This window comes from Oncorhynchus nerka, linkage group LG14 (assembly GCF_034236695.1).
Source record: "Oncorhynchus nerka isolate Pitt River linkage group LG14, Oner_Uvic_2.0, whole genome shotgun sequence".
NCBI lineage: Eukaryota > Metazoa > Chordata > Actinopteri > Salmoniformes > Salmonidae > Oncorhynchus > Oncorhynchus nerka.
The window spans coordinates 94,954,807-95,026,895 of record NC_088409.1 but is presented as its reverse complement, the minus strand read 5'-3'; the positions used below and the strand labels follow the sequence as shown (position 1 = coordinate 95,026,895).

Here is a 72,089-nt window from a genome sequence, read left to right as displayed (position 1 = left end):
CCACTTGTTCTAACTTCTGACAGTTGTTCTTCCTTAAACCTCTCTGACAACTGTTGCCCACTTCCTTAGTTGTTCTAACCTCTCTGACAACTGTTGCCCACTTCCTTAGTTGTTCTAACCTCTCTGACAACTGTTGCCCACTTCCTTAGTTGTTCTAACCCTCTGACAACTGTTGCCCACTTCCTTAGTTGTTCTAACCTCTCTGACAACTGTTGCCCACTTCCTTAGTTGTTCTAACCCTCTCTGACAACTGTTGCCCACTTCCTTAGTTGTTCTAACCTCTCTGACAACTGTTGCCCACTTCCTTAGTTGTTCTAACCTAACCTCTCTGACAACTGTTGCCCACTTCCTTAGTTGTTCTAACCTCTCTGACAACTGTTGCCCACTTCCTTAGTTGTTCTAACCTCTCTGACAACTGTTGCCCACTTCCTTAGTTGTTCTAACCTCTCTGACAACTGTTGCCCACTTCCTTAGTTGTTCTAACCTCTCTGACAACTGTTGCCCACTTCCTTAGTTGTTCTAACCTCTCTGACAACTGTTGCCCACTTCCTTAGTTGTTCTAACCTCTCTGACAACTGTTGCCCACTTCCTTAGTTGTTCTAACCTCTCTGACAACTGTTGCCCACTTCCTTAGTTGTTCTAACCTCTCTGACAACTGTTGCCCACTTCCTTAGTTGTTCTAACCTCTCTGACAACTGTTGCCCACTTCCTTAGTTGTTCTAACCTCTCTGACAACTGTTGCCCACTTCCTTAGTTGTTCTAACCTCTCTGACAACTGTTGCCCACTTCCTTAGTTGTTCTAACCTCTCTGACAACTGTTGCCCACTTCCTTAGTTGTTCTAACCTCTCTGACAACTGTTGCCCACTTCCTTAGTTGTTCTTCTCTGACAACTGTTGCCCACTTCCTTAGTTGTTCTAACCTCTCTGACAACTGTTGCCCACTTCCTTAGTTGTTCTAACCTCTCTGACAACTGTTGCCCACTTCCTTAGTTGTTCTAACCCTCTGACAACTGTTGCCCACTTCCTTAGTTGTTCTAACCTCTCTGACAACTGTTGCCCACTTCCTTAGTTGTTCTAACCTCTCAACTAACCTCTCTGACAACTGTTGCCCACTTCCTTAGTTGTTCTAACCTCTCTGACAACTGTTGCCCACTTCCTTAGTTGTTCTAACCTCTCTGACAACTGTTGCCCACTTCCTTAGTTGTTCTAACCTCTCTGACAACTGTTGCCCACTTCCTTAGTTGTTCTAACCTCTCTGACAACTGTTGCCCACTTCCTTAGTTGTTCTAACCTCTCTGACAACTGTTGCCCACTTCCTTAGTTGTTCTAACCTCTGACAACTGTTGCCCACTTTCCTTAGTTGTTCTAACCTTCTGACAACTGTTGCCCACTTCCTTAGTTGTTCTAACCTCTCTGACAACTGTTGCCCACTTCCTTAGTTGTTCTAACCTCTCTGACAACTGTTGCCCACTTCCTTAGTTGTTCTAACCTCTCTGACAACTGTTGCCCAGTTGTTCTTCCTTAGTTGTTCTAACCCTCTGACAACTGTTGCCCACTTCCTTAGTTGTTTTAACCTCTCTGTCAACTGTTGCCCACTTCCTTAGTTGTTCTAACCTCTCTGACAACTGTTGCCCACTTCCTTAGTTGTTCTTCCTTAGTTGTTCTTCCTTAGTTGTTCTAACACCTCTGACAACTGTTGCCCACTTCCTTAGTTGTTCTAACCTCTCTGACAACTGTTGCCCACTTCCTTAGTTGTTCTAACCTCTCTGACAACTGTTGCCCACTTCCTTAGTTGTTCTAACCTCTCTGACAACTGTTGCCCACTTCCTTAGTTGTTCTAACCTCTCTGACAACTGTTGCCCACTTCCTTAGTTGTTCTAACCTCTCTGACAACTGTTGCCCACTTCCTTAGTTGTTCTAACCTCTCTGACAACTGTTGCCCACTTCTAACCTCTCTGACAACTGTTGCCCACTTCCTTAGTTGTTCTAACCTCTCTGACAACTGTTGCCCACTTCCTTAGTTGTTCTAACCTCTCTGACAACTGTTGCCCACTTCCTTAGTTGTTCTAACCTCTCTGACAACTGTTGCCCACTTCCTTAGTTGTTCTAACCTCTCTGACAACTGTTGCCCACTTCCTTAGTTGTTCTAACCTCTCTGACAACTGTTGCCCACTTCCTTAGTTGTTCTAACCTCTCTGACAACTGTTGCCCACTTCCTTAGTTGTTCTAACCTCTCTGACAACTGTTGCCCACTTCCTTAGTTGTTCTAACCTCTCTGACAACTGTTGCCCACTTCCTTAGTTGTTCTAACCTCTCTGACAACTGTTGTTCCCACAACTTCCTTAGTTGTTCTAACCTCTCTGACAACTGTTGCCCACTTCCTTAGTTGTTCTAACCTCTCTGACAACTGTTGCCCACTTCCTTAGTTGTTCTAACCTCTCTGACAACTGTTGCCCACTTCCTTAGTTGTTCTAACCTCTGTGACAACTGTTGCCCACTTCCTTAGTTGTTCTAACCTCTCTGACAACTGTTGCCCACTTCCTTAGTTGTTCTAACCTCTCTGACAACTGTTGCCCACTTCCTTAGTTGTTCTAACCTCTCTGACAACTGTTGCCCACTTCCTTAGTTGTTCTAACCTCTCTGACAACTGTTGCCCACTTCCTTAGTTGTTCTAACCTCTCTGACAACTGTTGCCCACTTCCTTAGTTGTTCTAACCTCTCTGACAACTGTTGCCCACTTCCTTTCTAGTTGTTCTGTTGCCCACTTCCTTACCTCTCTGACAACTGTTGCCCACTTCCTTAGTTGTTCTAACCTCTCTGACAACTGTTGCCCACTTCCTTAGTTGTTCTAACCTCTCTGACAACTGTTGCCCACTTCCTTAGTTGTTCTAACCTCTCTGACAACTGTTGCCCACTTCCTTAGTTGTTCTAACCTCTCTGACAACTGTTGCCCACTTCCTTAGTTGTTCTAACCTCCTGACAACTGACAGCTGTCTTCCTTAGTTGTTCTAACCTCTCTGACAACTGTTGCCCACTTCCTTAGTTGTTCTAACCCTCTGACAACTGTTGCCCACTTCCTTAGTTGTTCTAACCTCTCTGACAACTGTTGCCCACTTCCTTAGTTGTTCTAACCCTCTGACAACTGTTGCCCACTTCCTTAGTTGTTCTAACCCTCTGACAACTGTTGCCCACTTCCTTAGTTGTTCTAACCTCTCTGACAACTGTTGCCCACTTCCTTAGTTGTTCTAACCTCTCTGACAACTGTTGCCCACTTCCTTAGTTGTTCTAACCCTCTGACAACTGTTGCCCACTTCCTTAGTTGTTCTAACCCTCTGACAACTGTTGCCCACTTCCTTAGTTGTTCTAACCTCTCTGACAACTGTTGCCCACTTCCTTAGTTGTTCTAACCTCTCTGACAACTGTTGCCCACTTCCTTAGTTGTTCTAACCTCTCTGACAACTGTTGCCCACTTCCTTAGTTGTTCTAACCTCTCTGACAACTGTTGCCCACTTCCTTAGTTGTTCTAACCTCTCTGACAACTGTTGCCCACTTCCTTAGTTGTTCTAACCTCTCTGACAACTGTTGCCCACTTCCTTAGTTGTTCTAACCTCTCTGACAACTGTTGCCCACTTCCTTAGTTGTTCTAACCTCTCTGACAACTGTTGCCCACTTCCTTAGTTGTTCTAACCTCTCTGACAACTGTTGCCCACTTCCTTAGTTGTTCTAACCTCTCTGACAACTGTTGCCCACTTCCTTAGTTGTTCTAACCCTCTGACAACTGTTGCCCACTTCCTTAGTTGTTCTAACCTCTCTGACAACTGTTGCCCACTTCCTTAGTTGTTCTAACCTCTCTGACAACTGTTGCCCACTTCCTTAGTTGTTCTAACCTCTCTGACAACTGTTGCCCACTTCCTTAGTTGTTCTTCCTCTCTGAGTTGTTCTAACCTCTCTGACAACTGTTGCCCACTTCCTTAGTTGTTCTAACAACTGTTGCCCACTTCCTTAGTTGTTCTAACCACTGTTGCCCACTTCCTTAGTTGTTCTAACACCTCTGACAACTGTTGCCCACTTCCTTAGTTGTTCTAACCTCTCTGACAACTGTTGCCCACTTCCTTAGTTGTTCTAACCTCTCTGACAACTGTTGCCCACTTCCTTAGTTGTTCTAACCTCTCTGACAACTGTTGCCCACTTCCTTAGTTGTTCTAACCTCTCTGTCAACTGTTGCCCACTTCCTTAGTTGTTCTAACCTCTCTGACAACTGTTGCCCACTTCCTTAGTTGTTCTAACCTCTCTGACAACTGTTGCCCACTTCCTTAGTTGTTCTAACCTCTCTGACAACTGTTGCCCACTTCCTTAGTTGTTCTAACCCCTCTGACAACTGTTGCCCACTTCCTTAGTTGTTCTAACCTCTCTGACAACTGTTGCCCACTTCCTTAGTTGTTCTAACCTCTCTGACAACTGTTGCCCACTTCCTTAGTTGTTCTAACCTCTCTGACAACTGTTGCCCACTTCCTTAGTTGTTCTAACCTCTCTGACAACTGTTGCCCACTTCCTTAGTTGTTCTAACCTCTCTGACAACTGTTGCCCACTTCCTTAGTTGTTCTAACCTCTCTGACAACTGTTGCCCACTTCCTTAGTTGTTCTAACCTCTCTGACAACTGTTGCCCACTTCCTTAGTTGTTCTAACACCTCTGACAACTGTTGCCCACTTCCTTAGTTGTTCTAACCTCTCTGACAACTGTTGCCCACTTCCTTAGTTGTTCTAACCTCTCTGACAACTGTTGCCCACTTCCTTAGTTGTTCTTCCTTACTAACACCTCTGACAACTGTTGCCCACTTCCTTAGTTGTTCTAACACCTCTGACAACTGTTGCCCACTTCCTTAGTTGTTCTAACCCCTCTGACAACTGTTGCCCACTTCCTTAGTTGTTCTAACACCTCTGACAACTGTTGCCCACTTCCTTAGTTGGTCTAACCTCTCTGACAACTGTTGCCCACTTCCTTAGTTGTTCTAACCAACTGTTGCTCTGACAACTGTTGCCCACTTCCTTAGTTGTTCTAACCTCTCTGACAACTGTTGCCCACTTCCTTAGTTGTTCTAACCTCTCTGACAACTGTTGCCCACTTCCTTAGTTGTTCTAACCTCTCTGACAACTGTTGCCCACTTCCTTAGTTGTTCTAACCTCTCTGACAACTGTTGCCCACTTCCTTAGTTGTTCTAACCTCTCTGACAACTGTTGCCCACTTCCTTAGTTGTTCTAACCTCTCTGACAACTGTTGCCCACTTCCTTAGTTGTTCTAACCTCTCTGACAACTGTTGCCCACTTCCTTAGTTGTTCTAACCTCTCTGACAACTGTTGCCCACTTCCTTAGTTGTTCTAACCTCTCTGACAACTGTTGCCCACTTCCTTAGTTGTTCTAACCTCTCTGAACTGTTGGCCACTGTTGTTCTAACCTCTCTGACAACTGTTGCCCACTTCCTTAGTTGTTCTTCCTTAGTTGTTCTAACCTCTCTGACAACTGTTGCCCACTTCCTTAGTTGTTCTCTTCTCTGACAACTGTTGTTGTTCTAACCTCTCTGACAACTGTTGCCCACTTCCTTAGTTGTTCTAACCTCTCTGACAACTGTTGCCCACTTCCTTAGTTGTTCTAACCTCTCTGACAACTGTTGCCCACTTCCTTAGTTGTTCTAACCTCTCTGACAACTGTTGCCCACTTCCTTAGTTGTTCTAACCTCTCTGACAACTGTTGCCCACTTCCTTAGTTGTTCTAACCTCTCTGACAACTGTTGCCCACTTCCTTAGTTGTTCTAACCTCTCTGACAACTGTTGCCCACTTCCTTAGTTGTTCTAACCTCTCTGACAACTGTTGCCCACTTCCTTAGTTGTTCTAACACCTCTGACAACTGTTGCCCACTTCCTTAGTTGTTCTAACACCTCTGACAACTGTTGCCCACTTCCTTAGTTGTTCTAACCCCTCTGACAACTGTTGCCCACTTCCTTAGTTGTTCTTCCTTAGTTGTTCTAACACCCTCTGACAACTGTTGCCCACTTCCTTAGTTGTTCTAACCCCTCTGACAACTGTTGCCCACTTCCTTAGTTGTTCTAACACCTCTGACAACTGTTGCCCACTTCCTTAGTTGTTCTAACCCTCTGACAACTGTTGCCCACTTCCTTAGTTGTTCTAACCTCTTTGACAACTGTTGCCCACTTCCTTAGTTGTTCTAACACATCTGACAACTGTTGCCCACTTCCTTAGTTGTTCTAACACCTCTGACAACTGTTGCCCACTTCCTTAGTTGTTCTAACCTCTCTGACAACTGTTGTTGTTCACTTCTGACAACTGTTGCCCACTTCCTTAGTTGTTCTAACCCCTCTGACAACTGTTGCCCACTTCCTTAGTTGTTCTTCCTTAGTTGTTCTAACACCTCTGACAACTGTTGCCCACTTCCTTAGTTGTTCTAACACCTCTGACAACTGTTGCCCACTTCCTTAGTTGGTCTAACCTCTCTGACAACTGTTGCCCACTTCCTTAGTTGTTCTAACCTCTCTGTCAACTGTTGCCCACTTCCTTAGTTGTTCTAACCTCTCTGACAACTGTTGCCCACTTCCTTAGTTGTTCTAACCTCTCTGACAACTGTTGCCCACTTCCTTAGTTGTTCTAACCTCTCTGACAACTGTTGCCCACTACCTTAGTTGTTCTAACACCTCCCACAACTTCCTTAGTTCTCTGAGGATCTAACCTCAATCAAAGACAGCGTTATCTCACAACTGCTTGAGAATGTTAACATGAGTTGGTAACAACAGTCAAATGGGGAATAAAAAAAGCCAGGCAACATTGTTCACACTACGATTAATGGAGACAGACCATGGAATCCACTCCAGGCAAACATTGTTCTCCACCCCATTTTGAAATGTTATAATTCACACCTGGAAGAGAGGGGGGGTGGAGACAAGGACAGAGACAGGTGAAAAAGATCAGGGTGTGACAGAACCCTACCAGCTGACAACTACTGTAACATTTCCACCACATTGTGCCAAAGTCTTCATCATGTCACGCCCTGACCGTAGGGAGCTTTTTATTCTCTATGTTGGTTAGGTCGGGGTGTGACTAGGGTGGGTCATCTAGGTGATTATATTTCTATGTTGGTTAGGTCGGGGTGTGACTAGGGTGGATCATCTAGGTGATTATATTTCTATGTTGGTTAGGTCGGGGTGTGACTAGGGTGGGTCATCTAGGTGATTATATTTCTATTTTGGTTAGGTCGGGGTGTGACTAGGGTGGGTCATCTAGGTGATTATATTTCTATGTTGGCCTATTATGGTTCCCAATCAGAGGCAGCTGTTTATCGTTGTCTCTGATTGGGGATCATATTTAGGCAGCCATTTCCCCTTTGTGTGTTGTGGGATCTTGACTATGTATAGCTGTCTGTGAGCACTATTGTAGCTTCACGTTTCGTTTTGCGATTCATTGTTTTCTTTGAGTTTCACTTCATAATAAAGAGGACGGAACCGTACCACGCTGCATCTTGTTCCACTCATTATAACGATCGTGACACATCAGGCCCCTTTTGTAGTTACCTGACACGTGACACTGTGGTTGTCTGAGAGTTATTACAATGTTTGAGGTGAAGTCTGAAAATGCTCTGGCAGAATGAAAGGATATCGTCACAGGCGAAAATCTCATAATTCATTATGATGATACTGATATTTCCCGAGGGCTGTTTACCCAATGGCATGTTCCCGAAAGATGAGAGAGAATCCAAAATAGTCAGGACAGTGACTAACCACTACTCTGTACTGCTCACAGCATGGTACGCTGTTTCAGAGGGTTGGGTATGAATTACAATGTTCACGGGATAAATAAAGATCTATTTCAAGGGACTTTAATTTTGATGAATTTCTTATGAATGATACTTAGAAATCGGTGGAAAATCGTAGGAGCAGCCCCCTATCACAAGTTAGTGAGTTACAGTATTACTACATACTGTAGATAGTATATCCATCAATGTCAGGTTAACTGTCACCATATCTGTGTAGTGAATTACAGTATTACTACATACTGTAGATAGTATATCCATCAATGTCAGGTTAAACTCAGTCACCATATCTGTGTAGTGAGTTACAGTATTACCACATACTGTAGATAGTATATCCATCAATGTCAGGTTAAACTCAGTCACCATATCTGTGTAGTGAGTTACAGTATTACCACATACTGTAGATAGTATATCCATCAATGTCAGGTTAAACTCAGTCACCATATCTGTGTAGTGAGTTACAGTATTACTACATACTGTAGATAGTATATCCATCAATGTCAGGTTAACTCAGTCACCATATCTGTGTAGTGAGTTACAGTATTACTACATACTGTAGATAGTATATCCATCAATGTCAGGTTAAACTCATGACCTCCTCTAAAGTTGTTGTGTCAAATGTCATCCTTCTCTTCTATCTTCCTCCCTAACCTCCTCCATTTCTCCTTCAAGAGAAGTGCTCGCACTCTCGACTTATGGGAAGTCCCCCCCCCCAAAATGTAACTGATGGGAAGGGGGGGGGGGACTATCAGTAACCGTGGCAACCGCATCCTCACATCTGATGTTTTGGATGGGTATCACCAAATGTGTGCCGTGCACACACACACACATTTTTCACTTTAAAGGTACTCAATTACAGGTGGATCGAAGACCGTTTCAACTGTGAGATGAAGCAGTCAGACAGATCACACGGCATGATAGATTACTATACACACACACACACACACACACTCTCACACTGCTACAAAATCTATACTTTTAGCACATCAAGAAATTCACATTGTACATTCTTTTTTTTTACCTTTATTTAACTAGGCAAGTCAGTTAAGAACAAATTCTTATTTTCAATGACGGCCTAGGAACAGTGGGTTAACTGCCTGTTCAGGGGCAGAACGACAGATTTGTACCTTCTCAGCTCGGGGATTCGAACTTGCAACCTTTCGGTTACTAGTCCAACGCTCTAACCACTAGGCTACCCTGCCGCCCCAAGACAGAAAAAGACACAGTTTCCTTGGTACTTTGTCTTCTGTTAAGCTTCCTGTAGGAGGTGGGTACTTTCTCTTCTGTTATCTCCAATACCCCAGCTCCCATCCCCAAGATCCCAGCTCCCATTACCCAGGTCCATTCCTCAGAGCCCATTACTCAGCTCCCTTCCTCCAAACTTCAGCTCCCATCCTCCAGCTCCCCTCACTCACTCACCTACCCACCCACTCACTCACTCACTCACTCACTCACCCACTCACGCACCCACCCATCCACTCACTCAGTCACCCACTCACGCACCCACCCACCCACCCACCCACTCACTCACTCACTCAGTCACTCACTCACTCACTCACTCACTCACTCACTCACTCACTCACTCACTCACTCACTCCACTCACCCACCCATCCACTCACCCACTCACGCACCCACCCACCCACCCACTCACGCACCCACCCACCCACCCACTCACTCACCCACCCACCCACCCACCCACCCACCCACCCACCCACCCACTCACTCACCCATCCACTCACCCACTCACACACCCACCCACCCACCCACCCACTCATTCACTCACTCACTCACTCACCCACCCATCCACTCACTCACTCACTCACCCACTCACACACCCACCCACCCACCCACCCACCCACCCACCCACTCACTCACTCACCCATCCACCCACCCACTCACTCACTCACTCACTCACTCACCCACCCACTCACTCACTCACTCACTCACCCACCCACCCACCCACTCATTCACTCACTCACTCACCCACCCATCCACTCACTCACCCACTCACACACCCACCCACCCACCCCACCCACCCACTCACTCACCCATCCACTCACCCACTCACTCACTCACTCACTCACTCACTCACTCACTCACTCACTCACTCACTCACTCACTCACTCACTCACTCACTCACCCACCCACTCACTCACTCACTCACTCACTCACTCACCCACCCACTCACCCACCCACCCACCCACTCACCCACCCACCCACTCACTCACCCATCCACTCACCCACTCACACACCCACCCACCCACCCACCCACTCATTCACTCACTCACTCACTCACTCACCCACCCATCCCACCACTCACTCACTCACTCACTCACTCACTCACTCACTCACTCACTCACCACTCACTCACTCACTCACTCACTCACTCACCCACCCACCCACCCACCCACCCACCCCACCCCACCCACCCACTCACCACCCATCCACTCACCCACTCACACACCCCACCCACCCACCCACCCACTCATTCACTCACTCACTCACCCACCCACCCATCCACTCACTCACTCACTCACTCACTCACCCACTCACACACCCACCCTCCCATTACCCAGGTCCATTCCTCAGAGCCCATTACTCAGCTCCCTTCCTCCAAACTTCAGCTCCCATCCTCCAGCTCCCTCACTCACTCACCTACCCACCCACTCACTCACTCACTCACTCACTCACCACCCACCCACCCATCCACTCACTCAGTCACCCACTCACGCACCCACCCACCCACCCACCCACTCACTCACTCACTCAGTCACTCACTCACTCACTCACTCACTCACTCACTCACCCACCCATCCACTCACTCACTCACTCACTCACTCACTCACTCACCCACTCACGCACCCACCCACCCACCCACTCACTCACCCACCCACCCACCCACCCACTCACTCACCCATCCACTCACCCACTCACACACCCACCCACCCACCCACCCACTCATTCACTCACTCACTCACTCACCCACCCACCCACCCACCCACCCACCCACCCACCCACCCACCCACCCACTCACTCACTCACCCATCCACCCACCCACTCACTCACTCACTCACTCACCCACCCACTCACTCACCCACCCACTCACCCACCCACCCACCCACTCATTCACTCACTCACTCACCCACCCATCCACTCACTCACCCACTCACACACCCACCCACCCACCCACCCACCCACTCACTCACCCATCCACTCACCCACTCACTCACTCACTCACTCACTCACTCACTCACTCACTCACTCACTCACCCACCCACTCACTCACTCACCCACCCACTCACTCACCCACCCACCCACCCACTCACCCACCCACCCACCCACTCACTCACCCATCCACTCACCCACTCACACACCCACCCACCCACCCACCCACTCATTCACTCACTCACTCACTCACTCACCCACCCATCCACTCACTCACTCACTCACTCACCCACTCACACACCCACCCACCCACCCACCCACCCACTCACTCACTCACCCATCCACCCACCCACTCACTCACTCACTCACTCACCCACCCACTCACTCACCCACCCACTCACCCACCCACCCACCCACTCATTCACTCACTCACTCACCCACCCATCCACTCACTCACCCACTCACCCACCCACCCACCCACCCACCCACTCACTCACCCATCCACTCACCCACTCACTCACTCACTCACTCACTCACTCACTCACTCACTCACTCACTCACTCACTCACTCACCCACCCACGAACCACCCACCCACCCACTCACCCACCCACTCACTCACCCAACCACTCACCCATCCACCCACCCACTCACTCACTCACTCACCCACCTACTCACCCACCCACTCACCCAACCACTCACCCACCCACCCACCCACCCACTCACTCACTCACTCACTCACCCACCCACTCACCCACTCACTCACTCACTCACTCACTCACTCACTCACTCACTCACTCACTCACTCACTCACTCACTCACCACCCACCCACTCACTCACTCACTCACTCACCCACCCACTCACCCACCCACCCACTCACCCACCCACTCACTCACCCAACCACTCACCCACCCACCCACCCACTCACTCACTCACCCACCCACTCACCCAACCACTCACCCACCCACCCACCCACCCACTCAGTCACTCACTCACCCACCCACTCACCCACCCACTCACCCGGACGTACACACAAACACACACACACAGAGAATGACACGTGGAGAGTACACACACACACATCCCCATTGGCCTCATTTCGTATGAAATGGCTCTCGCAACTCTACAGGATACGTTCTCTACAAACACACATTAATTACAAAACACACAGGAAGGCCGACAGAGGGAGGCCAACAGAGGGAGGCCAACAGAGGGAGGCCAACAGAGGGAGGCCAACAGAGGGAGGCCAACAGAGGAAGGCCAACAAAGGGAGGCCAACAGAGGGAGGCCAACAGAGGGAGGCCAACAGAGGGAGGCCAACAGAGGGAGGCCAACAGAGGGAGGCCATGTGAAAAGTGAAGTAAATGCATGGCAGACAGACAGAAGTTAAAGTGTGTGTCTGACTGTATCAGGGATCACATCAAAACATAGACCCCTATGTTTTGTGAAAACAGAAAAGGGAGGATAGCTGTTTCCATAACAACCATTTGTCTGCTCCCAAGCTGTGAAAGACCCAGGGCTCCTCTTCAGATCTCGCCCCAGGAGCAGCACCTTTAGCCGGGGAGCATTCCCCTCCCTGTCCCCTGGGAGGCCTGGAGCTCCAACCCTAGCCCCAGTGAAGCCACAGACAGACAATGAGGCAGGTGAAGAGGAGCATAGAGACCTGTCTATGAACTATCATGGAAGTAAACTTCACAAGATGTGCAATTGAAGCTCCAATAGTCCTTTTGACTTTACAACTATGTGACTAATGGCCAGTTATATGTGACCGACCGGCTCAAATCGATCTTATCCTCTCTGGCGCAGGCGTGCTGCTAGCGACCCACCTCGACGACATCCGGTGAAATTGCAGAGCGCCAAATTCAAATTACAGAAATATAAAAATTAAACATTCATGAAAATACAAGTGTTATACATCGGTTAAAAGATGAACTTCTTGTTAATCCAGCCGCTTTGTCAGATTTCAAAAAGGCTTTAACGGCAAAAGCATAACATGCTATTATCTGAGGACAGCGCCCCACGTTCAAAAGCATTAAAAACGATTTTCCAACCAAGCAGATGAGTCACGAAAGTCAGAAATAGCAATAAAATTAATCACTTACCTTTGAAGATCTTCATGGTTGCAATCAGAAGGGTCCCAGTTACACAATAAATGTACCTTTTGTTCAATAAAGTCCCTCTTTATATCACAAAAACTCAGTTTTGTTGGCGCGTTTTGTTCAGCAATCCACTGGCTCAAAGGAGGTCAAAACATGCAGACGAATGCATCCTAATAGTACCGGTAAAGTTCGTCTAAACATGTCAAACGATGTTTATAACTAATCCTCAGGGTGCCAATTATCTAAATAATCGCTAATATTTCAACCGGACAATCGCGTATTCAATAGAAAGGAAAAAGCATGAAGGGCGCGCACACAGTCACGCTCGCAAACCAGTACTGTTTTGCAGAAAACAAGCCTGAAACCATGTCTAAAGACTGTTGACATCTAGTGGAAGCCATAGGAACTGCAATCTGGGCCCTAACCAATTACATAGTCAGTAGGCATTCAATGGAATACCACTCGCATCAAAAAAATCCACTTCATGGATGGATTTTCCTCAGGTTTTCGCCTGCCATATCAGTTCTGTTATACTCACAGACATTATTTTAACAGTTTTAGAAACTTCAGAGTGTTTTCTTTCCAATTCTACAAAGTATATGCATATCCAGCTTCTGGGCTTGAGTAACAGGCAGTTTACTTTGGGCACGTCATTCATCCGAATTTCCGAATACTGCCCCCTGTCACTAAAAAGTTATGTAGCAAAATTTGAAATGATGTTTTTTACATTTGATAAAAGTAGAGACTCAGAGCTACAAAATTGTATACCATACACTGCATTTTTGAGGAACAATGGGAAAGTAATTCTGCTTTGAAAGTTGATAAACTTGTAAACTCACTTTTGAGAAAATTACCTTTGAAGATTTGGGGTACCTACTGGAGAGCTCTTCTTTGTCTATACCCATTCAGCATCGTTCACACCCTCTTAAGCTTTAGGCCCACCCATCTCGTCTCTCTCTCGGAACATTCAGAGCGCACGCCTGACACTGGTCGATGATTTATTTACCTCTGGATATATTCAATGGGTGCGTTTGTAGATTCATCAGTTATTCTGCACTCTGGCATACTCTTAACTGAATTTATCAACGCACCCAAATGGTTACTTACATAGTGGTGTCTTTTGTTAAGACATGTAGCTCCTAGCTAACCAAATGTAAGATCATACACGTCCCATAACGTTACAACCATTTGTCTGCTCCCAAGCTGTGAAAGACCCAGGGCTCCTCTTCAGATCTCCCCCCAGGAGCAGCACCTTTAGCTGGGGAGCTAGCAAGCCAGCTAGCTAACGTTAGCTAGTTAAACAACAATGAACATAGTGCCATACCTGCATGAATCTGCTGGGAGCTAACCAACCAGGTTCAATGTTAGCTAGCTAACATTAGGCTCTAACTAGCCAAGCAAATAACTCTGGGATATGAATAATAACATCATACACCTAACGCTAACTAGGGAGCCAGCCAGATAAAGTTAGCTAGCTAGCTAACAGTACACTTTAGCTTAAGACACGTAGCTAGCTAGCTATGTAAATAACGTGTACGATAATATACGTCACGTAATGTTAGCTAGCGAGTCAGTCAGCTAATCTTAGCTAGTTAAACAACAATGAACACAGTGCCAACTCATGACATTACTACCCCTTGCATGAATCTGTTGGTAGTGGTAGCTAACCAACCAGGTTCAATTTTAGCTAGCTAACATTAGGCTCTTCCTAGCCAGGCAAACGGCTCTGGGATATGAATAATAACATCATACACGTAACATTAGCTAGCGAGCCAGTCAGCTAGCTAACATTAGGCTCTAACTAAGATTACAGAGAGAGGGAGAGGGAGAGTAGTGGAGAGAGGGAGAGGGAGAGTAGAGGAGGAGAATAGGGGAGAGAAGGAGAGGGAGAGTAGAGGAGGAGAATAGGGGAGAGAGGTAGAGTAGAGGAGGAGAATAGGGGAGAGAGGTAGAGTAGAGGAGGAGAATAGGGGAGAGAGGGAGAGTAGAGGAGGAGAATAGGGGAGAGAGGGAGAGTAGAGGAGGAGAATAGGGGAGAGAAGGAGAGGGAGAGTAGAGGAGGAGAATAGGGGAGAGAAGGAGAGGGAGAGTAGAGGAGGAGAATAGGGGAGAGAGGGAGAGTAGAGGATGAGAATAGGGGAGAGAGGGAGAGTAGAGGAGGACAATAGGGGAGAGAGGGAGAGGGAGAGGGAGAGTAGAGGAGGAGAATAGGGGAGAGAAGGAGAGGGAGAGTAGAGGAGGAGAATAGGGGAGAGGGGAGAGGGAGAGTAGAGGAGGAGAATAGGGGAGAGAAGGAGAGGGAGAGGGAGAGTAGAGGAGGAGAATAGGGGAGAGAGGGAGAGGGAGAGTAGAGGAGGAGAATAGGGAGAGAGGGAGAGTAGAGGAGGAGAATAGGGGAGAGAGGGAGAGGGAGAGTAGAGGAGGAGAATAGGGGAGAGAAGGAGAGGGAGAGGGAGAGTAGAGGAGGAGAATAGGGGAGAGAGGGAGAGGGAGAGGGAGAGTAGAGGAGGAGAATAGGGGAGAGAAGGAGAGGGAGAGGGAGAGTAGAGGAGGAGAATAGGGGAGAGAGGGAGAGGGAGAGTAGAGGAGGAGAATAGGGGAGAGAGGGAGAGTAGAGGAGGAGAATAGGGAAGAGACAGAGAGGGAGAGGGAGAGTAGAGGAGGAGAATAGGGGAGAGAGGGAGAGGGAGAGTAGAGGAGGACAATAGGGGAGCGAAGGAGAGGGAGAGTAGAGGAGGATAATAGGGGAGAGAGGGAGAGTAGAGGAGGAGAATAGGGGAGAGAGGGAGAGTAGAGGAGGAGAAAAGGGGAGAGAGGGAGAGTAGAGGAGGAGAAAAGGGGAGAGAGTGAGAGTAGAGGACGAGAATAGGGGAGAGAGAGAGCGGTAGAGCAGAAGAGCAGAATAGGGGGAGAGGGAGATGAACAGAATAGGGGAGAGTGGGAGAGTAGAGGGAGAGGAGCAGAATAGGGGAGAGTGGGAGAGTAGAAGAATAGGGGAGAGAGGGAGAGTAGAAGGAGAGGAACAGAATAGGGGAGAGAAGAAGAGTAGAGGGAGAGTATAGAATAGGGGAGAGAGGGTGAGGGAGAGTATAGAATAGGGGAGAGAGGGTGAGGGAGAGTATAGAATAGGGGAGAGAGGGTGAGGGAGAGTATAGAATAGGGGAGAGAGGGAGAGTAGAGAGAGAGGAACAGAATAGGGGAAGAAGAAGAGAAGAAGAGTAGAGGGAGAGGAACAGAATAGCGGAGAGAGGGTGAGGGAGAGTATAGAATAGGGGAGAGAGGGTGAGGGAGAGTATAGTATAGGGGAGAGGGTGAGGGAGAGTATAGAATAGGGAGAGAGGGGAGAGGGAGAGTATAGTATAGGGGAGAGAGGGTGAGGGAGAGTATAGAATAGGGGAGAGAGGGTGAGGGAGAGTATAGTATAGGGGAGAGAGGGTGAGGGAGAGTATAGAATAGGGGAGAGAGGGTGAGGGAGAGTATAGTATAGGGGAGAGAGGGTGAAGGAGAGTATAGAATTGAGGTGTAATTGGATGAGTAGGTGCTGATATAGTCTAGAAAATGATAGAGGATTCTCCTCAAAATGAAATATCTTTCTCTCTCTTGCCCCTGCCTTTCACAACAGACCTTTCCAGCACTCCATTCCTGTTGATGCAGCACTAGACTTCTACACACACACACACACACACACACACACACACACACACACACACACACACACACACCACACACACACACACACACACACACACACACACACACTAATCACCACATTTTCCTGTGTGTCAGGCTCAAACAGAACACAGACCCCATCTCAGTGGAATTACTCTTGATAAGTACTAGACAGAGAGAGGGAAAGAGAGAATGAACGAGAGAGAGCGAGAATAGGAGGAAATTATTTATGACCTCATGTTCTCAGCGACTGAGGTAATTAAAGTGATTAACTTCAGTGTCATAGTCATTCTTCAGTTACATGCAATTATCCCTCACAACAACCTGCTGTCATTGGTACAGCTCAGGGAAAACTGAGAGTTTAGGGAAGGAAAATGTATTTCTTTCTTCTCCCCCTCACTCACTAATTCACTCACTGACTCACTCACTCACTCTCTCTCTTTCTCTCTCTTTCTCTCACTCGCTCACTCGCTCGCTCACTCGCTCTCTCGCTCTCACTCTCTCTCTTTCTCTCTCTCTCTCTCTCTCTCTCTCTCTCTACACATCTCCTCTCCTACTACATTACCGTCAATAACATCACCCTCATAGGCTTTCTCCAATTATCCTCAATTACCTGTTCCCCAAGTTATCCTCCAATAACATGCCCCAATTAACCCCCTCCTGCCCCACCCGTCCCTACAAGCACCCCCTGGCGGCTGTGTGCCTGTTTTTTAGCCGGGGGCTCATTTCTCCCTATATCAGCATCTCCCCTTCTCTCCTCTTCCTCTCCCTCTTTCACTCTCTGCAGGAGATGTTAGACTGACAGACACTCATCCTCTCTGTCTGTCTCTCTCACCAGGATAAGGTTTACTGTTGATAGGTAGGGCAGAGATGGAACATGTTTTTTTGTGTGTCTATCACTGTTGTTTCACACAACTGTCTGGTTACAGGTGTCCATGGTGTATGGTGTATGGTGTATGGTGTATGGTGTATGGTGTATGGTGTATGGTGTATGGTGTATCTCTTCATTGCCTGCGTTTCTTTGTTCATGTCATTCTATCTACTCAGTGTTCTGTCTGGTTACAGGTGTCCATGGTGTATGGTGTATGGTGTATGGTGTATGGTGTATCTCTTCATTGCCTGCGTTTCTTTGTTCATGTCATTCTATCTACTCAGTGTTCTGTCTGGTTACAGGTGTCCATGGTGTATGGTGTATGGTGTATGGTGTATGGTGTATAGTGTATGGTGTATGGTGTATGGTGTATCTCTTCATTGCCTGCGTTTCTTTGTTCATGTCATTCTATCTACTCAGTGTTCTGTCTGGTTACAGGTGTCCATGGTGTATGGTGTATGGTGTATGGTGTATGGTGTATGGTGTATCTCTTCATTGCCTGCGTTTCTTTGTTCATGTCATTCTATCTACTCAGTGTTGTGTCTGTACGCTCTTGCTTTGATCTCTCTCCTCCAGGTGACGGACTTTCCCAGTCCTCGACCTTGTCTCTATCCAGGTGATGTGCCTCTGTGGCTGGCTGTGGCTGCTCTGCTGCCTCTCTATCCCTGGGTATGTCTGGGGTCAGTCTGGAGATGGAGGGGGGGCCTGTCGACTGATGGCTAACCCCATCTCGGGCAGTGTTTATCGGGCAGGAGATGTGGTCATTGGAGGCCTGTTCCCCGTCCATGTGGAAGCCCCTCTACCAGAGCAGGAGTTCCGGAGTATTGAGGGAAATGTGACATGTACAATGTACGCAACTCCGTGTGATGACAGCTTTGTGTCATTGTTTTCACATGTAAAGTGTTTTCAGTTACCTCCTCTCTACCTGTCTCTTCCCTTCCTCTATCGGTCAGGTTCAACCAGCGTGCTTACCGCTGGCTCCAGACTATGATCTTTGCGGTGGAGGAGATTAACCGCGACCCAGCCCTCCTTCCTAACCTCACCCTGGGGTTCCTGGCTGCTGACACATGCCTGGCAGAGGGTACCACTCTGGGGGCAGCCCTAGCCATGGTGACCGGCCAGGAGGCCTCTGTGGTGGGCACAGAGTGTGGAGCAACCCCTGAGGTGCCCGTCATCATCGGTGATGCCCGCTCCTCAGCCTCCATCGTGGTGGCACAGACCCTCGGACCGTTTGAGTTACCCATGGTGAGGCATGGGGTTGGACTACAGACTGGGATGGAAAGATTACATTCAAATATCTATCTAAATGACTTTCTTACAGATTACATTCAAATATCTATCTAAATTACTTTCTTACAGATTACACTCGAATATATTTCTAGATAATGCTTACACATTCAATTAAATATCTATCTTGATGACTCTATGTTCACGTTTCCTCTCCTTCTGCTCTGAGTGTTACAAATTCTTATTCTCCCTGACTCTCTCTCTCTGTTCTCTCCCAGGTGAGTTATTTTGCCTCCTGTGCCTGTTTGAGTGACAACTGGAGGTACCCATCGTTCTTCCGTACGATACCCAGCGATGCCTTCCAGGCTCGGGGCATGGCCAGGCTGCTGCATCAGCTGGGCTGGGAGTGGGTGGGGCTGGTGTCAGGGGATGATGACTATGGAAAGTTTGGGGTTCAGATGCTTCTCCAAGATCTCCAAGGATCTGGGGTTTGTGTCGCCTACGCAGAGGTCATCCCCAAGGTACGACCTCACTCTGATGATCTGACAATAGACTCTCTCTTTCTGTCTCTCTTTAACTCTGCTTCGCCCTCTCTCCATGAATATAAAATAGAAACACTCTCTCTGATTTTCTCTGACTCTCTTCCCTCTCTCTCACTGATGGTCATCCCCAAGGTACCATCTCAGAGACGGATGAAGTACATCGTGGACACCATCAGAGGATCTACTGCCAGAGTGGTGGTGACATTCGCCATCGCTCAGGATGCACGGGTAATCAGTTACTGGTCAGAGTATTGTTAAGTATTTGTTACACAACTGTAGCAGAGTGTTTTTGTCCTACCATGTCTTGATGCCCTTTATAGACAGGTATTTTCTTATTGATAATCATGTACTTCAACTTGACTATCTTGATCTTTTTAACCGTCTCATTCTTCAGGCCCTGATGGAAGAGGTTGTCCGTCAGAACATAACAGACAGGCAGTGGATCGCCTCGGAAGCCTGGGTCACCTACTCTACTCTCTCTTCCCCCAAAAACCTGCCCTCTCTTGCCGGGACTATTGGATTTGCCCTGAAGAAAGCTGTCATTCCCAGCCTGGGGCCTTTCCTAACACGCCTCCGTCCTGATGGGGAATACCAGAAATCCGACCCCTTCCTGAGGGAATTGTGGGAGGAGATTTTTGGGTGTTCTCTGGGGATTGACCTCAGCATGACCCCGTCGTCCCGGCGACAGTGTACTGGTTCAGAGGTCATAGGTGAGGGAAAGTTTACAACTAATGTGTTTTATGTGTCCTGATCCATTCCCGATGTTGTCTCAGTAAAATAAAGTGTCAATCCTAGGTGAGGGGGAGAGCCAGTATGCTGACGTGTCTCAGCTGAGAGCCAGCTACAATGTGTACAAGGCTGTTTACGCCATCGCCCACGCCATTCAGGACATGGTGGCCTGTCCACCAGGGGAGGGACCCTTTAATAGTGGACAGTGCCCTGATATCAGGAAGCTTCAGCCCAGCCAGGTGACAATTCCATGTTGATCTGTTTTCAGGTTAACAACTCTAACGTTTCCAGTCAATGGAAACACTTTATAAGTGTTGAGCACTAAAAGCCCAAAGCAACCACTGGTTCTAACTCTTAATCCTGTTTCAATAAACCTTTTGTCTTTGAGATTGCTCATTATCTGAGGAGAGTGAACTTCAGTACTCCTGTGGGGGATTTGATCCACTTCGACATGAATGGTAATCCGCCTGCCTCTTATGACATCATCAACTGGCATGTGACCCACGAGGAGACAGCAGAGTTTGTCCAAGTAGGCCATTTTCTGTCTTCAGTGGGCGTGGACGACCAGTTTCACATCAATATGGAGAAGGTGGTGTGGGGAGGGGGCAGCAGAGATGAGGTGAGTACCACTTAGCTTGGTTTCTCTGAAGCAGAGAGGAGTGTGTGTGTGTGTGTGTGTGTGTGTGTGTGTGTGTGTGTGTGTGTGTGTGTGTGTGTGTGTGTGTGTGTGTGTGTGTGTGTGTGTGTGTGTGTGTGTGTGTGTGTGTGTGTGTGTGTGTGTGTGTGTGTGTTAGAGAAAGAGACTTGTTTAGCGTGTCACCCCGAGGCAGACATACAGCAAAGAGAAAGAGAAAAAAAAAATTACAGGTGAAAGTTAGTTCAGACAGGAAGCTCTGTCATCAATATGATACTGAATGTTAGTTCAGACAGGAAGCTCTGTCATCAATATGATACTGAATGTTAGTTCAGACAGGAAGCTCTGTCATCAATATGATACTGAATGTTAGTTCAGACAGGAAGCTCTGTCATCAATATGATACTGAATGTTAGTTCAGACAGGAAGCTCTGTCATCAATATGATACTGAATGTTAGTTCAGACAGGAAGCTCTGTCATCAATATGATACTGAATGTTATTTCAGACAGGAAGCTCTGTCATCAATATGATACTGAATGTTAGTTCAGACAGGAAGCTCTGTCATCAATATGATACTGAATGTTAGTTCAGACAGGAAGCTCTGTCATCAATATGATACTGAATGTTAGTTCAGACAGGAAGCTCTGTCATCAATATGATACTGAATGTTAGTTCAGACAGGAAGCTCTGTCATCAATATGATACTGAATGTTAGTTCAGACAGGAAGCTCTGTCATCAATATGATACTGAATGTTAGTTCAGACAGGAAGCTCTGTCATCAATATGATACTGAATGTTAGGTCAGACAGGAAGCTCTGTCATCAATATGACACTGAATGTTAGTTCAGACAGGAAGCTCTGTCATCAATATGATACTGAATGTTAGGTCAGACAGGAAGCTCTGTCATCAATATGATACTGAATGTTAGGTCAGACAGGAAGCTCTGTCATCAATATGATACTGAATGTTAGGTCAGACAGGAAGCTCTGTCATCAATATGATACTTAATGTTAGGTCAGACAGGAAGCTCTGTCATCAATATGATACTGAATGTTAGGTCAGACAGGAAGCTCTGTCATCAATATGATACTGAATGTTAGGTCAGACAGGAAGCTCTGTCATCAATATGATACTGAATGTTAGGTCAGACAGGAAGCTCTGTCATCAACATGATACTGAATGTGAGATATTTGTGTGGTCAGATTCCTCACCTAGTCCCCAGAGGGGCCCAGCAAACCTGCCTCTGTGTGTGTGTGTGTGTGTGTGTGTGTGTGTGTGTGTGTGTGTGTGTGTGTGTGTGTGTGTGTGTGTGTGTGTGTGTGTGTGTGTGTGTGTGTGTGTGTGTGTGTGTGTGTGTAATAATGGTGATAATAATGATCATGATGATGATGACTGCGTCCTCCCCACCGTCTGGTAGGTCCCTGTGTCTATATGCAGTGCTGCCTGTCCCCCTGGTACCAGACATGCGGTACAGAAGGGGAGACCCGTTTGCTGCTTCGACTGTCTGTCCTGCGCTGAGGGAGAGATCAGCAACACAACAGGTCATCTATCAACTTTTCTCATTCCATTTCATATTTGACTGGTCCTGATTCTGACTGGTCCTGATTCTGACTGGTCCTGATTCTGACCGGCCCTGAGTCTGACTGGTCCCCATTCGTATCTGGTCCTGATTCTGACTGTTCCTGATTGTGAATGGTCCTGGTTCTGACTGGTCCTGATTCTGACTGGTCCTGATTCTGTCTGGTTCTGACTGGTCCTGATTCTGACTGGTCCTGGTTCTGACTGGTCCTGATTCTGACCTGACTGGTTCTGACTGTTCCTAATTCTGACTGGTCCTGATTCTGACTGGTCCTTGTTCTGACTGGTCCTGATTTTGACTGGTCCTGATCCTGACTGGTTATGATTCTGACTGGTCCGGATCCTGACTGGTCCTGATTCTGACTGGTCTTGATTCTGACTGGTCCTGATCCTGACCGGTCCTGATTTTGACTGGTCCTGATTCTGAATGGTCCTGGTCCTGACTAGTCCTGGTTCTGACTGGTCCTGGTCCTGACTGGTCCGGGTCCTGACTGGTCCTGGTTCTGACTGAGTCTGATTCTGACTGGTCCGGGTCCTGACTGGTCCTGGTTCTGACTGATTCTGACTGGTCCTGGTTCTGACTGGTCTTGGTTCTGACTGGTTCTGATTCTGACTGGTTCTGATTCTGACTGGTCCTGGTTCTGACTGATCCTGGTCCTGACTGGTCCTGGTCCTGACTGGTCCTCATTCTGACTGGTTCTGACCTGCACTGGTTCTGACTGGTCCTGGTTCTGACTGGTCTTGGTTCTGACTGGTTCTGATTCTGACTGGTTCTGATTCTGACTCTTGATTTCTGTTCCTTCTCTGTCAGGGTCAGTTGAGTGTATCAGGTGTCCAGAGCGGTTCTGGTCCAACCCAGATCATACGGCCTGCGTCCCACAGCTGGTGGACTTCCTCTCCTACAGCGACACCATGGGCGTCATCCTGTCCGTCATCTCAGTTTCCGGGGCAACGCTCACAGCTGGTGCCCTGGCCACCTTCTTCTACCACCGCCATACTCCCCTGGTGAGTTGAATTATGTGATCATAGAAATACAATGAATAGAACGGGTGTCCCCATTCAAGTCAATGATGGCATAACGGATGGACTGGCAGGCATTTTGAGTGTTCCCGAATTCAGGAAGTAAAAGCTGGAAGTGTACCCTTCAAACTGTGCTATTATTTGTTGAGTCAACTCTACTGATATTGCAAAAAATACATTCCATTGCATGAGAGACATCAGTTCGTACGCTGTCACATAAGGACGAGATTTATGACGTCACTCTGTCTAAATTATCATTCTCTGTCTCGTTCCAGGTGAAAGCCAACAACTCTGAGCTCAGCTTCCTGCTCCTGCTGTCACTCAAACTTTGCTTCCTGTGTGCACTGGTTTTCATTGGCTGGCCGAAGCCATGGACTTGCATGCTGAGACACACCCTGTTTGGTGTAAGCTTTGTGTTCTGCATCTCCTGTCTGCTCAGCAGGACTGTGGTGGTGCTGGTGGCCTTCAGGGCCACTCTGCCTGGAGAGAACCTGATGAGATACTTCAGCCCAGCTCAGCAAAGGATGGGCATCTCCATCTGCACACTCATCCAGGTGAACATCTAGTTTTTACTATTGGAATGTATTTATTTCCTTCACTGACCGTATTCTGTTGTTATGGTGACTGTGCTTTTTCCTTCCAAACCCCTTTCCCTTCCACAGGTGCTGATCTGTGTGCTGTGGCTGGCCCTATCTCCACCCCGGCCGGCTGAGAGGGGGAACAGAGAGGGTCGGGGGCCGAGGGTGGTCCTGGAGTGTGACGTGGGCTCTGTGGTCGGCTTCTCTCTGGTGCTGGGCTACATTGGCTTGCTGGCCTCTCTCTGTCTCCTCTTAGCCTTCCTGGCCAGGAAACTCCCTGACAACTTCAACGAGGCCAAGTTCATCACCTTCAGCATGCTGATCTTCTGTGCTGTATGGATCTCCTTCGTCCCTGCCTACGTCAGCTCTCCTGGGAAGTACACTGTAGCTGTGGAGATATTCGCCATCTTAGCATCCAGCTTTGGGCTGCTGTTCTGTCTGTTTGCTCCAAAGTGTTTCATCATCCTCCTGAGACCAGAGAGAAACACCAAGAAACACATCATGTCCAAATAGAAACCACCAAGAAACACATGAGTTCCAATTAGAAACCACCAAGAAACACATGATGTCCAATTAGAAACCACCAAGAAACACATGATGTCCAATTAGAAACCACCAAGAAACACATGATGGACAATTAGAAACCACCAAGAAACACATGATGTCCAATTAGAAACCACCAAGAAACACATGATGTCCAATTAGAAACCACCAAGAAACACATGATGTCCAATTAGAAACCACCAAGAAACACATGATGTCCAATTAGAAACCACCAAGAAACACATGATGGACAATTAGAAACCACCAAGAAACACATGATGTCCAATTAGAAACCACCAAGAAACACATGATGTCCAATTAGAAACCACCAAGAAACACATGATGTCCAATTAGAAACCACCAAGAAACACATGATGTCCAATTAGAAACCACCAAGAAACACATGATGGACAATTAGAAACCACCAAGAAACACATGATGTCCAATCAGAAACCACCAAGAAACACATGATGTCCAATTAGAAACCACCAAGAAACACATGATGGACAATTAGAAACCACCAAGAAACACATGATGTCCAATTAGAAACCACCAAGAAACACATGATGTCCAATTAGAAACCACCAAGAAACACATGATGTCCAATTAGAAACCACCAAGAAACACATGATGTCCAATTAGAAACCACCAAGAAACACATGATGGACAATTAGAAACCACCAAGAAACACATGATGGACAATTAGAAACCACCAAGAAACACATGATGTCCAATTAGAAACCACCAAGAAACACGAGGGACAAATGTGAAATGACACATACTCATTTCATGATTTAAGGATTGTAGAATGTCCATTCTGTTTGAAAACATACATTTCCTGGTAAACTTTCACCATATTACCTTGTTAATACCAACAGTTGAAGTCAGAAGTTTACATACACCTTAGCCAAATGCATTTAAACTCAGTTTTTCACAATTCCTGACATTTAATCCTTGTAAAAATTCCCTGTGTTCGGTCAGTTAGGATCACCACTTTATTTTAAGAATGTGAAATCTCAGAGTAATCGTAGAGAATGATATATTTCAGCTTTTATTTCTTTCATCACATTCCCAGTGGGTCAGAAGTTTACATACACTCAATTAGTATTTTTAGCATTGCCTTTAAATTGTTTAACTTGGATCAAACGTTTTGGGTAGCCTTCCACAAGCTTCCCACAATAAGTTGGGTGAATTTTGGCCCATTGATCTTGACAGAGCTGGTGTAATTGAGATCGGTTCGTAGGCCTCCCTGCTCACACACACTTTTTCAGTTTTGCCCACAAATGTTCTATAGGATTGAGGTCAGGGCTTTGTAATGGCCACTCCAATACCTTGACTTTTTTGTTCTTGAGCCATTTTGCCACAACTTTGGAAGTATGCTTGGGGTCATTGTCCATTTTGAAAACCCATTTGCGACCAAGCTTTAACTTCCTGTGCAGTTGCAAACTGGCTTTTTTCTGGCGGTTTTGGAGCAGTGGCTTTTTCCTTGCCCAATAGGCCTTCAGGTTATGTCGATATAGGACTCATTTTACTGTGGATATAGATACTTTTGTACCTGTTTCCTCCAGCATCTTCACAAGGTCCTTTGCTGTTCTGGGATTAATTTGCACTTTTCGCACCAAAGTACGTTCATCTCTAGGATTCAGAACGCGTCTCCTTCCTGAGCTGTATGACGGCTGCGTGGTCCCATGGTGTTTATACTTGCGTACTATTGTTTGTACAGATGAGTGTGGTACCTTCAGGCATTTGGAAATGGATCCCAAGGATGTTCCAGACTTGTGGAGGTCTACAATTGTTTTTCTGAGGTCTGGGCGGATTTCTTTTGATTTTCCCATTGATGTTAAGCAAAGAGATACTGAGTTTGAAGATAGGCCTTGAAATACATCCACAGGTACATCTCCAATTGACTCAAATGATGTCAATTAGCAATGTCAATTATCAGAAGCTCCTAAAGCTATGACATCCTTTTCTGGAATTTTCCAAGCTGTTTAAAGGCACAGTCAAATTATGTATGTAAACTTCTGACCAGCTGGAATTGTGATACAGTGAATTATAAATTAAATAATCTGTCTGTAAACAATTGTTGGAAAAATGACTTGTGTCATGCACAAAGTATATGTCCTAACCGACTCGCCAAAACTATAGTTTCTTAACATGACATTTGTGGAGAAAAAATAGTTTTAATAACTCCAACCTAAGTGTACGTAAACTTCTAACTTCAACTGTATAGTCATATAATGTGTATGTCTATATAAACTCAACAATACCATTAACGATTACGTCAACTCATGGTGGAAGAGATTCCTTCCTCATCCAGTGTGCGTGTGTGTGTTTGTGCCTCATCGTACACTGAAATGCAAACAGGCATATTCCACTGTTTGCTTACCCACGGTGGGAACCTCTCCTCTCCCCATATCTCCTTCCTAAAATCAAATCGAAATTAAATGTGTCACATGCTTGTTAAACAACAGGTGTAGACTACCAGTGAAATGCTGACGGGACCTCTTTCATATTATACTGTATTTGGTGAGGAATAAATACACAGTGAAAATAAATAACAGCAAGGAGTTGGGCTGTTGTGATGTACCACAAGGAGTAGGGCTGTTATGATGTACCACAAGGAGTAGGGCTGTTATGATGTACCACAAGGAGTAGGGCTGTTATGATGTACCACAAGGAGTAGGGCTGTTGTGACGTACCACAAGGAGTAGGGCTGTTGTGACGTACCACAAGGAGTAGGGCTGTTATGATGTACCACAAGGAGTAGGGCTGTTATGATGTACCACAAGGAGTATGGCTGTTATGATGTACCACAAGGAGTTGGGCTGTTGTGATGTACCACAAGGAGTTGGGCTGTTATGATGTACCACAAGGAGTAGGGCTGTTGTGGTGTACCACAAGGACTACGGCTGTTGTGATGTACCACAAGGAGTAGGGCTGTTATGATGTACCACAAGGAGTAGGGCTGTTGTGACGTACCACAAGGAGTAGGGCTGTTATGATGTACCACAAGGAGTAGGGCTGTTATGATGTACCACAAGGAGTAGGGCTGTTGTGACGTACCACAAGGAGTAGGGCTGTTATGATGTACCACAAGGAGTACGGCTGTTATGATGTACCACAAGGAGTTGGGCTGTTGTGATGTACCACAAGGAGTTGGGCTGTTATGATGTACAACAAGGAGTTGGGCTGTTGTGATGTACCACAAGGAGTAGGGCTGTTATGATGTACAACAAGGAGTAGGGCTGTTATGATGTACCACAAGGAGTAGGGCTGTTGTGGTGTACCACAAGGACTACGGCTGTTGTGATGTACCACAAGGAGTAGGGCTGTTGTGCTGAACAATAAGGAGTAGGGCTGTTGTGATGTACAACAAGGACTACGGCTGTTATACTGTACCACAAGGAGAATAGCCGTTATGCTGTACAATAAGGAGTAGGGGTGTTATGCTGAACAACAAGGAGTAGGTGTGTTATTTTAGTCAGTTAAGAACAAATTCTTATTTACAATGGCTGCCTAACCCGCCAAAACCCGGACGACGCTGGGCCAATTGTTCGCCACCCTATGGGACTCCCAATCATGGCCGGATGTAATACAGCCTGGATTTCAAACCAGGGACTGTAGTGATGCCTCTTGCACTGAGATGCAGTACCTTAGACCGCTGCTCCACTCAGGAGCAGAACAATAGGGAGTTGGGCTGTTATGCTGCATTCAGATTGCTCGAGCTAGATGCTAGACAGCAAACTGGATGTCATTGTTTTCATTGATAGAACGAAGGTGAATGCGGTCAGCCGTCATGGTATACGGTATTTGCCGCCAGAGTTCAGATAGTTCAGATACTTTTCCATCTTCCCATTGTTTTTACCGGATGTGGATTTTTTTTAACCTGAAATAAACATAGTAAAGCATACCGTCCTTCTGGCTTGCTTTTAACTTCACCTACTTTCTTGCTTTCTTGCTTGTCAAATTCCATATGACCGTTGAATGACTGTCGAGTCATGGTAACTAGGCTTCTCCAAAACTGTGCTCTGTTGTCGCTGATGGTCATTAGTAGCCTACCAAACTTGCTAATGACCTGGTACTCTATAGTCCCTCTAATCACTCTTGACATCATTGCAAAAGCAATTGAAAATCAAATCAAGCACTTCATGAGAGCCCTGGCAATCAGAGATTGAGTGGAACAGTTGCGCATCGAGAGCTCCTCATAGCTGATTGTTCCATTGAATGAAATAATTGTTCCTAGAAGCTCATGTTGCACAACATTTCAATAGACTGTGCAATTGCATGAGAAAACAGAGTTTTGATGGCCTCTATTAAAAAAGAGGAGTATCCCATCAGATTTCTATAAGCTAGGACTACTATATTTATTCTTCAATGTTAACTTCTTATGGTATAGGCGACGCTTGCTTGCCAAAAACCAGGGAAAATGCAGCGCTGCAAATTCAAATAAAAATGATAAATAAAACGATCATTAAATCACACATGTAAGATACTCAATTAATGCTACACTCGTTGTGAATCCAGCCAACATGTCAGATTCTTAAAGGCTTTTCGGCGAAACCATAAGAAGCTATTATCTGATGATAGCACAACGGTAAACAAAGAGGGTAGCATATTTCAACCCTGCAGGCGCTACACTAAACTACACTAGTCTCTATGGGGGTGCCACAGGGTTCAATTCTTGGACCGACTCTCTTCTCTGTATACATCAATGAGGTTGCTCTTGCTGCTGGTGAGTCTCTGATCCACCTCTACGCAGACGACACCATTCTGTATACTTCTGGCCCTTCTTTGGACACTGTGTTAACAACCCTCCAGGCAAGCTTCAATGCCATACAACTCTCCTTCCGTGGCCTCCAATTGCTCTTGAATACAAGTAAAACTAAATGCATGCTCTTCAACCGATCGCTACCTGCACTTGCCCGCCTGTCCAACATCACTACTCTGGACGGCTCTGACTTAGAATACGTGGACAACTACAAATACTTAGGTCTCTGGTTAGACTGTAAACTCTCCTTCCAGACCCATATCAAACATCTCCAATCCAAAGTTAAATCTAGAATTTAATTTTATTTATTTATTTATTTTGCTCCTTTGCAACCCATTATTTTTTATTTCTACTTTGCACATTCTTCCACTGCAAATCTACCATTCCAGTGTTTTACTTGCTATATTGTATTTACTTTGCCACCATGGCCTTTTTTTGCCTTTACCTCCCTTATCTCACCTCATTTGCTCACATCATATATAGACTTGTTTATACTGTATTATTGACTGTATGTTTGTTTTACTCCATGTGTAACTCTGTGTCATTGTATGTGTCGAACTGCTTTGCTTTATCTTGGCCAGGTCGCAGTTGTAAATGAGAACTTGTTCTCAACTTGCCTACCTGGTTAAATAAAGGTTAAATAAAATAAATAAAAAACTAAACACAGAAATAAAATATAAAACATGCATTACCTTTGACAAGCTTCTTTTGTTGGCACTCCAATATGTCCCATAAACATCACAATTGGTCCTTTTGTTCGATTAACTCCGTCCATATATCCAAAATGTCAATTTATTTGGCGCGTTTGATCCAGAAAAAAACAGCTTCCAAATTGCCCAACGTCACTACAAAATATTTCAAAAGTTGCCTGTAAACTTTGCCAAAATATTTCAAACTAGTTTGTAATACATCTTTAGGTATTTTTAAACGTTAATAATCGATCAAATTGAAGACGGGTCTATCAGTCTTCAATACAGGAAGACAACAAACCAAGCTACTTTTCAAGTCTTGCGCAGCTCTCAACAGTGTTACGCAGTTCCTAGTTGGCCCTACTTCTTCATTGCACAAAGGAATAACCTCAACCAAATTCCAAAGACTGGTGACACCCAGTGGAAGCGGTAGGAATAGAAAACAAGTTCCTAAGAAATGTCGTTTGCAAATGAGAATTCAGTGAAAAAATCTGAACGGTTAGTCCTCTGGGTTTTGCCTGCTACATAAGTTCTATTATACTCACATACATGATTCAAACAGTTTTAGAAATGTCAGAGTGTTGTCTATCCAGATCTACCAATAATATGCATATATTATATTCTTGGCATGAGTAGCAGGAAGTTTAAATTGGGCACGCTATTTATCCAAAAGTGAAAATGCTATCCCCTATACCTTAAGAAGTTAAGCACATTGCTACTCTTTAAAACTGCAGTAGCCCACCTGGCTGGCATGAACATTAACCGCAGGAAAAGCCTCCTCCATTCTCTATTCAAGTGCAAAGGCCTACGGATGATGTGTACTATTTATTTATATATATACTATACGGATGATATATACTATTTATATATATACTATACGGATGATATATACTATATATTTATATACTATACGGATGATATATACTATTTATTTATATACTATACGGATGATATATACTATTTATGTATATACTATACGGATGATATATACTATTTATTTATATACTATACGGATGATATATACTATTTATTTATATACTATACGGAATATATATACTATTTATTTATATACTATACGGATGATATATACTATTTATTTATATACTATACGGATGATATATACTATTTATGTATATACTATACGGATGATATATACTATTTATTTATATACTATACGGATGATATATACTATTTATTTATATACTATACTGCTGCCACTGTTCGCCATTGAAAATCAAAACTAATTTCACATATTATTTAGTTTACACTACCAATCAAAAGTTTGAGGTCACTTAGAAATGTCCTTGTTTTTGAAAGAAAAGCACTTTTTTTGGTCCATAAAAAAAAAATCTAACTGATCAGAAATACAGTGTAGACATTGTTAATGTTGTAAATGACTATTGTAGCTGGAAACGGCAGATTTATGGAATATATACATAGGCGTACAGGGGCCCATAAGCAACCATCAGTCCTGTGTTCCAATGGCACCTTGTGTAAAGTAATCCAAGTTCATCATTTTAAAAGGCTAATTGATCATTAGAAAACCCTTCTGCAGTTATGTTAGCACAGCTGAAAACTGTTGTTCTGATTAAAGAATCAAACAACGTAGTGAATAAGGGTATGTGCTACGTACGCCTCTTGGAGGAGGGAACGCAACACCCTGCTACATCTCAACTCCCCGTGAAGTGAAAAAAAAGTGTGATCGTAGGTGCAGGGAAAGGATGACAGAGGCTAGGAAAAATACAGATTACAGGGAATTTATTAGTCCTAACACTTCGTAATGTGGACCGAACCAAAGCAAATAAGTTAACGAATCCCCTCTCCTACCTTACCTGCCTTCCCACTACTAACCCAACCTTTAGCACCACCTGGTGGGCTAACCAAGATACAGGCGATGGTCCATCCAGGTCTTACCTAACCTTTAGCGCCACCTGGTGGGCTAACCAAGATACAGGCGGTGGTCCGCCCAGGTCTTACCTAACCTCACCACCTGGTGGGCTAACCAAGATACAGGCGGTGGTCCGCCCAGGTCTTACCTAACCTTTAGCGCCACCTGCACCACCTGGTGGGTCTTACCTAACCTCACCACCTGGTGGGCTAACCAAGATACAGGCGGTGGTCCGCCCAGGTCTTACCTAACCTTTAGCACCACCTGGTGGGCTAACCAAGATACAGGCGGTGGTCCGCCCAGGTCTTATCTAACCTCACCACCTGGTGGGCTAACCAAGATACAGGCGGTGGTCCGCCCAGGTCTTACCTAACCTTTAGCACCACCTGGTGGGCTAACCAAGATACAGGCGGTGTTCCGCCCAGGTCTTACCTAACCTCACCACCTGGTGGGCTAACCAAGATACAGGCGGTGGTCCGCCCAGGTCTTATCTAACCTCACCACCTGGTGGGCTAACCAAGATACAGGCGGTGGTCCGCCCAGGTCTTACCTAACCTTTAGCACCACCTGGTGGGCTAACCAAGATACAGGCGGTGGTCCGCCCAGGTCTTACCTAACCTCACCACCTGGTGTGCTAACCAAGATACAGGCGGTGGTCCGCCCAGGTTTTACCTAACCTTTAGCACCACCTGGTGGGCTAACCAAGATACAGGCGGTGGTCCGCCCAGGTCTTACCTAACCTTTAGCACCACCTGGTGGGCTAACCAAGATACAGGCGGTGTTCCGCCCAGGTCTTACCTAACCTCACCACCTGGTGGGCTAACCAAGATACAGGCGGTGGTCCGCCCAGGTCTTACCTAACCTTTAGCGCCACCTGGTGCGCTAACCAAAATACAGGCGGTGGTCCACCCAGGTCTTACCTAGTGTGCTTAGAGTAAATACTATGGGGTGTGTATGTCCGAAGGCTTCTTGCCTAAACACTCCCAAGGTGTGTTCCCCTCCCCCCCCCTGGGAACAAATGCAACAGAATAATTTAGCAATACTCTAAATGTGAAATTTCAATAACCACAAACAATAAGTCGTATTGGCGTACTCGTACCTCTGAAAGAGCGGCTACAAAATAATATCAAAACAACTTTCACTGAGGGGTCAGAGCTCCAATCAGCGATGGGGCTGACCAATCAGCTGCTATAGGAATCCAGGAAGCCATTTTGTAACGGCTCTCTTCTATCTCCTCCTCTGACGAAGAGGTAGAACAAGGATCGGACCAAAATGCAGCGTGATGATGATTCATGATATATTTTAATGAAGGAAAACCTATACATACAGAAACTACAAAAATAACTAAATGAAATAATGAAAACCGAAACAGCCCTATCTGGTGCAAACACAAAGACAGGAATAATCACCCACAAACACACAGTGAAACCCAGGCTACCTAAATATGGTTCCCAATCAGAGACAACGAGAATCACCTGACTCTGATTGAGAACCGCCTCAGGCAGCCAATGCCTATGCTAGACACCCCTACTCAGCCACAATCCCAATGCCTACTAAAACCCCAATACGACAACACAATAAACCCATGTCACACCCTGGCCTGACCAAATAACTAAAGAAAACACAAAATACTAAGAGCAGGGCGTGACACATTTCCTGAAATAGACACACATACAAAGCCAGAACAGCACAGAAACTGGGGAACATAACAGTCTGAATACTGTAAATGTGATATTTCACTATTTTTGTTTTGTCATTATGGTGTATTGTGTGTGTAGATTGACAAGGGGAAAAAAACAATTGAATCATTTTTAGAATAAGGCTGTAACGTAACAAAATGTGGAAAAAGTCAAGGGGTCTGTATACTTTCCCAATGCACTCTACTTACACTGACATCCCAACACACACATTATCCGCGCACACATGCATACTGGTGCCACACATAGTGACACAAACACACACACACACACACAAACACACAACACACACACACACACACACACACACACGCTGTCATACAAATAACTGCCAGTCTAACTGTAATTGACTTTTAATGAACATCAGCACACTTAGTATCTATGGGCTTCCACTCATAGCCTACAAGCCACTGATGAAGACCTTTGGAACGTCTACATTTTTAAAAATCGAATAAATCCATGTAATATTGCCTAAACCATCACAATAAATCCATTATTTATATTAGACAGGTCTAAATAAACATTAGGACATGAAGAAAATGTTGTCTGGTTCAGAAGAACAGAATAGCTGAGTTGTCCTTCTGTTAGGCCCTGATCTGGCTATGCCGTAAGGCTGTGGGCTACACTAGTTCATTTAGCAGACAAAATGTGCTTATAATTCCCGTGGCATTATTTTAGATTATTTTATAGCAAGAAGAATATAATTGAACATACCTGAATAAAATATAATGGATATTTATATGAGCACATGCGCGCTATTCTGTGCTGAGCAGATAACAAAGTGATCATTTGAAACAGGTCCTCCTGTATTTATTTATTTATGCAACTTTAGTTGTGATACAAACCTTAGGCTATCAGTAGCGGTACGTGGGAAAAAAATCACTGTTGTGCTAATTGCGTTGTTTGATCTATAACCTGTTAGATCATATGCCTTGCTATCATGATATATTGGCCTAAGGCCGAGACAATAAGAATACACAGTGGCAGAATAACTTCAACCATTCCTGCACGTCATCACACAACCGGAGGGAAACATCTGTCTGGTGAAGTCCACAAATCGCATTGCATGTAACAAACAGTTACAAGGCCTACAGCATGATCTAGCAAGTTAATGTCTCTGACATTTTCAGATCACAAAACAACTACTGATTTAGAACCACAGAGAGTTAAGTTAACGGGTACAAGTTTGGCACACCTGGATTTGGGGAGATTCTCCCATTCCTCTCTGCAGATCCTCTCAAGCTCTGTCAGGCTGGATAGGGAGCGTCGCCAGACAACTATTTTCAGGTCTCTCCAGAGATGTTAGATCGGGTTCAAGTCAAGGCTCTGGCTGCGACACTGAAGGACATTCAGAGACTTGTTCGCGAAACCACTCCTGCGTTGTCTTGGCTGTGTGCTTAGGGTCGTTGTTCTGTCGGAAGGTGAACCTTCGCCCTATTCTGAGGTCCTGAGCAGGTTCTGGAGCAGGTTTTCATCAAGGATCTCTCTGTACTCTACTCTATGTAGATACTCTTTTAAAAATCAGCCGTTTCCAGCTACACTAGTCATTTACAACATTAACAATATCTACACTGTATTTCTGATCAATTTGATGTTATTTTAACTGACAAAAAAAATGGCTTTTCTTTCAAAAACAAGTACATTTCGAAGTAACCCCAAAAAATATTTGGTTACTACATGATTGCATATGTGTTATTTCATAGTGTTGATGTATTCATTATAATTCCTACATGTAGAAAATAGTAAAAAAAATTAAGAAAAACCCTTGAACGAGTAGGTGTGTCCAAACATTTGACTGGCACTGTATATCTCCCCACTTACATGACTGTGTCGGTGAAGCATAGGAAATAGATGGGAAAGTGTTGCAGGGAAATAAAACTGTCATAACACCTTTTCATGAGCCTTTACATGTATTGTGATTGATGCTGAAAGCTTTCCTTTTCTCCACAGGAGTCAGGGGCCGCCTCTCTATCATCATCATCATCTCCTACTCTCCCTAGCAGAAAGGGCCAGATGTAGAGGTGTAACCGATGTCAAATGGCTAGCTAGTTAGCGGTGGTGCCTTTCATTAATAGCGTTTCATTCGGTGACGTCACTCGCTCTGAGACCTGAAGTAGTTGTTCCCCTTGCCCTGCAAGGGCCGTGGCTTTTGTGGCACGATGAGTAACAGTGCTTCGTGGGTGACTGTTGTTGATGTGTGCAGAGGGTCCCTGGTTCGAGCCCAGGTCGGAGCGAGGAGAGGGTCCCTGGTTCGAGCCCAGGTAGGGGCGAGGAGAGGGTCCCTGGTTCAAGGGACGGAAGTAAACTGTTACAGAGGCAGGTGACAGGTGACAGGTGACAGACGTTATGGCTTATTTAGAGGCGTGATTAAAAAGTAGTTTTCGTTTTTTTCTATATTTTTTATTTTATAGCTATTAATTTATTAATTTCTTCATGTTTTTGGTTAAGTTCTTAATCTTAATTTTAGTTCTCGAAAGTGGATTTCTGTTTTCTAATTGAAAAGTGTTGTTGGATTTCAGTTTCTCTGCATTAAAATCACCGGACACAAAAAACGCCACCTCTGGATGTGCATTTTCTTGTTTGGTGATGACCCTATACAGCTCATTGAGTGTGGTGTTATTGCCAGTATCGTTTTCTGGTGGTATATACCTTAGAAAAATATAGATGAAAACAAACTGGGTAAATAGTATGGTCTGCAGCTTATCATGAGGTACTCTAAATCAGACAAACAAAAGCTTGAGACTTCCATAACATTGGAGACTGCGCACCAGCTGTTTTTACCAAAGAGGCTCCCCCCTTGACGATGCATCTTCTCTCCATACCGCATAGAGCCCCCCCCCCAGACACACAAGCACTCCCCTTGTCACACTACCTTCGGTACACATTCAGACCACAGTCGTCCATCAGATATAGTTACTACACAGTAGCACCACCTCAACAGGTAGAGCTATCAGGGCCTCAGTAGCACCACCTCAACAGGTAGAGCTATCAGGGACTCAGTAGCACCACCTCAACAGGTAGAGCTATCAGGGACTCAGTAGCACCACCTCAACAGGTAGAGCTATCAGGGACTCAGTAGCACCACCTCAACAGGTAGAGCTATCAGGGGCTCAGTAGCACCACCTCAACAGGTAGAGCTATCAGGGACTCAGTAGCACCACCTCAACAGGTAGAGCTATCAGGGCCTCAGTAGCACCACCTCAACAGGTAGAGCTATCAGGGACTCAGTAGCACCACCTCAACAGGTAGAGCTATCAGGGCCTCAGTAGCACCACCTCAACAGGTAGAGCTATCAGGGACTCAGTAGCACCACCTCAACAGGTAGAACTATCAGGGCCTCAGGTGCATCATTCTAGTTCCAGGAAGCTATCAGGATCTCAGTAGCAGCATTTTGGGTCCAGTAAGCTATCAGGGTCTCAGGTCATTATCAGGCAAGTCTTTGTGTGCCTTTAGGAGGCCCTGGTATCACTATCAAACCTACAGGGGGAACAGTAGACAATGAGACCAGGTAAATGGCCCTATTGAATGATCTTATAGTGGGTGAATCCTCTGTCTCTGTGGTGCCCAGGACCTTTCACCACACTGAACAGATGAAAGAAAGGAGGTAAAGAGACCAGCGAAGAGATGGTCATGTGGTAGAGGAAAGAGAGACCCTCATTGGTTGCCCTCGTACGCCAACACATAGTTCTACAGTCCCTCCAGACATGCAATCCTAAACAGTTCTACAGACAGCCTGCACAATGGCTGTTTTTGACCATGCCCAGCTACGGCCCAGGAACCGTTTATAAAGTCACATTACAAGACATTTAGACATATCTAACTTCAACAATGAAAGATTATCTCTTGATGAACGATTGATTTTCTGGGATGTTTATTAGCTCAGGTTATATTCTTCCTAACAGAGCTTCTTTCTCCTGTAGTTAGACATATCCATGGCTAGAACACATCTGGTCAGCATTTACGCTAAGAATAGAGAGGGCAGCAAACCACAGGGCCATAAACAACCCTACGGGGCCACAGTCTGTGCCTCACTGATTCTCAGAAATTCTCTCTTTCTTCTTCTTTCGCTCCCTCTCTTCCCATCCTGTACATGCATGCTATATGCATGGAATATGCATGGTATATACATGGAAAACCCATGCTATATGCATGGAACATGCATGGTATATACATGGAAAACCCATGCTATATGCATGGAACATGCATGGTATATATATGGAAAACCCATGCTATATGCATGGAACATGCATGGTATATACATGGAAAACCCATGCTATATGCATGGAACATGCATGGTATATACATGGAAAACCCATGCTATATGCATGGAACATGCATGGTATATACATGGAAAACCCATGCTATATGCATGGAACATGCATGGTATATACATGGAAAACCCATGGTATATGCATGGAATTTGCTTGGGAAATCCATGGTATATCGGGTGCTGTAGGTGTCCTTCCCTCCAGGACACCTACAACACCTGATGTCAAATGAAAGATCAAGGACAACAACCGCCTGAGCCACAGCCTGTTCACCCCGCTATCATCCAGAAGGCGAGGTCAGTACAGGTGCATCAAAGCAGGGACCGAGAGACTGGAAAAACAGCTTCTATCTAAAGGCCATCAGACTCTTAAATTCTAATAAATTGCCATCACTAGCACACTAGAGGCTGCTGTCTATATACATAGAGTTTAAATCACTGGCCACTTTAATAAATGGAACACTAGTCACTTTAATAATGTTTACATATTTTCCATTACTCATCTCATATGTATATACTGTACTCTATTCTACTGTATCTTAGTCAATGCCAGTCTGACATTGCTCATCCATATATTTATATATTCTTAAATCCATTAATTTACTTAGAATTGTGTGTATTTGGGTATATTTAGTGAAAGTGTTAGATATTACTTGTTAGATACTACTCCATTGTTGGAGCTAGAAACACAGGCATTTTGCTACACCCGCAATAACATCTGCTAAACATTTGTATGTGACCAATACAATTTGATTTGATATGCATGGTATATTCATGGCATATCCATGGTCTCTTACCCATCGCAGCTCTCTCTCTCTTCACCTCTCTTTCTCCTCTGGGAACCCCAGATGTTTCACAGTTTTGTTCTATCCCTGAACTGGCTCACCTGATTACTAATCAAGGGCTTGATAATTAGTCGACAAGATGAATCAGATGTGCTAGCTCTGCAATAGTTCAAATGCATGGAACGACTGGGGGTCCCTGGGGAGAGGTTTGAAAACCTGTGCTGTGCACATGTATTCAGGCCATTGGGTGAGTTATTACCTCCCATTAGGAGAGACTCAGGCCTGGATGGTTCACCCCTCAGTCTACTGTACTACAGGCCTGGCTGGTTCACCCCTCAGTCTACTGTACTACAGGTCTGGCTGGTTCACCCCTCAGTCTACTGTACTACAGGCCTGGCTGGGACACCCCTCAGTCTACTGTATTACAGGCCTGGCTGGTTCACCCCTCAGTCTACTGTATTACAGGCCTGGCTGGTTCACCCCTCAGTCTACTGTACTACAGGCCTGGCTGGTTCACCCCTCAGTCTACTGTACTACAGGCCTGGCTGGTTCACCCCTCAGTCTACTGTACTACAGGCCTGGCTGGTACACCCCTCAGTCTGTTTTCTGTATTCCAGGCCTGGATGGTACACCCCTCAGTCTACTGTACTACAGGTCTGGCTGGTTCACCCCTCAGTCTACTGTACTACAGGTCTGGCTGGTTCACCCCTCAGTCTACTGTACTACAGGTCTGGCTGGTTCACCCCTCAGTCTACTGTACTACAGGCCTGGCTGGTACACCCCTCAGTCTACTGTACTACAGACCTGGCTGGTACACCCCTCAGTCTGTTTTCTGTATTCCAGGCCTGGCTGGTACACCTCTCAGTCTACTGTATTACAGGCCTGGCTGGTACACCTCTCAGTCTACTGTACTACAGGCCTGGCTGGTACACCCCTCAGTCTACTGTACTACAGGCCTGGCCGGTTCACCCCTCAGTCTACTGTATTACAGGCCTGGCTGGTACACCCCTCAGTCTACTGTATTACAGGCCTGGCTGGTACACCCCTCAGTCTACTGTACTACAGGCCTGGATGGTTCACCCCTCAGTCTACTGTATTACAGGCCTGGCTGGTACACCCCTCAGTCTACTGTACTAAAGGCCTGGATGGTTCACCCCTCAGTCTACTGTACTACAGGCCTGGCTGGTTCACCCCTCAGTCTGTTTTCTGTATTCCAGGCCTGGCCGGTTCACCCCTCAGTCTACTGTATTACAGGCCTGGCTGGTACACCCCTCAGTCTACTGTACTACAGGCCTGGCTGGTTCACCCCTCAGTCTGCTGTACTACAGACCTGGCTGGTTCACCCCTCAGTCTGTTTTCTGTATTCCAGGCCTGGCTGGTACAACCCTCAGTCCATTTGGCAGCACATACAAGGTTTGAGATTTTGTTCCCTTCCCCTCTCCTTGTCTGAATCAGACCAGCTCCATCGGGTCAGATTGACTCCTCTACCAATCATCATTAGCTCAGGAAATGACGGATGTGTTGCTGATATTAGCAATGTGGGTGGAGCCAGGATAATGACTTATTAAAGACGATTGGATGAGCTCTATGACTGATGACAGGTGATCTTGAGTGAATGACCCTCGTTGGAGCCATACTGTAACAGAGGTCAAGTTTGGGGTCATGGTCAGGGGTTTGGTCAACGTCAAGGTCAGTTCACAGACTCTCAGTGCTCTCAAACTGGTAGTGAAGGAGAGACAATTATATGTTTAAACCTCTGTGTTGAGAAATACCAAAACATACCTCTCGCTCATCCATGTGTACAAACACTGAAGGATCCATGAGGAAAACAAACACATTCTTCCACTGAACCCCTTTTCCCAGAACTGTGCATCCTCTCACTGTTTCTCCCACCTCTTGTCCCTCTCCTGTGGAAACTACCAGAACACGCTGATGATCCGCCAAGCAGGGAGGTTGAAATATTGCTACGTTAAAACTCATTTAAATCGCGTTAAAGAGTATTATCCTTGCTTAGCTGGATGTTCGTCCGTTTGGTAACGTCTCTCTCTCTCTCCTTGCCAAACAGGTGTGTCTGATAGAACCTCTACCTGTGTGTTCTCTGGCTCTGCATGGGTAAGGAGAAACACATGGAGGAGCCTGTCATTTGACATACAGTAGAGACCTCCTCGACAAGGACACTACAGTAGAGAGCTCCTCGACAAGGACACTACAGTAGAGACCTCCTCGACAAGGACACTACAGTACAGACCTCCTCTACAGTACAGACCTCCTCGACAAGGACACTACAGTAGAGAGCTCCTCGACAAGGACACTACAGTAGAGACCTCCTCGACAAGGACACTACAGTACAGACCTCCTCTACAGTACAGACCTCCTCTACAAGGACACTACAGTAGAGACCTCCTCTACAAGGACACTACAGTAGATACCTCCTCTACAAGTACACTACAGTACAGACCTCCTCGGCAAGGACACTACAGTACAGACCTCCTCTACAAGGACACTGCAGTAGATACCTCCTCGTCAAGGACACTACAGTAAAGACCTCCTCTACAAGGACACTACAGTACAGACCTCCTCTACAGTACAGACCTCCTCTACAGTACAGACCTCCTCTACAAGGACACTACAGTAGAGACCTCCTCTACAAGGACACTACAGTACAGACCTCCTCTACAGTACAGACCTCCTCTACAAGGACACTACAGTACAGACCTCCTCTACAGTACAGACCTCCTCTACAAGGACACTACAGTAGAGACCTCCTCTACAAGGACACTACAGTAGATACCTCCTCTACAAGTACACAACAGTACAGACCTCCTCGGCAAGGACACTACAGTACAGACCTCCTCTACAAGGACACTACAGCACATAGGGCTCCTAAGTGGCACAGCGGTCTAAGGTACTGCATCTCAGTGCTAGAGGTGTCACTATAGACACCCGAATCCAGGCTGTGTCACAACCGGTCGTGATTGGGAGTCCCATAGGGCGGTGCACAATTGGCTCAGCATCGTCCGGGTTAGGGTTTGGCTGGGGTAAGAATGTGTTCTTAACTGACGCCTATTTAAATAAAGGTTAAAAAAAATCCTCTACAGTACAGACCTCCTCTACAAGGACACTACAGTACAGACCTCCTCTACAAGGACACTACAGTAGATACCTCCTCTACAAGGACACTACAGTACAAACCTCCTCTACAAGGACACTACAGTAGATACCTCCTCGTCAAGGACACTACAGTACAAACCTCCTCTACAAGGACACTACAGCTGATTCCCATTTTCTACAGTTAGCTTTACACAACATCTTGTAACAAATCAGAACCTTGATTACAACTTATGTGACCCCCCCAAAGATGAAACTATAGTAGGATGGCATGTGCATCGCCTGCAGTTGCTCATGGTTTTGTACATAATTATTTTGTTTGCATAATTTTGTATAAATACCTTCCGGTTTAGGTTAGGAACCTGGAGGGGTTGATAAATTTGATATGGTTTAATATTCAATCTGCTGATTCACACTGGGACAACACTGCTCCCTGCTGGTGAGAGATATTACTGCTCCCTGCTGGTGAGAGATATTACTGCTCCCTGCTGGTGAGAGATATTACTGCTCCCTGCTGGTGAGAGATATTACTGCTCCCTGCTAGTGATAGATATTACTGCTCCCTGCTGGTGAGAGATATTACTGCTCCCTGCTGGTGAGAGATATTACTGCTCCCTGCTGGTGAGAGATATTACTGCTCCCTGCTGGTGATAGATATTACTGCTCCCTGCTGGTGAGAGATATTACTGCTCCCTGCTGGTGAGAGATATTACTGCTCCCTGCTGGTGAGAGATATTACTGTTCTCTACTGGTTCTGATAGACATTACTGTTCTCTACTGGTTCTGATAGATATTACTGTTCTCTACTTGTTCTGATAGACATTTGTAATGGTTTTCTTGACTTGAAGGAGAGGCGGACCAAAGCGCAGCGTGGTTGTTTTGATTCATGTTTAATAAAGCACTTCACATGAACAAACTAACAAAAACAAGAAATGTGCAAACCCAAAACAGCCCTATCTGGTGCAAACACAGAGACAGGAACAATCACCCACAAACACAGTGAAACCCAAGCTACCTAAGTATGATTCTCAATCAGAGACAACTAATGACACCTGCCTCTGATTGAGAACCATACTAGGCCGAAACATAGAAATACCCAAATCATAGAAAAACAAACATAGACTGCCCACCCCAACTCACGCCCTGACCATACTAAATAATGACAAAACAAAGGAAATAAAGGTAAGAACGTGACAATATTACTGTTCTCTACTGGTTCTGATAGATATTACTGTTCTCTACTGGTTCTGATAGATATTACTGTTCTCTACTGGTTCTGATAGATTTTGCTGTTCTCTACTGGTGAGAAGGATATTACTGGTCTCTACTGGTTCTGCTATATTTTACTGTTCTCTACTGGTGAGATATATATTACTGTTCTCTACTGGTTCTGATAGATATTACTGTTCTCTACTGGTTCTGATAGATATTACTGTTCTCTACTGGTTCTGATAGATATTACTGTTTTCTAGTGGTTCTGATAGATATTACTGGTCTCTACTGGTTCTGATAGATATTACTGTTCTCTACTGGTTCTGATAGATATTACTGTTCTCTACTGGTTCTGATAGATATTACTGTTCTCTACTGGTTCTGATAGATATTACTGTTCTCTACTGGTTCTGATAGATATTACTGTTCTCTACTTGTTCTGATAGATATTACTGCTCCCTGCTGGTGAGAGATATTACTGTTCTCTACTGGTTCTGATAGATATTACTGTTCTCTACTGGTTCTGATAGATATTACTGTTCTCTACTGGTTCTGATAGATATTACTGTTCTCTACTGGTTCTGATAGATATTACTGTTCTCTACTGGTTCTGATAGATATTACTGTTCTCTACTGGTTCTGATAGATATTACTGTTCTCTACTGGTTCTGATAGATATTACTGTTCTACTGGTTCTGATAGATATTACTGTTCTCTACTGGTTCTGATAGATATTACTGTTCTCTACTGGTTCTGATAGATATTACTGTTCTCTACTGGTTCTGATAGATATTACTGTTCTCTACTGGTTCTGAGAGATATTACTGTTCTCTACTGGTTCTGATAGATATTACTGTTCTCTACTGGTTCTGAGAGATATTACTGTTCTACTGGTTCTGATAGATATTACTGTTCTACTGGTTCTGAGAGATATTACTGTTCTCTACTGGTTCTGATAGATATTACTGTTCTACTGGTTCTGACTGGTTCTGAGAGATATTACTGTTCTCTACTGGTTCTGATAGATATTACTGTTCTCTACTGGTTCTGATAGATATTACTGTTCTCTACTGGTTCTGATAGATATTACTGTTCTCTACTTGTTCTGAGAGATATTACTGTTCTACTGGTTCTGATAGATATTACTGTTCTCTACTGGTTCTGATAGATATTACTGTTCTCTACTGGTTCTGATAGATATTACTGTTCTCTACTGGTTCTGAGAGATATTACTGTTCTACTGGTTCTGATAGATATTACTGTTCTCTACTGGTTCTGATAGATATTACTGTTCTCTACTGGTTCTGATAGATATTACTGTTCTCTACTTGTTCTGATAGATATTACTGTTCTCTACTTGTTCTGATAGATATTACTGTTCTCTACTGGTTCTGATAGATATTACTGTTCTCTACTTGTTCTGAGAGATATTACTGTTCTACTGGTTCTGATAGATATTACTGTTCTCTACTGGTTCTGATAGATATTACTGTTCTCTACTGGTTCTGATAGATATTACTGTTCTCTACTTGTTCTGATAGATATTACTGTTCTCTACTGGTTCTGATATATATTACTGGTCTCTACTGGTTCTGATAGATATTACTGTTCCCTACTGGTTCTGATAGATATTACTGTTCTCTACTGGTTCTGATAGATATTATTGTTCTCTACTAGTTCTGAGAGATATTACTGTTCTCTACTGGTTCTGATAGATATTACTGTTCTCTACTGGTTCTGAGAGATATTACTGTTCTACTGGTTCTGATAGATATTACTGTTCTCTACTGGTTCTGATAGATATTACTGTTCTCTACTGGTTCTGATAGATATTACTGTTCTCTACTTGTTCTGATAGATATTACTGTTCTCTACTGGTTCTGATAGATATTATTGTTCTCTACTGGTTCTGAGAGATATTACTGTTCTACTGGTTCTGATAGATATTACTGTTCTCTACTGGTTCTGATAGATATTACTGTTCTCTACTGGTTCTGAGACTGTTCTCTACTGTTCTGATAGATATTACTGTTCTCTACTGGTTCTGAGAGATATTACTGTTCTCTACTGGTTCTGATAGATATTACTGTTCTCTACTGGTTCTGAGAGATATTACTGTTCTACTGGTTCTGATAGATATTACTGTTCTCTACTGGTTCTGATAGATATTACTGTTCTCTACTGGTTCTGATAGATATTACTGTTCTCTACTGGTTCTGAGAGATATTACTGTTCTCTACTGGTTCTGATAGATATTACTGTTCTCTACTGGTTCTGATAGATATTACTGTTCTCTACTGGTTCTGAGAGATATTACTGTTCTACTGGTTCTGATAGATATTACTGTTCTACTGGTTCTGAGAGATATTACTGTTCTCTACTGGTTCTGATAGATATTACTGTTCTCTACTGGTTCTGAGAGATATTACTGTTCTACTGGTTCTGATAGATATTACTGTTCTCTACTGGTTCTGATAGATATTACTGTTCTCTACTGGTTCTGATAGATATTACTGTTCTCTACTGGTTCTGTTATTACTGTTCTCTACTTGTTCTGAGAGATATTACTGTTCTACTGGTTCTGATAGATATTACTGTTCTCTACTGGTTCTGATAGATATTACTGGTCTCTACTTGTTCTGATAGATATTACTGCTCCCTGCTGGTGAGAGATATTACTGTTCTCTACTGGTTCTGATAGATATTACTGTTCTCTACTGGTTCTGATAGATATTACTGTTCTCTACTGGTTCTGATAGATATTACTGTTCTCTACTTGTTCTGATAGATATTACTGTTCTCTACTGGTTCTGATAGATATTACTGTTCTCTACTGGTTCTGATAGATATTACTGTTCTCTACTGGTTCTGAGAGATATTACTGTTCTACTGGTTCTGATAGATATTACTGGTCTCTACTGGTTCTGAGAGATATTACTGTTCCCTACTGGTTCTGATAGATATTACTGGTCTCTACTTGTTCTGATAGATATTACTGCTCCCTGCTGGTGAGAGATATTACTGTTCTCTACTGGTTCTGATAGATATTACTGTTCTCTACTGGTTCTGATAGATATTACTGTTCTCTACTGGTTCTGATAGATATTACTGTTCTCTACTTGTTCTGATAGATATTACTGTTCTCTACTGGTTCTGATAGATATTACTGTTCTCTACTGGTTCTGATAGATATTACTGTTCTCTACTGGTTCTGAGAGATATTACTGTTCTACTGGTTCTGATAGATATTACTGTTCTCTACTGGTTCTGATAGATATTACTGTTCTCTACTCTACTGTTCTGATAGATATTACTGTTCTCTACTGGTTCTGATAGATATTACTGTTCTCTACTGGTTCTGATAGATATTATTGTTCTCTACTGGTTCTGATAGATATTACTGGTCTCTACTGGTTCTGATAGATATTACTGTTCTCTACTGGTTCTGATAGATATTACTGTTCTCTACTGGTTCTGATAGATATTATTGTTCTCTACTGGATCTGAGAGATATTACTGGTCTCTACTGGTTCTGATAGACATTACTGTTCTCTACTGGTTCTGATAGATATTACTGTTCTCTACTGGTTCTGATAGATATTACTGTTCTCTACTGGTTCTGAGAGATATTACTGTTCTACTGGTTCTGATAGATATTACTGGTCTCTACTGGTTCTGAGAGATATTACTGTTCCCTACTGGTTCTGATAGATATTACTGGTCTCTACTTGTTCTGATAGATATTACTGCTCCCTGCTGGTGAGAGATATTACTGTTCTCTACTGGTTCTGATAGATATTACTGTTCTCTACTGGTTCTGATAGATATTACTGTTCTCTACTGGTTCTGATAGATATTACTGTTCTCTACTGGTTCTGATAGATATTACTGTTCTCTACTGGTTCTGATAGATATTACTGTTCTCTACTGGTTCTGATAGATATTACTGTTCTCTACTGGTTCTGAGAGATATTACTGTTCTACTGGTTCTGATAGATATTACTGTTCTCTACTGGTTCTGATAGATATTACTGTTCTCTACTGGTTCTGATAGATATTACTGTTCTCTACTTGTTCTGATAGATATTACTGTTCTCTACTGGTTCTGATAGATATTATTGTTCTCTACTGGTTCTGAGAGATATTACTGGTCTCTACTGGTTCTGATAGATATTACTGTTCTCTACTGGTTCTGATAGATATTACTGTTCTCTACTGGTTCTGATAGATATTATTGTTCTCTACTGGATCTGAGAGATATTACTGGTCTCTACTGGTTCTGATAGACATTACTGTTCTCTACTGGTTCTGATAGATATTATTGTTCTCTACTGGTTCTGATAGATATTACTGTTCTCTACTGGTTCTGAGAGATATTACTGTTCTACTGGTTCTGATAGATATTACTGTTCTCTACTGGTTCTGATAGATATTACTGTTCTCTACTGGTTCTGATAGATATTACTGTTCTCTACTGGTTCTGATAGATATTACTGTTCTCTACTTGTTCTGATAGATATTACTGTTCTCTACTGGTTCTGATAGATATTACTGTTCTCTACTGGTGTTCTGAGGTTCTGAGATATTACTGTTCTACTGGTTCTGATAGATATTACTGTTCTCTACTGGTTCTGATAGATATTACTGTTCTCTACTGGTTCTGATAGATATTACTGTTCTCTACTTGTTCTGATAGATATTACTGTTCTCTACTGGTTCTGATATATATTACTGGTCTCTACTGGTTCTGATAGATATTACTGTTCCCTACTGGTTCTGATAGATATTACTGTTCTCTACTGGTTCTGATAGATATTATTGTTCTCTACTGGTTCTGAGAGATATTACTGTTCTACTGGTTCTGATAGATATTACTGTTCTCTACTGGTTCTGATAGATATTACTGTTCTCTACTGGTTCTGAGAGATATTACTGTTCTCTACTGGTTCTGATAGATATTACTGTTCTCTACTGGTTCTGATAGATATTACTGTTCTATACTGGTTCTGATAGATATTACTGTTCTCTACTTGTTCTGATAGATATTACTGTTCTCTACTGGTTCTGATAGATATTATTGTTCTCTACTGGTTCTGAGAGATATTACTGTTCTACTGGTTCTGATAGATATTACTGTTCTCTACTGGTTCTGATAGATATTACTGTTCTCTACTGGTTCTGAGAGATATTACTGTTCTCTACTGGTTCTGATAGATATTACTGTTCTCTACTGGTTCTGAGAGATATTACTGTTCTCTACAGGTTCTGATAGATATTACTGTTCTCTACTGGTTCTGAGAGATATTACTGTTCTACTGGTTCTGATAGATATTACTGTTCTACTGGTTCTGAGAGATATTACTGTTCTCTACTGGTTCTGATATATATTACTGTTCTCTACTGGTTCTGAGAGATATTACTGTTCTCTACTGGTTCTGATAGATATTACTGTTCTGATAGATATTACAGGTTCTGATAGATATTACTGTTCTCTACTGGTTCTGAGAGATATTACTGTTCTACTGGTTCTGATAGATATTACTGTTCTACTGGTTCTGAGAGATATTACTGTTCTCTACTGGTTCTGATAGATATTACTGTTCTCTACTGGTTCTGAGAGATATTACTGTTCTACTGGTTCTGATAGATATTACTGTTCTCTACTGGTTCTGATAGATATTACTGTTCTCTACTGGTTCTGATAGATATTACTGTTCTCTACTTGTTCTGAGAGATATTACTGTTCTACTGGTTCTGATAGATATTACTGTTCTCTACTGGTTCTGATAGATATTACTGTTCTCTACTGGTTCTGAGAGATATTACTGTTCTACTGGTTCTGATAGATATTACTGTTCTCTACTGGTTCTGATAGATATTACTGTTCTCTACTGGTTCTGATAGATATTACTGTTCTCTACTGGTTCTGATAGATATTACTGTTCTCTACTGGTTCTGATAGATATTACTGTTCTCTACTGGTTCTGAGAGATATTACTGTTCTCTACTGGTTCTGATAGATATTACTGTTCTCTACTGGTTCTGATAGATATTACTGTTCTCTACTGGTTCTGATAGATATTACTGTTCTCTACTGGTTCTGATAGATATTACTGTTCTCTACTGGTTCTGATAGATATTACTGTTCTCTACTGGTTCTGATAGATATTACTGTTCTCTACTGGTTCTGATAGATATTACTGTTCTCTACTGGTTCTGATAGATATTACTGTTCTCTACTGGTTCTGATAGATATTACTGTTCTCTACTGGTTCTGATAGATATTACTGTTCTCTACTGGTTCTGATAGATATTACTGTTCTCTACTGGTTCTGATAGATATTACTGTTCTCTACTGGTTCTGATAGATATTATTGTTTTCTACTGGTTCTGAGAGATATTACTGTTCTACTGGTTCTGATAGATATTACTGTTCTCTACTGGTTCTGATAGATATTACTGTTCTCTACTGGTTCTGAGAGATATTACTGTTCTACTGGTTCTGATAGATATTACTGTTCTCTACTGGTTCTGATAGATATTATTGTTCTCTACTGGTTCTGAGAGATATTACTGTTCTACTGGTTCTGATAGATATTACTGTTCTCTACTGGTTCTGATAGATAGTACTGTTCTCTACTGGTTCTGAGAGATATTACTGTTCTCTACTGGTTCTGAGAGATATTACTGTTCTCTACTGGTTCTGATAGATATTACTGTTCTCTACTGGTTCTGATAGATATTACTGTTCTCTACTGGTTCTGAGAGATATTACTGTTCTACTGGTTCTGATAGATATTACTGTTCTCTACTGGTTCTGATAGATATTACTGTTCTCTACTGGTTCTGATAGATATTACTGTTCTCTACTGGTTCTGAGAGATATTACTGTTCTCTACTGGTTCTGATAGATATTACTGTTCTCTACTGGTTCTGAGAGATATTACTGTTCTACTGGTTCTGATAGATATTACTGTTCTCTACTGGTTCTGATAGATATTACTGTTCTCTACTGGTTCTGATAGATATTACTGTTCTCTACTTGTTCTGATAGATATTACTGTTCTCTACTGGTTCTGATATATATTACTGTTCTCTACTTGTTCTGATAGATATTACTGTTCTCTACTGGTTCTGATAGATATTACTGTTCTCTACTGGTTCTGAGAGATAATACTGTTCTACTGGTTCTGATAGATATTACTGTTCTCTACTGGTTCTGATAGATATTACTGTTCTCTACTGGTTCTGAGAGATATTACTGTTCTACTGGTTCTGATAGATATTACTGTTCTCTACTGGTTCTGATAGATATTACTGTTCTCTACTTGTTCTGATAGATATTACTGTTCTCTACTGGTTCTGATAGATATTATTGTTCTCTACTGGTTCTGAGAGATATTACTGTTCTACTGGTTCTGATAGATATTACTGTTCTCTACTGGTTCTGATAGATATTACTGTTCTCTACTGGTTCTGAGAGATATTACTGTTCTCTACTGGTTCTGAGAGATATTACTGTTCTCTACTGGTTCTGATAGATATTACTGTTCTCTACTGGTTCTGATAGATATTACTGTTCTCTACTGGTTCTGAGAGATATTACTGTTCTCTACTTGTTCTGATAGATATTACTGTTCTCTACTTGTTCTGATAGATATTACTGTTCTACTGGTTCTGATAGATATTACTGTTCTCTACTTGTTCTGATAGATATTACTGTTCTCTACTGGTTCTGATAGATATTACTGTTCTCTACTGGTTCTGAGAGATATTACTGTTCTACTGGTTCTGATAGATATTACTGTTCTCTACTTGTTCTGATAGATATTACTGTTCTCTACTGGTTCTGATAGATATTACTGTTCTACTGGTTCTGATAGATATTACTGTTCTCTACTTGTTCTGATAGACATTTTAATGGTTTTCTTGACTTGAAGGAGAGGCGGACCAAAGCGCAGCGTGGTTATTTTGATTCATGTTTAATAAAGCACTTCACATGAACAAACTAACAAAAACAAGAAATGTGCAAACCCAAAACAGCCCTATCTGGTGCAAACACAGAGACAGGAACAATGTGCAAACACAGAGACAGGAACAATCACCCACAAACACAGTGAAACCCAAGCTACCTAAGTATGATTCTCAATCAGAGACAACTAATGACACCTGCCTCTGATTGAGAACCATACTAGGCCGAAACATAGAAATACCCAAATCATAGAAAAACAAACATAGACTGCCCACCCCAACTCACGCCCTGACCATACTAAAATAATGACAAAACAAAGGAAATAAAGGTAAGAACGTGACAATATTACTGTTCTCTACTGGTTCTGATAGATATTACTGTTCTCTACTGGTTCTGATAGATATTACTGTTCTCTACTGGTTCTGATAAATATTACTGGTCTCTACTGGTTCTGATAGATATTACTGTTCCCTACTGGTTCTGATAGATATTACTGTTCTCTACTGGTTCTGATAGATATTACTGTTCCCTACTGGTTCTGATAGATATTACTGTTCTCTACTGGTTCTGATAAATATTACTGGTCTCTACTGGTTCTGATAGATATTACTGTTCCCTACTGGTTCTGATAGATATTACTGTTCTCTACTGGTTCTGATAGATATTACTGTTCTCTACTGGTGAGATAGATATTACTGATCTCTACTGGTTCTGATAGATATTACTGTTCTCTACTGGTTCTGATAGATATTACTGTTCTCTACTGGTTCTGATAGATATTACTGTTCTCTACTGGTTCTGAGAGATATTACTGTTCTACTGGTTCTGAGAGATATTACTGTTCTACTGGTTCTGATAGATATTACTGGTCTCTACTGGTTCTGATAGATATTACTGGTCTCTACTGGTTCTGATAGAAATTACTGTTCCCTACTGGTGAGATAGGCATTACTTCATGAGAGGGTAACTACACACACACACACACACACACACACACACACACACACACACACACACACACACACACACACACAGCAGATCAAGAGTTCATCATCAAAGTGATCACTAAATCATGTAAGGAGGGTTGTCCAGAGGGAGTTCATTTCTCCAGTTATAACTGCATGCTTTCTGCAACCAACCAAGCACTACTGTATAACATATTGTTTCACTCTTTCACTTTAAGTGCTGTGTCCAATTCATTATTATCCAGGTAAGTGTGTAGTGTTTTCTTAGAAAAAAGTTAATTGAAGGTGTGTATAATCGAAGGGAGTTAAGGAATCTAAGATAGCCTGAACACTGTCATGACGTTGGCCTGGGGGGAGGTTTATGACAGTCATAAATACCTCTCCCCCCTTTTGCATCTCCCTACTGATGTGACATTTGAAAATCCTTTGGTTAACATAGAGATTCTGGGAACATCAGAAGGTGGGGGGAAATGAACTATATTCTGGTAATCTGACCAATTGAACATATGCGGTGGTGCTTAATGAATATGATGTCAGTTCGGTTGTCATCTGAGACATTTTCATCAATGATAGGGTGACATAAACTCTACAGTGGAAAGTCTGCACATTGTAGTTATCGGATTCACATGGAATTGTTGTTCAATTTAAATGTTTGAATATAAACATTTTGGTGAAGAGAGATGAAACGTAATTTTAACTTCCAAATGAGAGATTTGGGTTTTCATAAGGTTAGTGCTCTGCTCAATCAATGGCCCGCCCCTGTGAAGAGACACGGGTTATAAAACTTTTCAAACCACCCTCTTCTCGCTCCACTATATAAAGCCTTGACGAAAACGTAACCTCCTGTTCCAAGTACATGAGGTCTGCAGCCTCTGCGTTAAAAGGACTAACATGTCAACTACAGAACTAAGCCAACCTCAGCGTGAGCTTTGGTTGTGAATGGTATGAACTTTGAACTTATTCACTACAGAAGTGATACCTCCTAGCCGTTGAGTTAGCAACAGCAGCTGCAAACGTGGGCTAGGAGAGGACAGACAGAGTATCCCGTCTACCACACAATGACAACACTACAACGTATCCCGTTTACAACCAGATACACTCTTCAAAGGACAAAGGACTCGGTTGGGCAACATGGCCTTCCATCTACCACCAACTTACTGAAGCGCAGCTCAGAGGGTGGTAATTTAGAATGCATAAGATACTGTATTTACGATAGCACAGCTTCTCCCTTTGGATTCTAAAGGTGGATTCTAAAGGTACCACATTTGAATTACATTTGAATTATATGACCGAACACTTATTGCAAATGCAGGAGGCCTTAGGGTTTGTCTAAATCATTAGTTATTAAATACATTTACATTGGATGTCGTCTTACTCTGGAATGGGATTCTAGAATGGACGAAAGGGTGGAGGGGTCACGAGGAATTAGCATTGGGGTTACCAAACCTAAAATGAACTTGACATTTTTTTAATGTGGTATGTTGGTTACAGAGAGGAGGATGAAATGTTTTGAAGAGGTTTTTAAATGGTTTCCGAAGGACAGGGAAAGACAGGGAGAGGAAACATTTTAATGGTGACAAAAGCCCTGAATATTAAAAACTCATACTCGTTTAGAAAATGTTTTTATTTAGCAGTAACAGTATGTTATGCTTTTTGACATTTGTCTTAGAGATGTAAATAAGAAAAGGTTCGTCATTTAGTCAATGTTTGTCTAGTTTCCTGAAACAGAAATGTCTATCATTTTAATGGTAGGTTTATTTGAACAGAGGTCCGGTGGCGATCTGCCTGTCGCCGAAACCTGTAGGTGGTCTTAAGAAGAGTGGACTGGGCTCTCTTCCAGGCACGCATCTGAGCCGAGGGTATGTGGACCTCTTCCTCAGGGAAGAGCGGGGTTGGTAACCCAGGCACGCCAACAGCGGTGGACGAACATCTGAGCCGAGGGTATGTGGACCTCTTCCTCAGGGAAGAGCGGGGTTGGTAACCCAGGCACGCCAACAGCGGCAGACGAACATCTGAGCCGAGGGTATGTGGACCTCTTCCTCAGGGAAGAGTGGACTGGGCTCTCTTCCAGGCACGCCAACAGTGGTGGACGAACATCTGAGCTGAGGGTATGTGGACCTCTTCCTCAGGGAAGAGCGGGGTTGGTAACCCAGGCATGCCAACAGCGGCGGACGAACATCTGAGCTGAGGGTATGTGGACCTCTTCCTCAGGGAAGAGCGGGGTTGGTAACCCAGGCACGCCAACAGCGGCAGACGAACATCTGAGCCGAGGGTATGTGGACCTCTTCCTCAGGGAAGAGCGGGTTGGTAACCCAGGCACGCCAACAGTGGCGGACGAACATCTGAGCCGAGGGGAAGTAACCCAAGGAACACTTAAAGGGTGAGAGTTGTCGTGTCTTTGGCATCATTAAACTGAAGACTTATTTCTCAAATGACTCTCTGTAATTATTATTATGTGATTAAACTGATTAATCATGTACCTTTAATTAACCAGGAAGTCGGGGCACCAAGGAAAATATTCAGATTACAAAGTTATCATTTTCCTAATATAACTCTTCAGATATTTTATATCTGATCAATTCGTCTTCGAATTAATGAATTATAATTTACCTCAAGCTAGTCTCATTCCAAACGTCGTAAATGATTGGTTATCTGCACGAACCCAGTCATCCATACATAAAATATTTATTTACTCACTAAGTAATTCACAGAAATGCATAAACAAACAGTAGATAGTTACAAGGAAATGATAACGGAGTTTCCCTAGTGGGATAAACCGGCATCGCGGCTTGTTGGACAGAAAGGGAAGTGGGGGTCAACTGAGATAAGACACTACAAGTTGATAATTATTTGAAATGCTAATCCTTTGCACATGAACGCTCACTCATTCGGGAATAATTGCAATCAATATATATATTTACGCTCAGTGTGTCGTAGGGATCTCTGTTGAAAAGTTTGTTTCTGTTGGAGAGTCTGTCCACTCTCTCTCTCTATCGTGGTTAGAATGGATAGATCAGAGTGACATTCATTCATGTCGTTATAGAATAGATGTTTCGGTGGTTGTCGGTCTTCACGTTCAATGATACCGAATTCCTAGCTGCAGACCAGTAATTTATAGTCAAAGACTTGTTCTTATTCTGTCGGTATCGATAGTCTAAGAGTTTAACCTGTTACTCCTACCTCCTACTTTTTCGAACATTCTGTTAAAAATCGGCCCTGCTACTCATGCCAGGAATATAGTATATGCATATGATTAGTATGTGTGGATAGAAAACACTCAGACGTTTATAAAACTGGTTAAATCACGGCTGTGACTATAACAGAACGTGCGTTTCATCGAAAAGTGCAGGGAAATCTGATCACTGAAAATGGAAAAATATATCCATGCGCGACTTGAACCCATTGATAAAGGTGAACCACATTTAATGGGGCTGAGGTTGCAATACCTAAAGCTTCCACACGATGTCAACAGTCTTGTCATTTGCCTACCTTTTGTTTCTTGGGTCAAAAAGACGCAAGGCATTGCCTTTCTTCCGGTCTCCGACCGGATATTTTGGTTGAGATTTACCCGGACATTATTTCCAGACGTACCCCTATAGAATATACTTCGCCTCGTGATCAATTTGATCGCTTATTAACGTTTACTAATACCTAAAGTTGCATTACAAAAGTATTTCGAAGTGTTTTGTTATAGTTTTTCGTCGACTTTTTTATTTTAAAAAAATGACGTTACGTAATAAGACGCTATTTTTTTCGTTTATCACACAGTCTTCATAGATCGATATCTAGGCTATATATGGACCGATTTAATCGAAAAAAAGACCCAATAGTGATTATGGGACATCTAGGAGTGCCAACAAAGAAGATGGTCAAAGGTAATGAATGTTTTATATTTTATTTGTGCGGTTTGTGTAGCGCCGACTATGCTAATTATTTTGTTTACGTCCCCTGCGGGTCTTTTGGGGTGTTACATGCTATCAGATAATAGCTTCTCATGCTTTCGCCGAAAAGCATTTTAAAAATCTGACTTGTTGCCTGGATTCACAACGAGTGTAGCTTTAATTCAATACCCTGCATGTGTATTTTAATGAACGTTTGAGTTTTAACTAGTACTATTAGCATTTAGCGTAGCGCATTTGCATTTCCAGATGTCTAGATGGGACGCCTGCGTGTCAGGTAGGAGCAAGAGGTTAACCTCGTGGGATGGTTAAAAGACTCAGCAGTCTCAAACCTTGGCCCTCTCGTTATCGAGGTAAGCTGGTCTCCAACCTTTCCTCTCGTAATTGAGAGAAACATGGTCTGTTGAGCAATTCTCAAGGTGGGGGTTTTATTCGGAAGAGCAGAAAAAGGCTGTCTCATGATGCCAAGTCCTGGCTGTGTTAATGGGGGCTTGCCAGTGACTTTAGTGAAACTTTACACAGAAACACAATTCTCTCACATTACATCATTACATAGCATCCCATAATTTTACAAATAATTTAATCTTTCCTCATTCACCCTGTACAGCAATTAGATGCAAGCCTCATAACTGAGGCTATTATATAAACAGCATTATGGTAATGTGGCCGTATTGTCTCTCATGAGTTTCACAAAATTGTACCAAACGGACCAGTTCGTAGCTTTCAGTTCGTGGTTTCCGTTGTGGCTTTCTCCAGTAATGAGTTTAACATCACAGCATTCCTCCAAGGTCTGGAGTCCCTCCATCAGGTTCTGAAGTTGCTCCTTGTGTCTTCCAATGGTGGCTCCTTGCAGGGAGACAGCGTTGTGGAGCTGGTCTGTGTCTGCTGAGTGAGTCATGGCCAGTTTGTACTATCACGACTTAGGATATGACCCAGATGGAGACACAGAGGCCGATGGTTCGGTTCTCAGAATATTTATTATAACAAAGGGGCAGGCAAGAAGGCAGGTCGAGGGCAGGCAGAGGTGTGTAGTCCCAGGCAGAGTCAAAAAGGCAGGTTGAGGGGCAGGCAGAGGTTTGTAGTCCCAGGCAGAGTCAAAAAGGCAGGTCAGGGGCAGGCAGAGGTTTGTAGTCCCAGGCAGAGTCGAAAAGGCAGGTCAGGGGCAGGCAGAGGTTTGTAGTCCCAGGCAGAGGTTTGTAGTCCCAGGCAGAGGTTTGTAGTCCCAGGCAGAGGTTTGTAGTCCCAGGCAGAGTCGAAAAGGCAGGTCAGGGGCAGGCAGAGGTTTGTAGTCCCAGGCAGGGGTTTGTAGTCCCAGGCAGAGGTTTGTAGTCCCAGGCAGAGGTTTGTAGTCCCAGGCAGAGTCAAAAAGGCAGGTCAGGGGCAGGCAGAGGTTTGTAGTCCCAGGCAGAGGTTTGTAGTCCCAGGCAGAGGTTTGTAGTCCCAGGCAGAGTCGAAAAGGCAGGTCAGGGGCAGGCAGAGGTTTGTAGTCCCCGGCAGGGGTTTGTAGTCCCAGGCAGAGGTTTGTAGTCCCAGGCAGAGGTTTGTAGTCCCAGGCAGAGTCAAAAAGGCAGGTCAGGGGCAGGCAGAGGTTTGTAGTCCCAGGCAGAGGTTTGTAGTCCCAGGCAGAGGTTTGTAGTCCCAGGCAGAGGTTTGTAGTCCCAGGCAGGGGTTTGTAGTCCCAGGCAGAGGTTTGTAGTCCCAGGCAGAGGTTTGTAGTCCCAGGCAGAGTCAAAAAGGCAGGTCAAGGGGCAGGCAGAGGTTTGTAGTCCCAGGCAGAGTCAAAAAGGCAGGTCAAGGGGCAGGCAGAGGTTTGTAGTCCCAGGCAGAGGTTTGTAGTCCCAGGCAGAGGTTTGTAGTCCCAGGCAGAGGTTTGTAGTCCCAGGCAGAGTCAAAAAGGGACAGAACGGCAGGGATAAAGGTTGGAAACGGGAAGACTAGAAAACAAGAACTTAGAGAGCCGGTAAAACACAGGAAAAACCCGTTGGGACGACATGACAACACGTCGAACCGCAGGTATAAATACACAGGGGGTAATGGGGAACAATATCATGGTGTAAATACACAGGGGGTAATGGGGTACAATAGGAGACACCTGCTGGGGGGGATGAAAAGATCATGGTGTAAATACACAGGGGTAATGGGGTACAATAGGAGACACCTGCTGAGGGGGTTGAAAAGATCATGGTGTAAATACACAGGGGGTAATGGGGAACAATAGGAGACACCTGCTGAGGGGTTGAAAAGATCATGGTATAAATACACAGGGGTAATGGGGAACAATAGGAGGCACCTGCTGGGGGGTTGAAAAGATCATGGTGTAAATACACAGGGGTAATGGGGAACAATATCATGGTGTAAATACACAGGGGGTAATGGGAACAATATCATGGTGTAAATACACAGGGGTAATGGGAAAATAGGAGACACCTGCTGGGGGTTGAAAAGATCATGGTGTAAATACACATGGGGTAATGGGGAAAAGATCATGGTGGGGTAAATACACAGGGGGTAATGGGAAAAATATAATGGTGTAAATACACATGGGGCAATGGGGGAAAAGATCATGGTGGGGTAAATACACAGGGGGTAATGGGAAAAAAAGATAATGGTGTAAATACACACGGGGCAATGGGGGAAAAAGATAATGGTGTAAATACACAGGGGGTAATGGGGAAAAAGAACATGGTGTAAATACACAGGGGGTAATGGGGAAAAAGATCATGGTGTAAATACACATGGGGTAATGGGGAAAAGATCATGGTGTAAATACACAGGGGGTAATGGGGAAAAGATCATGGTGTAAATACACAGGGGGTAATGGGGAAAAAGAACATGGTGTAAATACACAGGGGGTAATGGGGAAAAGATCATGGTGTAAATACACATGGGGTAATGGGGAAAAGATCATGGTGTAAATACACATGGGGTAATGGGGAAAAGATCATGGTGTAAATACACAGGGGGTAATGGGGAAAAGATCATGGTGTGACAAAGTTTGATTTGTTTGGGTTTGTTGCATTGAAAAGGGGCTGATTAAACATTGATTGGATCACTGTAAAACATTGATCTATAGAATGAACACTAATGGGGCAAAGTTCAAGCTCTTATGCCTGGCGATTCTTCTGTAAAACATTGATCTATAGAATGCACACTAATGGGGCAAAGTTCAAGCTCTTATGCCTGGCGATTCTTCTGTAAAACATTGATCTATAGAATGCACACTAATGGGGCAAAGTTCAAGCTCTTATGCCTGGCGATTCTTCTGTAAAACATTGATCTATAGAATGCACACTAATGGGGCAAAGTTCAAGCTCTTATGCCTGGCGATTCTTCTGTAAAACATTGATCTATAGAATGCACACTAATGGGGCAAAGTTCAAGCTCTTATGCCTGGCGATTCTTCTGTAAAACATTGATCTATAGAATGCACACTAATGGGGCAAAGTTCAAGCTCTTATGCCTGGCGATTCTTCTGTAAAACATTGATCTATAGAATGCACACTAATGGGGCAAAGTTCAAGCTCTTATGCCTGGGGCAAAGTTCAAGCGATTCTTCTGTAAAACATTGATCTATAGAATGCACACTAATGGGGCAAAGTTCAAGCTCTTATGCCTGGCGATTCTTCTGTAAAACATTGATCTATAGAATGCACACTAATGGGGCAAAGTTCAAGCTCTTATGCCTGGCGATTCTTCTGTAAAACATTGATCTATAGAATGCACACTAATGGGGCAAAGTTCAAGCTCTTATGCTCTGGCGATTCTTCTGTAAAACATTGATCTATAGAATGCACACTAATGGGGCAAAGTTCAAGCTCTTATGCCTGGCGATTCTTCTGTAAAACATTGATCTATAGAATGCACACTAATGGGGCAAAGTTCAAGCTCTTATGCCTGGCGATTCTTCTGTAAAACATTGATCTATAGAATGCACACTAATGGGGCAAAGTTCAAGCTCTTATGCCTGGCGATTCTTCTGTAAAACATTGATCTATAGAATGCACACTAATGGGGCAAAGTTCAAGCTCTTATGCCTGGCGATTCTTCTGTAAAACATTGATCTATAGAATGCACACTAATGGGGCAAAGTTCAAGCTCTTATGCCTGGCGATTCTTCTGTAAAACATTGATCTATAGAATGCACACTAATGGGGCAAAGTTCAAGCTCTTATGCCTGGCGATTCTTCTGTAAAACATTGATCTATAGAATGCACACTAATGGGGCAAAGTTCAAGCTCTTATGCCTGGCGATTCTTCTGTAAAACATTGATCTATAGAATGCACACTAATGGGGCAAAGTTCAAGCTCTTATGCCTGGCGATTCTTCTGTAAAACATTGATCTATAGAATGCACACTAATGGGGCAAAGTTCAAGCTCTTATGCCTGGTTCTTCTGTAAAACATTGATCTATAGAATGCACAATGGGGCAAAGTAATGGGGCAAAACATTGATTCAAATGGGGCCTCTATGCCTGGCGATTCTTCTGTAAAACATTGATCTATAGAATGCACACTAATGGGGCAAAGTTCAAGCTCTTATGCCTGGCGATTCTTCTGTAAAACATTGATCTATAGAATGCACACTAATGGGGCAAAGTTCAAGCTCTTATGCCTGGCGATTCTTCTGTAAAACATTGATCTATAGAATGCACACTAATGGGGCAAAGTTCAAGCTCTTATGCCTGGCGATTCTTCTGTAAAACATTGATCTATAGAATGCACACTAATGGGGCAAAGTTCAAGCTCTTATGCCTGGCGATTCTTCTGTGCGACAGTGCAGGAGGTACGCTGCCTATGACTGGTGAAAGCGTATTCGTGCCATGCATCAACTAAAATGGTATCAGATACACCGGTGAGTCATTTTCGTCTCTACATTTGGAACACAACCAACCTATTTTCAGTCAATTTAATCTAGCACTCCTAGGACATAAACAAAAGGTTTTGACATTCTGCACGTTTTTACCAATACAACCTTCACACAATAAATATCCATCACTGTAGCCCAGTGTAAAACTCCAGGACATACATACAGTTTCAAATCAAATTTTCTAGTCAAATTGTATTTGTCGTATGTGCCAGGTATAGGAGACTTTACAGTGAAATGCGGACTTACAAGCCCTTGTAATGCATACACAGTTTGTCATTGTAGTCATTTTCCACAAGTGTACACTAGCCCTCTCTGGTAGTTGTTCGGGGAGGCCTAGGCAACAATAGAAAGTGAGTGACATATTCAGTCCCACATGGTCAGAGAGTATCATCAAAACATGTGTTGTGTCATTATGTAACCATAACAGGAGCCCCCCCCCCCTCTGTGCAAGGCCCCATATCCTTCCATAACAGGAGCCCCCCCCCCTCTGTGCAAGGCCCCATATCCTTCCATAACAGGACACCCCTCCCCCTTCTCTCTGCGGGGCCCCATATCCTTCCATAACAGGACACCCCTCCCCCTTCTCTCTGCGGGGCCCCATATCCTTCCATAACAGGATACACCTCCCCTTCTCTCTGCGGGGCCCCATATCCTGCCCATAACAGGACACCCCTCCCCTTCTCTCTGCGGGGCCCCATATCCTTCCATAACAGGACACCCGTCCCCCTTCTCTCTGCGGGGCCCTATATCCTTCCATAACAGGACACCCCTCCCCCTTCTCTCTGCGGGGCCCCATATCCTTCCATAACAGGACACCCGTCCCCCTTCTCTCTGCGGGGCCAAATATCCTTCCATAACAGGACACCCCTCCCCCTTCTCTCTGCGGGGCCCCATATCCTTCCATCTTTCCTGAGCAGGAATAGCAACAGATCAATTGCTATTGAGTGGGGTGGCAGCGGGGCAGCAGTGTCCAAGTAGAAAAAGGGCAAAAATTCTAGTTTATTTTTGCAGGGACATCCAGGTGTGTTAATATTGTACAGGTGTGTTAGAGTTTCAAAAGAGGAAAGTTTAACGATCCAATGACAGCCTGTCACCTCAGAGAGCCCTGAGACTCTGGACTCTCTCTCATCACTCTGGTCCCTCTCTCATCACTCTGACCTCTCTCTCTCATCACTCTGGCCTCTCTTATCACTCTGGTCCCCCTCTCATCACTCTGACCTCTCTCTCATCACTCTGGCCTCCCTCTCATCACTCTGGCCTCTCTCTCATCACTCTGGCCTCCCTCTCATCACTCTGGCCTCTCTCTCATCACTCTGACCTCTCTCTCATTACTCTGGCCCCTCTCTCATCACTCTGGCCTCTCATCACTCTGGCCCCTCTCTCATCACTCTGGCCTCTCTCTCATCACTCTGGCCTCTCTTATCACTCTGGTCCCCCTCTCATCACTCTGACCTCTCTCTCATCACTCTGGCCTCCCTCTCATCACTCTGGCCTCTCTCTCATCACTCTGGCCTCCCTCTCATCACTCTGGCCTCTCTCTCATCACTCTGACCCCTCTCTCATTACTCTGGCCTCTCTCTCATCACTCTGACCTCTCTCTCATTACTCTGGCCCCTCTCTCATCACTCTGGCCTCTCATCACTCTGGCCCCTCTCTCATCACTCTGGCCTCTCTCTCATCACTCTGACCTCTCTCTCATTACTCTGGCCTCTCTCTCATCACTCTGACCTCTCTCTCATTACTCAGGCCTCTCTTCACTTTGGCCTCTCATCACTCTGGCCCCTCTCTCATCACTCTGGCCCCTCTCTCATCACTCTGGCCCCTCTCTCATTACTCTGGTCCCTCTCTCATCACTCTGGCCCCTTTCTCATCACTCTGGTCCCTCACTCATCACTCTGCCCCCTCTCTCATCACTCTGGCCCCTTTCTCATCACTCTGGTCCCTCTCATCACTCTGGCCCCTCTCTCATCACTCTGGCACCTCTCATCACTCTGGTCCCTCTCATCACTCTGGTCCCTCTCATCACTCTGGTCTCTCTCATCACTCTGGTATCTCATCACTCTGGACTCTCTCATCACTCTGGCCTGTGTTAGCCTGCAGGGCTACAGCCTATATAGCCTCGCCAGGCCTCTAGTGACACAGCCTCTCTCTGAACCTCTCTCCCAGTTAGAGGGCTCTGTGAGAAGAGATATTCTACCAGCGAGCTGGGTGAAGTTACTGCTATGTTTCCTAAACCAATCAAATCAGGGGATAAGGGGCTAGGAGATAGGGGCCAGGGGCTAGGGGCTAGGGGGCTAGGGGGCTAGGGAGCAGACAGGGGTTTGATTTCTGACTGAGCACTGAAAGAAGAGGAGAATGAAAGCTTGTGGGCCTGCAGTGAGAGAACACTCTCGTTTCGTTCGATTCTATCAGGATACCTGTTAAACACTACAATGAGCTAATAGAGGTGTTAAGAGGACAAGCTGAGTGAGGATCAATGTAAGATGGAGGATCTTTTATGACAATAACTGTCTTTGAGGAGGCACAACAACACACTCCTGTGGTCAATAGAGGTGTTTCTTTTTGTTTCCAACTTGACCATCATGTGTTTCTTGGTGGTTTCTAATTGGACATCATGTGTTTCTTGGTGGTTTCTAATTGGACATCATGTGTTTCTTGGTGGTTTCTAATTGGACATCATGTGTTTCTTGGTGGTTTCTAATTGGACATCATGTGTTTCTTGGTGGTTTCTATTTGGACATCATGTGTTTCTTGGTGTTTCTCTCTGGTCTCAGGAGGATAATGAAACACTTTGGAGCAAACAGACAGAACAGCAGCCCAAAGCTGGAAGCCAGGATGGCGAATATCTCCACAGCTACAGTGTACTTCCCAGGAGAGCTGACGTAGGCAGGGACGAAGGAGATCCATACAGCACAGAAGATCAGCATGCTGAAGGTGATGAACTTGGCCTCGTTGAAGTTGTCAGGGAGTTTCCTGGCCAGGAAGGCTAAGAGGAGACAGAGAGAGGCCAGCAAGCCGATGTAGCCCAGCACCAGAGAGAAGCCGACCACAGAGCCCACGTCACACTCCAGGACCACCCTCGGCCCCCGACCCTCTCTGCCGCCCCTCTCAGCCGGCCGGGGTGGAGCTAGGGCCAGCCACAGCACACAGATCAGCACCTGTGGAAGGGAAAGGGGTTTGGAAGGAAAAAACACAGTCACCATAACAACAGAATACGGTCAGTGAAGGAAATAAATACATTCCAATAGTAAAAACTAGATGTTCACCTGGATGAGTGTGCAGATGGAGATGCCTATCCTTTGCTGAGCTGGGCTGAAGTATCTCATCAGGTTCTCTCCAGGCAGAGTGGCCCTGAAGGCCACCAGCACCACCACAGTCCTGCTGAGCAGACAGGAGATGCAGAACACAAAGCTTATACCAAACAGGGTGTGTCTCAGCATGCAAGTCCATGGCTTCGGCCGGCCAATGAAAACCAGTGCACACAGGAAGCAGAGCTTGAGTGACAGCAGAAGCAGGAAGCTGAGCTCAGAGTTGTTGGCTTTCACCTGAAATGAGACAGAGAATGAAAATTTAGACTGAGTAACATCATAAATCTCATCCTTATACAGTATGACACAATTCGGTAACATTTCGCTACGCCACAAGCAGTTCCCTACACCCGCAATAGAATCTGTTAAATATGTGTATGTGACCAATAACATCTGTTAACTTCTTATGGGCAGGTGGGACAGTAGCGTACCACCTGGCCAACATCCGCAAAGAACGGATACAGGTGGTCTTCCACGCGCTTGGAAACACTGCAGCCGAAATGGGAGCCACCTAGAAAAACTACAATTTATGGCTCATTTTTCCAAAAACCAGCCTGAAACTATTTCTAAGGACTGTTGACATCTAGTGGAAGCCCAAGGAACTGCAATTGGGGAGGACTTCACCTTATAATAAAAGTGACAGCCATTGAAAACAGTGGTAGGCTGAATTCTTTTTTGGGGGGGATAGTTTTTCCTCTGTCTTTTGCCTGCCATATCAGTTATGTTACACTCACAGACATCATTTTAACAGTTTTAGAAACTTTAGAGTGTTTTCTATCCAAATATATCAATCACATGCATGGCTTCTGGGCCCGAGTAACAGGCAGTTTACTTTGGGCATGCTTTTCATCCGGACGTAAAAATACTGCCCCCTACCCAAGAGAGGTTAAATATGTGTAGGTTACCAATAACATCTGTTCAATTTTTGTATGTGACCAATAACATCTGTTAAATATGGACCAATAACATCTGCTAAATATGTGACCAATAAAATCTGTTAAATATGTGACCAATAACATCTGTCAAATATGTGACCAATAACATCTCTTAAATATGGACCAATAACATCTGCTAAATATGTGACCAATAACATCTGTTAAATATGTGACCAATAACATCTGTTAAATATGGACCAATAACATATGTTAAATATGGACCAATAACATATGTTAAATATGTGTATGTGACCAATAACATCTGTTAAATATGGACCAATAACATCTGTTAAATATGTGTATGTGACCAATAACATCTGTTAAATATGGACCAATAACATCTGTTTTAATATGTGACCAATAACATCTGTTAAATATGTGACCAATAACATCTGTTAAATATGTGACCAATAACATCTGTTAAATATGTGACCAATAACATCTGTTAAATATGGAGCAATAACATCTGTTAAATGTGTATGTGACCAATAACATCTGTTAAATATGGACCGATAACATCTGTTAAATATGTGACCAATAACATCTGTTAAATATGTGTATGTGACCAATAACATCTGTTAAATATGTGACCAATAGCATCTGCTAAATATGTGACCAATAACATCTGCTAAATATGTGAGTGACCAATAACATATTTTAAAGATGTAACCAATAACATCTGTTGTGTGATCAATATGTGACCAATAACATTTGATCTGAACTGATACTCTGAGTCAATATTCACGTAAAATAAGAAATTCCTCTCGACCACGCCCACAAAGTGGGAAAAACAAACATTCTTTCCTAATGACCCGCTATGTAAAATGATCAACTTTATCGTCAAATTTGTTGTTACACAGTTATAACAAAACATGCTGAAGAAGCTACTATGTCGTTCCATGACACGTAACAAGGTAAGCTTGCGAGAAGAGTCGCTTGGCTTCAAGCTATTTGGTGTGGGAGAGTAGGCTAAATACAGCAATTTGTGTGTAAAACATTTTATCACAGGTTAAGATATTTAACTTGTTGCCTGTTAGTAACTCCACTCACTACTTGTAGTTGTATAGTCTGTTAGTAACTCCACTCACTACTTGTAGTTGTATAGTCTGTTAGTAACTCCACTCACTACTTGTATTTGTATAGTCTGTTAGTAGCCCCACTCACTACTTGTAGTTGTATAGTCTGTTAGTAACTCCACTCACTACTTGTAGTTGTATAGTCTGTTAGTAACTCCACTCACTACTTGTAGTTGTATAGTCTGTTAGTAACTCCACTCACTACTTGTAGTTGTATAGTCTGTTAGTAACTCCACTCACTACTTGTAGTTGTATAGTCTGTTTGTATGTGTTGTTGGTCTTGGCTAGCTTAATGTTCCGGTCGGTAGCTAGCTAGTGGCTGCTAGCATCGTCATGAAAAGGGGCGTGAGGGAAGCCCTACAATATTACACTTTACGAAATTGTGAGAATGTTCTGGAGCATACAATGTTGAAAAGTCATCTTTAGACATATTGTAGTTTTCTTAAATGTAGTTTTGAAATGGACTAAAAACAAGCAGACCACAATAAAATTGTGTTTGAAAAAAGTAAACTATTTTCTGTCAGTCAATGGGTAACCTAGGTAACCACAGGTTGTCTCTTTTGAAAAATATATGTTATCTAAATGAGAAAACCTGTATAAATAATATATATTTCAAAAAAAATTATACCAACTGATGTGGCTCATGCAATGGAATGTATTTTTTGCAATGTCAGTAGAGTTGACTCAACAAATCACAGCACAGTTTGAAGGGTACACTTCCAGCTTTTACTTCCTGACATCGGGAAGGAGAGAACACTCAAAGGGTAGGTTAGTAAATTCACTCTGAAGTGCCAGAGAGCGCTCAGAGTGCGCTCTGGGCGTTCGTAAATTCAGAGCATTGTCAGATTGTTTTTTTTTGGTCAGAGGTTTTCGCTCCTGGAGCATTTAGAGAACCCACTGGACGCTCTGGCCGTGGAGTAGGGTTGATCCGAGCATTCTGACCTCACAACGGCAGTCAAGCACCCAAGTGAACTTGCTAAAGTTAGCTAGCTTGCTAGCTACTTCCAGACATAAATGAGAGATCACCTCACTCTGACCATTTTATTTGCCCTAGCAAAGCTGGTTTGGCTACTTTCGTGTTATCCAGCGCGTTGGTGACTATAACTGGGTTGCTGGCAACAATTGAATTAAGCTACAGTATTTAGAATCAGAGGAGAGTGCTCTGAAATCGGAATAGATTAGCCAGAGTGAACTTATGAACGCATCCAAAATGCCTGCCAGTCCATCCATTATGCCATCATTGACTTGAATGGGGACTCCCGTTCTAGTCATTGTATTTCTATGATCACATGATTCAACTCACCAGGGGAGTATGGCGGTGGTAGAAGAAGGTGGCCAGGGCACCAGCTGTGAGCGTTGCCCCGGAAACTGAGATGACGGACAGGATGACGCCCATGGTGTCGCTGTAGGAGAGGAAGTCCACCAGCTGTGGGACGCAGGCCGTACGATCTGGGTTGGACCAGAACCGCTCTGGACATCTGATACACTCAACTGACCCTGACAGAGAAGGAACAGAAATCAAGAGTCAGAATCAGAACCAGTCAGAATCAGAACCAGTCAGAACCAGGACCAGTCAGAACCAGGACCAGTCAGGACCAGGACCAGTCAGAACCAGGACCAGTCAGAACCAAGACCAGTCAGAATCAGTCAGAACTAGGACCAGTCAGGACCCGGACCAGTCAGAATCAGTCAGAACCAGGACCAGTCAGAACCAGGATCAGTCAGGACCTGGACCAGTCAGAACCAAGACCAGTCAGAACCAGGACCCGTCAGAATCAGTCAGAACCAGGACCAGTCAGAACCAGGACCAGTCAGAACCAGGGCCAGTCAGAACCAGTCAGAATGAGGACCAGTCAGGACCAAGAACAGTCAGAACCATTCAGAATGAGGACCAGTCAGGTTCAGGACCAGTCAGAACCAGGACCAGTCAGGTTCAGGACCAGTCAGAATGAAGACCAGTCAGGTTGAGGACCAGTCAGAATCAGGACCAGTAAGAATGGGGACCAGTCAGGATCAGGTCCAGTCAGAATCAGTACCAGTAAGAATGGGGACCAGTCAGACTCAGGGCAGGTCAGAAACAGGACCAGTCAGAACCAGGACCAGATACGAATGGGGACCAGTCAGACTCAGGGCCGGTCAGAATCAGGACCAAACAGAATCAGGACCAGTCAGATCAGAACCAGTCAAATATGAAATGGAATGAGAAAAGTTGATAGATGACCTGTTGTGTTGCTGATCTCTCCCTCAGCGCAGGACAGACAGTCGAAGCAGCAAACGGGCCTCCCCTTCTGTACCGCATGTCTGGTACCAGGGGGACAGGCAGCACTGCATATAGACACAGGGACCTACCAGACGGTGGGGAGGACGCAGTCATCATCATCACTATTATCACCATTATTACACACACACACACACACACACACACACACACACACACACACACACACACACACACACACACACACACACACACACACACACACACACACACACACACACACACTCCTCTCTGCTTCAGAGAAACCAAGCTAAGTGGTACTCACCTCATCTCCACTGCCCCCTCCCCACACCACCTTCTCCATATTGATGTGAAACTGGTCGTCCACTCCCACTGAAGACAGAAAATGGCCGACCTGGACAAACTCTGCTGTCCCCTCGTGGGTCACATGCCAGTTGATGATGTCATAAGAGGCAGGCGGATTACCATTCATGTCGAAGTGGATCAAATCCCCCACAGGAGTACTGAAGTTCACTCTCCTCAGATAATGAGCAATCTCAAAGACAAAAGGTTTATTGAAACAGGATTAAGAGTTAGAACCAGTGGTGGCTTTGGGCTTTTAGTGCTCAACACTTATAAAGTGTTTCCATTGTATCCTGACTGGAAACGTTAGAGTTGTTAACCTGAAAACAGATCAACATGGAATTGTCACCTGGCTGGGCTGAAGCTTCCTGATATCAGGGCACTGTCCACTATTAAAGGGTCCCTCCCCTGGTGGACAGGCCACCATGTCCTGAATGGCGTGGGCGATGGCGTAAACAGCCTTGTACACATTGTAGCTGGCTCTCAGCTGAGACACGTCAGCATACTGGCTCTCCCCCTCACCTAGGATTGACACTTTATTTTACTGAGACAACATCGGGAATTGATCAGGACACATAAAACACATTAGTTGTAAACTTTCCCTCACCTATGACCTCTGAACCAGTACACTGTCGCCGGGACGACGGGGTCATGCTGAGGTCAATCCCCAGAGAACACCCAAAAATCTCCTCCCACAATTCCCTCAGGAAGGGGTCGGATTTCTGGTATTCCCCATCAGGACGGAGGCGTGTTAGGAAAGGCCCCAGGCTGGGAATGACAGCTTTCTTCAGGGCAAATCCAATAGTCCCGGCAAGAGAGGGCAGGTTTGTTGGGGAAGAGAGAGTAGAGTAGGTGACCCAGGCTTCCGAGGCGATCCACTGCCTGTCTGTTATGTTCTGACGGACAACCTCTTCCATCAGGGCCTGAAGAATGAGACGGTTAAAAAGATCAAGATAGTCAAGTTGAAGTACATGATTATCAATAAGAAAATACCTGTCTATAAAGGGCATCAAGACATGGTAGGACAAAAACACTCTGCTACAGTTGTGTAACAAATACTTAACAATACTCTGACCAGTAACTGATTACCCGTGCATCCTGAGAGATAGCAAATGTCACCACCACTCTGGCAGTAGATCCTCTGATGGTGTCCACGATGTTCTTCATCCGTCTCTGAGATGGTACCTTGGGGATGACCATCAGTGAGAGAGAGGGAATAGAGTCAGAGAAAATCAGAGAGAGTGTTTCTATTTTATATTCATGGAGAGAAGGCGAAGCAGAGTTAAAGAGAGACAGAAATCATCAGAGTGAGGTCGTACCTTGGGGATGACCTCTGCGTAGGCGACACAAACCCCAGATCCTTGGAGATCTTGGAGAAGCATCTGAACCCCAAACTTTCCATAGTCATCATCCCCTGACACCAGCCCCACCCACTCCCAGCCCAGCTGATGCAGCAGCCTGGCCATGCCCCGAGCCTGGAAGGCATCGCTGGGTATCGTACGGAAGAACGATGGGTACCTCCAGTTGTCACTCAAACAGGCACAGGAGGCTAAATAACTCACCTGGGAGAGAACAGAGAGAGAGAGTCAGGGAGAATAAGAATTTGTAAGACTCAGAGATCAGAAGGAGAGAAGTGAAGAAGGAGAGAAGAAGTGAACATAGAGTCATCAAGATAGATATTTAATTGAATGTGTAAGCCTTATCTAGATATATATTTGAGTGTAATATGTAAGAAAGTCATTTAGATAGATATTTGAATGTGTAAGATTCGTTATCTCTTTCCATCCCAGTCTGTAGTCCAACCCCATGCCTCACCATGGGTAAATCAAACGGCCCGAGGGTCTGTGCCACCACGATGGAGGCTGAGGAGCGGGCATCACCGATGATGACGGGCACCTCAGGGGTTGCTCCACACTCTGTGCCCACCACAGAGGCCTCCTGGCCGGTCACCATGGCTAGGGCTGCCCCCAGAGTGGTACCCTCTGCCAGGCATGTGTCAGCAGCCAGGAACCCCAGGGTGAGGTTAGGAAGGAGGGCTGGGTCGCGGTTAATCTCCTCCACCGCAAAGATCATAGTCTGGAGCCAGCGGTAAGCACGCTGGTAGAAACTGACAGATGGAGGAAGGGAAGAGACAGGTAGAGAGGAGGTAACTGAAAACACTTTACACGTGAAAACAAACAGTGACACAAAGCTGTCATCACACGGAGTTGCGTACATTGTACATGTCACATTTCCCTCAATACTCCGGAACTCCTGCTCTGGTAGAGGGGCTTCCACATGGACGGGGAACAGGCCTCCAATGACCACATCTCCTGCCCGATAAACACTGCCCGAGATGGGGTTAGCCATCAGTCGACAGGCCCCCCCTCCATCTCCAGACTGACCCCAGACATACCCAGGGATATGGAGGCAGCAGAGCAGCCACAGCCAGCCACAGAGGCACATCACCTGGATAGAGACAAGGTCGAGGACTGGGAAAGTCCGTCACCTGGAGGAGAGAGATCAAAGCAAGATCGTACAGACAGAACACTGAGTAGATAGAATGACATGAACAAAGAAACACAGGCAATGAAGAGATACACCATACACCATACACCATACACCATACACCATGGACACCTGTAACCAGACAGAACACTGAGTAGATAGAATGACATGAACAAAGAAACGCAGGCAATGAAGAGATACACCATACACCATACACCATACACCATACACCATACACCATACACCATACACCATGGACACCTGTAACCAGACAGTTGTGTGAAACAACAGTGATAGACACACAAAAAAACATGTTCCATCTCTGCCCTACCTATCAACAGTAAACCTTATCCTGGTGAGAGAGACAGACAGAGAGGATGAGTGTCTGTCAGTCTAACATCTCCTGCAGAGAGTGAAAGAGGGAGAGGAAGAGGAGAGAAGGGGAGATGCTGATATAGGGAGAAATGAGCCCCCGGCTAAAAAACAGGCACACAGCCACTAGGGGGTGCTTGTAGGGACGGGTGGGGCAGGAGGGGGTTAATTGGGGCATGTTATTGGAGGATAACTTGGGGAACAGGTAATTGAGGGTAATTGGAGAAAGCCTATGAGGGTGATGTTATTGAAGGTAATGTAGTAGGAGAGGAGAATCAGCGTCTGTTCTTCAACAACATCTGATGTTACGTCATACTTTATCTCATTCTTATGAATGATTGTCTTAATAAAATACTGTACATGTGACTAAATCGAGTCGCCCATTCCTGCTGTCAAGTCACCTAGTGGCCTCATGGGTGGAATGTTATTCATATTTTTCACAGTTAAATAAAAAGCAGCCGAAAATACGATGTTTTATGTATAAAAAAAAAAATCTGTCTTTTGTGATGTATATAGAGTCTAATATTGGGATGCAAACTCAAAATGGAATACATTTCAACTCTATATCTGACATGGTACAGGATTCTTAGTTTTTTTAAGCCCATAACATGTGTGTGAGATGTATACATTTGTAGATTTGTTTTAGGACTAAGAAACACTCTGTACGACCCCGATTTAGCCCACTGAAGTAAAAAGGTGAAAGGGACGATTGGAGAGAGAGAGAGAGAGAGAGACA

General features: G+C 44.3%; 2 protein-coding genes across 2 annotated transcripts; one reads left to right on the top strand and one right to left on the bottom strand.

The window, feature by feature from the left end:
- The first annotated feature begins 18,581 nt into the window (after nt 1–18,581).
- On the top strand, nt 18,582–29,789 carry LOC115125794 (extracellular calcium-sensing receptor-like). The gene is made up of 10 exons (XM_029655354.2): nt 18,582–18,867; nt 19,128–19,370; nt 19,524–19,619; nt 19,786–20,101; nt 20,187–20,359; nt 20,509–20,739; nt 22,176–22,299; nt 23,148–23,341; nt 23,632–23,910; nt 24,019–29,789. The coding sequence occupies exons 1-10, from the start codon at nt 18,610–18,612 to the stop codon at nt 24,445–24,447; spliced, it is 2,343 nt and encodes a 780-aa protein (XP_029511214.2). The 5' UTR covers nt 18,582–18,609; the 3' UTR covers nt 24,448–29,789.
- Nucleotides 29,790–61,350: 31,561 nt separating this feature from the next.
- On the bottom strand, nt 61,351–70,949 carry LOC115116478 (extracellular calcium-sensing receptor-like). Its single transcript, XM_029644963.2, has 11 exons — nt 70,710–70,949; nt 70,310–70,601; nt 69,814–70,056; nt 69,584–69,679; nt 69,102–69,417; nt 68,844–69,016; nt 68,457–68,687; nt 68,135–68,258; nt 67,217–67,410; nt 63,861–64,139; nt 61,351–63,752 (listed from the first exon to the last, which is right to left on the bottom strand). The coding sequence occupies exons 1-11, from the start codon at nt 70,937–70,939 to the stop codon at nt 63,324–63,326; spliced, it is 2,607 nt and encodes an 868-aa protein (XP_029500823.1). The 5' UTR covers nt 70,940–70,949; the 3' UTR covers nt 61,351–63,323.
- Between the last annotated feature and the right edge of the window lie 1,140 nt (nt 70,950–72,089).

Bases quoted from the DNA above. Each gene is read 5' to 3' on its own strand.
- LOC115125794 (XM_029655354.2), top strand. From the start codon at position 18,610: ATGATCTTTGCGGTGGAGGAGATTAACCGCGACCCAGCCCTCCTTCCT. The intron at 19,620-19,785 runs GTAATCAGTTAC...CTCATTCTTCAG, and splicing joins CCATCGCTCAGGATGCACGG to GCCCTGATGGAAGAGGTTGT. The intron at 20,360-20,508 runs GTGACAATTCCA...TTTGTCTTTGAG, and splicing joins GGAAGCTTCAGCCCAGCCAG to ATTGCTCATTATCTGAGGAG.
- LOC115116478 (XM_029644963.2), bottom strand. From the start codon at position 70,939: ATGTGCCTCTGTGGCTGGCTGTGGCTGCTCTGCTGCCTCCATATCCCT. The intron at 68,688-68,843 runs GTGACAATTCCA...TTTGTCTTTGAG, and splicing joins GGAAGCTTCAGCCCAGCCAG to ATTGCTCATTATCTGAGGAG. The intron at 63,753-63,860 runs GTGAACATCTAG...TCCCTTCCACAG, and splicing joins CCATCTGCACACTCATCCAG to GTGCTGATCTGTGTGCTGTG.